The sequence below is a fragment of the Oncorhynchus masou genome, chromosome 31, assembly GCF_036934945.1.
Source record: "Oncorhynchus masou masou isolate Uvic2021 chromosome 31, UVic_Omas_1.1, whole genome shotgun sequence".
Classification (NCBI taxonomy): Eukaryota; Metazoa; Chordata; class Actinopteri; order Salmoniformes; family Salmonidae; genus Oncorhynchus; species Oncorhynchus masou.
The window spans coordinates 41,921,288-41,975,021 of record NC_088242.1 but is presented as its reverse complement, the minus strand read 5'-3'; the positions used below and the strand labels follow the sequence as shown (position 1 = coordinate 41,975,021).

Here is a 53,734-nt window from a genome sequence, read left to right as displayed (position 1 = left end):
AAGAAAAACATTGGTCTATGAAGATAGTTCAAGGTTCATTGGGTGCCAGAACTAGAACCACTATCTCATCCAATGGATAAACAGTGCCGCTGTCCATGGTGCTGAAATATCATCCCTCAACAATACTGTACATTGATCTACGCATATAGTTCAAGATTCATACTCCCCCTTGGGGTTTGGGTGCAGAGTCTCTATCCCATCCCATGCAAATGTCAGCAGCGCTATTGTCCATGGTACTGAAATCATATCCCTCAACAAATCATTGGTCCATCTATGCAGATAGTTTAAAAATGTTTGTTTCTCCCTTTGACTTTGAGTGCACTAGAGTTGACTGGAGCCCCTATCCCGTCCCATGCATAGGTAAACAGCAGTGTCTGCTTTCCATGATGCTGAAATGTGATCCCTTAACAATACATTGGACTACTCACATACACTGTAGTTCAAGATTCTTTGTTTCCCATTTTGAAGTTTGGGTGCACTCGACTCAACTAAAACCTTTATCCTTTCCCATGTATTGCAAAGAAACAGCAGTATCTGCTGTCCATGGTTCTGAAATGTGATCCCTCAACAATACATTAATTGATCTATCTATTCCAAGCGGATAGTTTAAGATTCTTTATTTTGCACCCTAGGAGTTTGGGTGCAGTAGAGACACTATCCCATCCCATGCATAAGCAATGCTGCTGTCCATGGTGCTGAAATCTGATCTCTCAACAGTACAAGCACAGATAGAACAATGAGACAAAAGTAAAAAAACATGGACAATGTTGTTGAAGAGAAAAAAATGCATTAAGCTAAATGTGAATGGGTAAGAAAAAGTCCCAAAAATGAACAGGGGACAAAAAAGTAAAGAGCAAAGTGAGAGAAGCTTACTTTGTGAAATAAATACAAAATTTGGGGAAATTAGTAAACATGGGAAAAAGGATCTGAAAATAAGAGTGAGGGAAAAAAGAGAACACACAAGTAAAATGCAGTAAAAAGGAGGAAAATATAAGAGGAATGCAGAGATGGGATGAGAGAGGGACTGAGAAAAGAAGGAGTGTGAGAGGAGGAGGAAACTGAAGTCCAGATTCCCCTTGAATGGAATGTGAATCCCTTATGCTGGATATGAGATTGAGTGAGCGAGGTGGGGAGAGAGAGAGAGCAAGAAAAGGAGATTAGTATACAGCATGTAGAGGCTTTGCAATGAAGAACGCCTCCTTTTTGGAAGCAATGGAGCTGTGCTGATCTAGCGAGGAGAAGGAAAGAAAGCACATAACTCTAGCTTTTTACTGCAGTGGAATTCATTAACTTTTATAGCACACTCTTTCTCCCTCTGCCTGGCTTTCATCCTCTCTCTCCTTCTCTCCCTGCCTCTCATTCTCTCTCTCTCTCCCTACATCTCAATCTCTCTGACTGCCTCTCATTCTCTCTCTTACACCCCCCCCCCCACACACACACACATGCACACATACAATACAGAAGAAGCTATGGAACATCATGACATAACCGTGCTTTAGTTGAATGTAACTGGAGTAGAGGGATGCATACAGAGATAGAGGGAAGCATGGTGCCTGTAGCAGACTGATTGAGGTGATGTAACATTAGTCAACTGCACTCCTGGGAAGCAATAAACAAACACACAGACACACACACACACACACATGCAGACACACAAATACACACACATCGAATGCTCCGCCACCTTACATCAGAAAAGCATTAGGGACGAGCGAAAGGAGATGTGAAGGAGCGAGTTGTATCCCCAATTTGTTATGCTATACCTCTTTCCCTTTCTCTCTCGCATTCACTCTCTCTCTCTCATTCTCATTCCTCAGATTCTGTCCCTCTCCCCAGTGACACACACACTCCCCCGCTCTCTCTCTCTCGCTCTTCTCGCTCTTTCTCCTATTGGGTACCGAAGCAAGCAGATAGCAGGGGAAGGGGGCGGGGGTTGGCTCTGTTGATGTCTTATAGTGGCCTAATTAGAGATACTATTTCAATGAATTGGGAGAAATTTGAATAATTTTGGTATCATGTACACATCATCTTACAGTAACAGCAGCAGGAGGCACAACGTGTAACTAGTCAAATGAGAATAACACCCGGGTGCTGTAATATTACATGGAAGATATTTTGCTTATAGCACATTCATAACATAACACGTATTTTTAACTAAACCATCATCCTTGTTATTAAATCAAACGTGACATTCCCCACATTTCACAAATGTATTACTGTGTGTTAGTAAATTAATATGAACTTGGCCTACACCTCTACAGTCTTCTGGTGAATATTGCTTTTCTAAACCAACTTTACAGCCAACCTGTTTAATGTACTGAAATCGTATCGTTTATGCAACTGCTGCAATGTCATTTACTACACTCTATGCACCTTATATTAGGAATCATAGCATAACTGTAGTGTAGACTATTACTATAACTTAATTGGAATTTGAATGTTCATATTTTATCCATAGATACAATTACATTCCTTTCTCTCCCCGCAGACTCCTCCCTCCTGCTCCCCGGTTTTCTCTCCTCCTCTCGTTCACTACGTTCCTCTACGCTCAGTTCGGTATGTGTCTCCTCTTTCAAAGGGTGCAAGAGTGTGAACAACTCGTCTAACAAAGCATGTTACACTGCAGACATGACTTGTCCGTCGGAAAGCGAGAAAATCGTGATAAACTGCGGGGGGATGCGGCATGAAACCTATCGAAGCACACTAAAAACGTTGCCCGGTACCCGCTTATCTTGGCTTACCGAGTCAGACGCCTTCAGCAACTTTGATTACGACCACAGAAACGACGAGTTCTTTTTCGATCGCCACCCATCCGTCTTTTCATTCATCCTCAACTATTACCGCACAGGGAAGTTGCACTGTCCGAAAGATGTGTGCGGCCCGCTGTTCGAAGAGGAGCTGGCATTCTGGGGCATCGATGAGACGGACGTGGAGGCGTGTTGCTGGATGAATTACCGCCAGCACAGGGACGCAGAGGAGGCGTTGGACAGCTTTGAGAATCCCGAACCGGAGTTAACAGAGGATGACCCAGCGCTACCAGGACATGAATGGGACATGAAAAGACTGTGCTTGCATGAGGACGGAAGGAAAAAGACTTGGTGGGAAATCTGGCAGCCCAGAATGTGGGCTCTTTTTGAAGACCCCTATTCCTCAAAATATGCCCGGGTGAGTGACTGTTTTGTTCTTCATTGATTGCTTTAAATGTCATATTTGTCAGTTCAACTGTGACAACTAACATCTGAGTTACAATAGGTTGTTGAAAGTTTATAACATTAGCTTTCCATTGTCAACCTATATGCATAGTTGTTATGAATAATTAATTCTAGATTTTTATTCAAGCGATCATAATCGAGCAGGTAGGCTATGACTTCCTTGACAGTTTGCTTGTGTTAAGTAGCAATATATAGACTCACGGATACAGAATAATTCATTGTGATAGCAAAGGAAAAATGATATGGCTGCTATTTTAATTTCAGACTGTAGTCTATCGGCTAGCCTTCGTGTTGATATTATTTCGCTATGAGGGTGCTGCCTAATCAAACAGTTGCCATCGATATTAATCACACATTTTTTAAATTCATGATTTCATATTATTAGCTACATAATTTAGCCTGCTACAAGAGGTTCCATACCTGCATCCAAGCGAAATGTTTTCTCGGTTTCACTCCCGTTTCACTCCCGTATCCTGCCTAACCTACCCAACATTCTCCAATAGCCTGTTTAATGATGCGCCTTGGTACGACCTAACCTACCCAACATTCTCCATTAGCCTGTTTAATGATGCGCCTAGGTACGACCTAACCTACCCAACATTCTCCATTATCCTGTTTAATGATGCGCCTAGGTAGGACCTAACCTACCCAACATTCTCCATTAGCCTGTTTAATGATGCGCCTAGGTACGACCAACCTACCCAACATTCTCCATTATCCTGTTTAATGATGCGCCTAGGTAGGACCTAACCTACCCAACATTCTCCATTAGCCTGTTTTATGATGCGCCTAGGTACGCGTTATTTCATGTTATTTATTCAAATCAAATCAAATTGATTTATATAGCCCTTCGTACATCAGCTGATATCTCAAAGTGCTGTACAGAAACCCAGCCTAAAACCCCAAACAGCAAGCAATGCAGGTGTAGAAGCACGGTGGCTAGGAAAAACTCCCTAAAGGCCAAAACCTAGGAAGAAACCTAGAGAGGAACCAGGCTATGTGGGGTGGAGATTATGCCTGTGCCGGGTGGAGATTATAACAGAACATGGCCAAGATGTTCAAATGTTCATAAATTACCAGCATGGTCAAATAATAATAATCACAGGCAGAACAGTTGAAACTGGAACAGCAGCATGGCCAGGTGGACTGGGGACAGCAAGGAGTCACCATGTCAAGTAGTCCTGAGGCATGGTCCTAGGGCTCAGGTCCTCCGAGAGAGAGAAAGAAAGAGAGAATCAGAGAGAGCATACTTAAATTCACACAGGACACCGGATAGGACAGGAGAAGTACTCCAGATATAACAAACTGACCCTAGCCCCCCGATACATAAACTACTGCAGCATAAATACTGGAGACTGAGACGGGAGGGGTCAGGAGACACTGTGGCCCCAACCGATGACACCCCCGGACAGGGCCAAACAGGAAGGATATAACCCCACCCACTTTGCCAAAGCACAGCCCCCACACCACTAGAGGGATAGCTTCAACCACCAACTTACCATCCTGAGACAAGGCCGAGTATAGCCCACAAAGATCTCCGCCACGGCACAACCCAAGGGGGGGCGCCAACCCAGACAGGAAGATCACATCAGTGACTCAACCCACTCAAGTGACGCACTCCTCCTAGGGACGGTATGAAAGAGCCCTAGTAAGCCAGTGACTCAGCCCCTGTAATAGGGTAAGAGGCAGAGAATCCCAGTGGAAAGAGGGGAACCGGCCAGGCAGAGACAGCAAGGGCGGTTGGTTGCTCCAGAGCCTTTCCGTTCACCTTCACACTCCTGGGCCAGACAACACTCAATCATAATATGACCCACAGAAGAGATGAGTTTTCAGTAAAGACTTAAAGGTTGAGACCGAGTTTGCGTCTCTCAAATGGGTAGGCAGACCATTCCATAAAAATGGAGCTCTATAGGAGAAAGCCCTGCCTCCAGCTGTTTGCTTAGAAATTCTAGGGACAATTAGGAGGCCTGCATCTTGTGACCATAGCGTACGTGTAGGTATGTATGGCAGGACCAAATCAGAGAGATCGGTAGGAGCAAGCCCATGTAATGCTTTGTAGGTTAGCAGTAAAACCTTGAAATCAGCCCTTGCCTTGACAGGAAGCCAGTGTAGGGAGGCTAGCACTGGAGTAATATGATCAATTTTGTTGGTTCTAGTCAGGATTCTAGCAGCCGTATTTAGCACTAACTGAAGTTTATTTAGTGCTTTATCCAGGTAGCCGGAAAGTAGAGCATTGCAGTAGTCTAACCTAGAAGTGACAAAAGCATGGATTAATTTTTCATTGTTGGACAGAAAATTTCTGATTTTTGCAATCTTACGTAGATGGAAATAAGCTGTCCTTGAAACAGTCTTGAAATGTTCTTCAAAAGAGAGATCAGGGTCCAGAGTAACGCCGAGGTCCTTCACAGTTGTATTTGAGACGACTGTACAACCATTAAGATTAATTGTCAGATTCAACAGAAGATCTCTTTGTTTCTTGGGACCTAGAACAAGCATCTCTGTTTTGTCCGAGTTTAAAAGCAGAACGTTTGCAGCCATCCACTTCCTTATATCTGAAACACATGCTTCTAGTGAGAGCAATTTTGGGGCTTCACCATGTTTCATTGAAATGTACAGCTGTGTTTCATCCGCATAGCAGTGAAAGTTAACATTATGTTTTCGAATGACATCCCCAAAAGGTAAAATATATAGTGAAAACAATAGTGGTCCTAAAACGGAACCTTGAGGAACACCGAAATTTACAGTTGATTTGTCAGAGGACAAACCATTCACAGAGACAAACTGATATCTTTCCGACAGATAAGATCTAAACCAGGCCAGAACTTGTCTGTGTAGACCAATTTGGGTTTCCAATCTCTCCAAAAGAATGTGGTGATCGATGGTATCAAAAGCAGCACTAAGGTCTAGGAGCACGAGGACAGGTGCAGAGCCTCGGTCTGATGCCATTAAAAGGTAATTTACCACCTTCACAAGTGCAGTCTCAGTGCTATGATGGGGTCTAAAACCAGACTGAAGCATTTCGTATACATTGTTTGTCTTCAGGAAGACAGTGAGTTGCCGCGCAACAGCCTTTTCAAAAAATTTTGAGAGGAATGGAAGATTCGATATAGGCCGATAGTTTTTTATATTTTCTGGGTCAAGGTTTGGCTTTTTCAAGAGAGGCTTTATTACTGCCACTTTTAGTGAGTTTGGTACACATCCGGTGGATAGATAGCCATTTATTATGTTCAACATAGGAGGGCCAAGCACAGGAAGCAGCTCTTTCAGTAGTTTAGTTGGAATAGGGTCCAGTATGCAGCTTGAAGGTTTAGAGGCCATGATTATTTTCATCATTGTGTCAAAAGATATAGTACTAAAACACTTGAGTGTCTCTCTTGATCCTAGGTCCTGGCAGAACTGTGCAGACTCAGGACAACTGAGCTTTGAAGGAATACACAAATTTAAAGAGGAGTCTGTAATTTGCTTTCTAATAATCATGATCTTTTCCTCAAAGAAGTTCATGAATTTATTCCTGCTGAAGTGAAAGCCATCCTCTCTTGGAGAATGCTGCTTTTTAGTTAGCTTTGCGACAGTATCAAAAAGGAATTTCGGATTGTTCTTATTTTCCTCAATTAAGTTGGAAAAATAGGATGATCAAGCAGCAGTAAGGGCTCTTCGATACTGCACGGTACTGTCTTTCCAAGCTAGTCGGAAGACTTTCAGTTCGGTGTGGCGCCATTTTCGTTCCAATTTTCTGGAAGCTTGCATGGAAAAACCTCTTTTTTTGGTAAATTGATATTTGCTATCGTAAATGTAAGCAACACCTCCGCCTTTGCGGGATGCACGGGGATATGGTCACTAGTGTAGCCAGGAGGTGAGTAAATTCATTAGGCTTAAGCCATGTTTCAGTCAGGCCAATCACATCATGATTATGATCAGTGATTAGTTCATTGACTATAATTGCCTTTGAAGTAAGGGATCTAACATTAAGTAGCCCTATTTTGGGGGCCAAGGTACAGGACAGCAGAAAGGCTCAGGGTCAGTGGCAGGCAGAGTAGGCAGGCGGGCTCGGAGTCAGGACAGGCAGGGGTCAAAAGCAGGAGGGTGAGAAAAGAGAGACTTGAAAAAGCAGGAGAAGAGACACAAAATGCTGGTGGGCTTGAACAAGCAAGAGGAACTGGCACAGACAGACAGACAGACAACACACATGGTGATAAGTGGGGAAGATGGGAGACACCTGGAGGGGGGTGGAGACAAGCACAAGGACAGGTGTAACAGATCAGGGCATTACATTAGGTTGAGGTTGGGTGATTGTGGAGGCCAGGCCATCTGATGCAGCACTCCATCACTCTCCTTCTTGGTAAAATAGCCCCTACACAGCCGTGTTGGGTCATTGTCCTATTAAAAAACAAATGATAGTCCTACTAAGTGCAAACCAGATGGGATGGTGTATCGCTGCAGAATGCTGTGGTAGCCATGCTGGTTAAGTGTGTCTTGAATTCTAAATAAATCACATACAGTGTCACCAGCAAAGCACCCCCACATCATCACACATCCTCCTCCATGATTCACGGTGGGAACCACACATGAGGAGATCATCTGTTCACCTACTCTGCGTCTCACAAAGACACGGCGGTTGGAACAAACATCTCCCATTTGGACTTATCAGACCAAAGGACAGATTTCCACCATTGCTCGTGTTTCTTGGCCCAAGCAAGTCTCTTCTTGTTGTAAGTGTCCTTTAGTAGTTGTTTCTTTGCAGCAATTTGACCATGAAGGAGTGATTCACTCAGTCTCCTCTGAACAGTTGATGTTGAGATGTGTCATTTTTTTGGGCTGCAATCTGAGTTGCAGTTAATTGTCGATTTCTGAGGCTGGTAATGAACTTATCCTCTGCAGCAGAGGTAACTCTGGGTCTTCCTTTCCTGTGGCGGTCGTCATGAGAGCCAGTTTCATCATAGCGTTTGATGGTTAATGCTACTGCACTTGAAGAAACTTTCAAAGTTCTTGAAATGTTCCGGATTGACTGACCTTTTTGTCTTAAAGTAATGATGGACTGTCATTTGTCTTTGCTTATTTGAGCTGTTTTGCCATAATCTGGACTTAGTCTTTTACCAAATAGGGTTATCTTCTGTATAGCACGCTCTAACTTGTCACAACACAACTGAATAGCTCAAACACATTAAGAAGGAAAGAGATTCCACAAATTAACTTTTAACAAGGCACACCTGTTAATTAAAATGCATTCCAGGTGATTACCCCATGAAGCTGGTTGAGAGAATGCCAAAGCTTGTGCAAAGCTGTCATCAAAGTCAAAGGGTGGCTATTTTGAAGAATCTCAAATATAAAATATACTTTGAATTGTTTCAAACTTGGTTGGTTACTACATGATTCCTTATGTGTTATTTCATAGTTTTGCTGTCTTCACCATTGTTCGACAATGTAGAAAATAATAAAAAATAAAGAAAAACCCTGGAATGAGTAGGTGCGTCCAAACTTTTGACTGGTACTGTAAGTATACAAATATACATCATTACATGCATTCTCAACAAAACATGCCAACATACAGAACCAAGTAGCACATACGCACACACACACATCCACCCCTGCACACACACCCCATCCTACACATACTGCATCTCTCTCTCTAGTACAGTCTAACCTGGTTGTAGAAACGTTGTAGCTGTCCAGGTCCAGTATCTGGTCTCTGCACAGGAAGAGCTCCGTGTCAGGGTTAGATAGATACATTAGTCTGAATTGGGTCACCTGATCTTTTCTTGTGGCTTTAATGTAGTGTAACAGGAAGTGCCTCTCTATTGGGTGCTCTCGCTGATGACGGAGACTACACGAATGGGATCGATTCCCGACCGTCACCCCTAAGTCCAGTGTTCCTTGAACCCGGGACATATGGGTGACATGCTTGAACTAATGGATCTACATATGTCTCATTGTGTGTATGCGCGTGTGTGTGTGTTTGTTGACCATGCACTGGTAGACTCAGAGGGTAGTGGATATGTGGACAGAGCTACACTGATGCACCTAGCATTTCTGACAAATGGATATACAGTAACCTTAACCTTGTCTTGCAGTTGACTGTTATTCTATCTATATTCTATCTACGTGCCTCACATGTACATACTACCTCAATCAGCCTGACTAACCGGTGTCTGTATGTAGCCTCTCTACTTTTATAGCCTCACTACTGTATATAGCCTGTCTTTTTACTGTTGTTTTATTTCTTTACTTACCTATTGTTCAACTAACACCTTTTTGGCACTGTTGGTTAGAACCTGTAAGTAAGTATTTCACTGTGAGGTCTACTACACCTGTTGTATTCAGCCTTTCACTGTGAGGTCTACTACACCTGTTGTATTCAGCATTTCACTGTAAGGTCAACTACACCTGTTGTATTCAGCGTTTCACTGTAAGGTCTACTACACCTGTTGTACATTTACATTTAAGTCATTTAGCAGACGCTCTTATCCAGAGCGACTTACAAATTGGTGAATTCACCTTCTGACATCCAGTGGAACAGCCACTTTACAATAGCGCATCTAAATCATTTAAGGGGGGGTGAGAAGGATTACTAATCCTATCCTAGGTATTCCTTGAAGAGGTGGGGTTTCAGGTGTCTCCGGAAGGTGGTGATTGACTCCGCTGTCCTGGCGTCGTGAGGGAGTTTGTTCCACCATTGCGGGGCCAGAGCAGCGAACAGTTTTGACTGGGCTGAGCGGGATCTGTACTTCCTCAGTGGTAGGGAGGCGAGCAGGCCAGAGGTGGATGAACGCAGTGCCCTTGTTTGGGTGTAGGGCCTGATCAGAGCCTGGAGGTACTGCGGTGCCTTTCCCCTCACAGCTCCGTAGGCAAGCACCATGGTCTTGTAGCGGATGCGAGCTTCAACTGGAAGCCAGTGGAGAGAGCGGAGGAGCGGGGTGACGTGAGAGAACTTGGGAAGGTTGAACACCAGACGGGCTGCGGCGTTCTGGATGAGTTGTAGGGGTTTAATCGCACAGGCAGGGAGCCCAGCCAACAGCGAGTTGCAGTAATCCAGACGGGAGATGACAAGTGCCTGGATTAGGACCTGCGCCGCTTCCTGTGTGAGGCAGGGTCGTACTCTGCGGATGTTGTAGAGCATGAACCTACAGGAACGGGCCACCGCCATGATGTTGGTTGAGAACGACAGGGTGTTGTCCAGGATCACGCCAAGGTTCTTAGCGCTCTGGGAGGACGACACAATGGAGTTGTCAACCGTGATGGCGAGATCATGGAACGGGCAGTCCTTCCCCGGGAGGAAGAGCAGCTCCGTCTTGCCGAGGTTCAGCTTGAGGTGGTGATCCGTCATCCACACTGATATGTCTGCCAGACATGCAGAGATGCGATTCGCCACCTGGTCATCAGAAGGGGGAAAGGAGAAGATTAATTGTGTGTCGTCTGCATAGCAATGATAGGAGAGACCATGTGAGGTTATGACAGAGCCAAGTGACTTGGTGTATAGCGAGAATAGGAGAGGGCCTAGAACAGAGCCCTGGGGGACACCAGTGGTGAGAGCGCGTGGCGAGGAGACAGATTCTCGCCACGCCACCTGGTAGGAGCGACCTGTCAGGTAGGACGCAATCCAAGCGTGGGCCGCGCCGGAGATGCCCAACTCGGAGAGGGTGGAGAGGAGGATCTGATGGTTCACAGTATCGAAGGCAGCCGATAGGTCTAGAAGGATGAGAGCAGAGGAGAGAGAGTTAGCTTTAGCAGTGCGGAGCGCCTCCGTGATACAGAGAAGAGCAGTCTCAGTTGAATGACTAGTCTTGAAACCTGACTGATTTGGATCAAGAAGGTCATTCTGAGAGAGATAGCAGGAGAGCTGGCCAAGGACGGCACGTTCAAGAGTTTTGGAGAGAAAAGAAAGAAGGGATACTGGTCTGTAGTTGTTGACATCGGAGGGATCGAGTGTAGGTTTTTTCAGAAGGGGTGCAACTCTCGCTCTCTTGAAGACGGAAGGGACGTAGCCAGCGGTCAGGGATGAGTTGATGAGCGAGGTGAGGTAAGGGAGAAGGTCTCCGGAAATGGTCTGGAGAAGAGAGGAGGGGATAGGGTCAAGCGGGCAGGTTGTTGGGCGGCCGGCCGTCACAAGAAGCGAGATTTCATCTGGAGAGAGAGGGAGAAAGAGGTCAGAGCACAGGGTAGGGCAGTGTGAGCAGAATCAGCGGTGTCGTTTGACTTAGCAAACGAGGATCGGATGTCGTCGACCTTCTTTTCAAAATGGTTGACGAAGTCATCTGCAGAGAGGGAGGAGGGGGGAGGGGGAGGAGGATTCAGGAGGGAGGAGAAGGTGGCAAAGAGCTTCCTAGGGTTAGAGGCAGATGCTTGGAATTTAGAGTGGTAGAAAGTGGCTTTAGCAGCAGAGACAGAGGAGGAAAATGTAGAGAGGAGGGAGTGAAAGGATGCCAGGTCCGCAGGGAGGCGAGTTTTCCTCCATTTCCGCTCGGCTGCCCGGAGCACTGTTCTGTGAGCTCGCAATGAGTCGTCGAGCCACGGAGCGGGAGGGGAGGACCGAGCCGGCCTGGAGGATAGGGGACATAGAGAGTCAAAGGATGCAGAAAGGGAAGAGAGGAGGGTTGAGGAGGCAGAATCAGGAGATAGGTTGGAGAAGGTATGAGCAGAGGGAAGAGATGATAGGATGGAAGAGGAGAGAGTAGCGGGGGAGAGAGAGCGAAGGTTGGGACGGCGCGATACCATCCGAGTAGGGGCAGTGTGGGAAGTGTTGGATGAGAGCGAGAGGGAAAAGGATACAAGGTAGTGGTCGGAGACTTGGAGGGGAGTTGCAATGAGGTTAGTGGAAGAACAGCATCTAGTAAAGATGAGGTCGAGCGTATTGCCTGCCTTGTGAGTAGGGGGGGAAGGTGAGAGGGTGAGGTCAAAAGAGGAGAGGAGTGGAAAGAAGGAGGCAGAGAGGAATGAGTCAAAGGTAGACGTGGGGAGGTTAAAGTCGCCCAGGACTGTGAGAGGTGAGCCGTCAAGGCATCAAGCTCATTGATGAACTCTCCGAGGGAACCTGGAGGGCGATAAATGATAAGGATGTTAAGCTTGAAAGGGCTGGTAACTGTGACAGCATGGAATTCAAAGGAGGCGATAGACAGATGGGTAAGGGGAGAAAGAGAGAATGACCACTTGGGAGAGATGAGGATCCCGGTGCCACCACCCCGCTGACCAGAAGCTCTCGGGGTGTGCGAGAACACGTGGGCGGACGAAGAGAGAGCAGTAGGAGTAGCAGTGTTATCTGTGGTGATCCATGTTTCCGTCAGTGCCAAGAAGTCGAGGGACTGGAGGGAGGCATAGGCTGAGATGAACTCTGCCTTGTTGGCCGCAGATCGGCAGTTCCAGAGGCTACCGGAGACCTGGAACTCCACGTGGGTCGTGCGCGCTGGGACCACCAGATTAGGGTGGCCGCGGCCACGCGGTGTGGAGCGTTTGTATGGTCTGTGCAGAGAGGAGAGAACAGGGATAGATAGACACATAGTTGACAGGCTACAGAAGAGGCTACGCTAATGCAAAGGAGATTGGAATGACAAGTGGACTACACGTCTCGAATGTTCAGAAAGTTAAGCTTACGTAGCAAGAATCTTATTGACTAAAATGATTGAAATGATACAGTACTGCTGGAGTAGGCTAGCTGGCAGTGGCTGCGTTGTTGACTTTGTAGGCTAGCTGGCAGTGGCTGCGATGTTGACACTACACTAATCAAGTCGTTCCGTCGAGTGTAATAGTTTCTACAGTGCTGCTATTCAGGGGCTAGCTGGCTAGCTAGCAGTGTTGATTGCGTTACGTAACGTTAAAAGAACGACAATAGCTGGCTAGCTAACCTAGAAAATCGCTCTAGACTACACAATTGTCTTAGATACAAAGACGGCTATGTAGCTAGCTAGCTACGATCAAACAAATCAAACCGTTGTACTGTAATAGTTTCTACAGTGCTGCTATTCGGGGGCTAGCTGGCTAGCTAGCAGTGTTGATTGCGTTACGTTACGTTAAAAAGAACGACAATAGCTGGCTAGCTAACCTAGAAAATCGCTCTAGACTACACAATTGTCTTAGATACAAAGACGGCTATGTAGCTAGCTAGCTACGATCAAACAAATCAAACCGTTGTACTGTAATGAAGTGAAATGAAAATGTGATACTACCTGTGGAGCGAAGCGGAAGTTAGTTGAAGTTCTATTCGGTAGAGGTTGGCTAGCTGTTGGCTAGCTAGCTAGCAGCATCTCCTACGTTAAGGACAACAAATAGCTGGCTAGCTAACCTCGGTAAATTAAGATAATCACTCTAAGTCTACACACTCTAAACTACACAATGTATTCAGCATTTCACTGTAAGGTTTACTACACCTGTTGTATTCAGCATTTCACTGTAAGGTCTACTACACCTGTTGTATTCAGCATTTCACTGTAAGGTCTACACCTGTTGTATTTGGTGCACGTGACAAATAGACTTTGATTTGATATCCAGTTATTATACTGTAATAACTATATTTCAGTAACTAAAACATATACATTGTATGGTAAACTATTCTGTACAACACCATACATCTTTGTTGCATATGTGCATGTGTACAACCTTACCTGCCTGCATCTCATTACACCCATATCCATCTTCATGGTTGTCTATATTTTACTGATGATGGTCTGTGTGTTAAAGCATGTCAGTCTGTGTTATATAAATCAGAGGGTAGCTTGTTGACTGTATTCATCATACCAGCCAAGATCTATTGGTGGGCTGAACACAGCCCCACCCAGGGCCAACGTTATGGCCGGCCTTAGGGGGCCTGGCCCGCCCTACCATATCTCCTTGCTAGTCATAAATAAAATATTTAAATATTGATAATATATTAGACCAAGATGCGTGCTGACAGAAAGATCCATCAATCTCAGAGTAAGCATCCGAGTGAGCGAAATTGCCCCCTTTGTCTCAGTATGTGTATCCCATGTAACTGATGGTGTCTGGACAAAAAGAGTAGGGCCTACTCTATATGTCCAGACATCATCAGATACATGTACTACGTGCAGTATAGTAAGACAGCTCACTCAGATGCTTTATCCCGTGAGATAGTTTCAGCCAGGATATAATGATGCCGTAGTGCGGAGGAGCGGTGCAGAATACACAGAGCTGTAAAAATATTTCTGAAAAATGTATTCTGATAAATTCAAAATAAACGATTGAATTTCTACTAAAATTCCATGAAAACGATAGAATGACAAACTAAATAAATATGTAGGCTATAGCAGCCTATAGGTATGTAAATTGTGGTTTCTTCCATGTCTTCTCTCTCACTCTCTGGCGGGGTGCAAATGGTGAATAACTGTAGGCGTTTGTACAGAGGCCTGTCGGTTGGAGGCGTGACCATTTTGAGTTTGCCAAATCCGATGTTACAAGAACAGCCACAGACAGAAAACTATACCAAGCAGTTGCTCAAACGGCTGTCCTCAAAACAGTTTGTTATGGACTTGGGGCTCATGTACGATGCACTTGAACTCGCTCTACTGCGTAGCGTACAGAAACGCACCATCTGTATTGCGTATGCAGACATACTGATCCATCGCATTCACCTTCTCATCACACCAATGAGATCGAGGATCCAAATTCACCACGTCTGCCATGATGTTGATAGAACTCCACGGACCCCCGTTGCGCAGTGTAACCGAGAACGATATGTGACCACTTGGTTGCGGTATTGTCCTTTCCGGACCACGATTCAAAGGGTGCTCAAATCGCTTAAAATAATCCCAATCAAGTTCTATCCTATTCATCGCTTATTATTATTATCACAAATATAAGATTAGCACTTCTCACAATGGTACTCGTTTAGTAAAGTTAAATCAAAGCTGAATCAATGTCTCACAAGATCACAATGATTCATTAGTATTTGAGATAACAAAACCAAAGATAACAGCATACAGTATACTGCTTGATAGTAGGTCTATAATACTGTATGTTACACCAAAACACATCCTCAGTCATTTCTTTTCTGAAGCTGAATAGTCAATTGTTTTCCCTTATGCGGCCAAAACTAAACAGCACGCCACTAGGCAGGATACAGTTGAAGCCGGAAGTTTACATACACTTAAGTTGTTGTCATTAAAACACGTTTTTCAACCACTCCACACATTTCTTGTTAACAGACTATACTTTTGGCAAGTTGGTTAGGACATCTACTTCGTGCATGACCCAAGTCATTTTTCCAACAATTGTTTACAGACAGATTTCTTCACTTATAATTCACTGTATCACAATTCCAGTGGGTTAGAAGTTTACATACACTAAGTTGACTGTAACATTTAAACATCTTGGAAAATTCCAGAAAATTATGTCATGGCTTTAGAAGCTTCTGATAATTGACATAATTTGAGTCAATTGGAGCTGTACCTGTGGATGTATTTCAAGGCCAACCTTCAAAAATAGATGCCTCTTTGCATCATGGGAAAATCAAAATAAATCAGCCAAGACCTCCCAAAGTCTGGTTCATCCTTGGGAGCAATTTCCAAATGCCTGAAGGTACCACGTTCATCTGTACAAACAATAGTACGCAAGTTTAAACACCATGGGACCACGCAGCCGTCATAAAGCTCCGGAAGGGGACGTGTTCTGTCTCCTAGAGATGAATGTACTTTGGTGCGAAAAATGCCAATCAATCACAGAACAACAGCAAAGGATCTTGTAAAGATGCTGGAGGAAACAGGCACAAAAGTATCTATATCCAAGGTAAAACGAGTCCTATATCGACATAACCTGAAAGGCCGCTCAGCAAGGAAGAAGCCACTGCTCCAAAACCGCCATAAAAAAAGCCAGACTACGGTTTGCAACTGCACATGGGGACAAAGCTCGTACTTTTTGGAGAAATGTCCTCTGGTCTGATGAAACAAAAATAGAACTGTTTGGCCATAATGACCATCGTTAATGAACTTTTCTAATTTTCAGAATTAGCTTCTACTTTTCAGTTAATTGAGTATTCTTTGAAAATAAGTGCCCTTTTTTAAATTATTGAATAGTATTTTTTTTGTTTACTTCCTGAATTTAACCCTGTTTTGAACCTCACCCATACCTTTTTCAACACTCTTGTGCCCTCCCAACCAAAACTATGATGGCTCTGATATAATCTTATCGCATTGTTCCCCCTCTCAAGCCTCACACATACAGTATGACTGTATGTGGCTGTGTTGGCTATATGTGTTGTTGGGGCAGCGTTTGCATATCAGTTCAGTGTTCAGACCCCCTGATCTCGTGGTTCATTGTTTGCTGTTCTTTTCCAGTGTGTTCAGTGTCAGAACGCAACATTGCTGTCATAAACACAAGTATGACCCAGCGCAGCACCAGAACAGGGGGTATCTAGAAAACACTGACCAGAAAATTAAAAGGTAGCCTGTCAATAGGGTTTATTGTACAAAATGCTTGGGGAAGAGTTTGGGTGACTTAGCCATTTTTCAGTGGGGACATTGCGTTCATTTTCGGGGACCTCGGGACTTGGAAGCTTGAATTCTCAAAGGAGAGAATGAGCGAATGGTATGTTTTGGATAGAAGTGAAGGCTTTCCAATAAAATATAATTGGTGAAGATATCTAAATTGGCGTAGAATCTGAAAGCACTCGTACTTCCACCCAGCATGTACAATAACATCCTTCTGTCCTCGTTTAGCATAGGCTGCTTGTGGGCTCTCTATTTTTTACTGGGTCAGATCCTATTTTGCATAGTCTTATGAGTTTTTTTCATACCATATTTCTGCCCTGAAGCAACTCCACCTCCTACTCCGTGCAGTCTGGGTTTGTTGTGACACGTGCTGAAGGTGACTGGGGATGGTTTGAGAGTTAGCAAATCATGGTGAGCCTCCCAGCCAATCATGGTGTGATCTCACTCTTCTCCTCTCCTCACTGCACTGTGATTGGAGGAGCTCCCCAAGGACTCCTGCTCGGATTTCCATGACATCACCATCAACATCATCAAGGGACTCCAGAGCCAGGGTTTCTTTCATTAATAGGGAACCACTCACTCAAGATCATAATTGTGACATTAGTGCTAGTACGAAATCGGACCCAGGTGCAAAAAAACACAGCAGGCAGAGGTAAGGGTGCATCCAGAATATTTAAATAAGGACTTCATAGCAAAACAACAACGCAAGGGCACACAATAACACTCAACAAAACATGAGACCTGAGCACCTGGCCCAGTCGACATAGGAACCTAAATAGTCATCCAGCAGGTGATCCCAATAACCCCAATCAGGGTCACCTGGATACTAGATGTAACCCAAGGATGCTCTCCAGTGGCAACCTCAGGTAGCACACTCAAGGGAGAAAACCTGACCTGTGACAGGACCCACACCCTTCAAGGAATGGATCCCGACGTTCCACCAGCTGAACGTCGACAGAAGTCCTGGGGTCCAAAATGTCCCGGGCCGGAACCCAGGAACGTTCCCCAGGCCTGTAAACTTCCCAGTCCATGAGTTACTGAGACCCTCGCCAGAACTGACGACTGGAGAGGATGCATCATATCGTGCAGGCTGGCTGTCCCGCCATCATGCGAGGTGGAGGCCGAGTGGCCGGAACCAGAGGACTGAGTCTGGAGATGTGGAAGGTGGGATGAGCCCTCATGGACCGGGGAAGACAAAGGCAATAGGCCACTGGATTGATGCATCGTAGAACCTTGAATGACCCAACGTACTAGGGAGCCAACTTCCTAGATTCCACGCGTAGAGGCAGATCCCTAGGAGACAACCAGGCCATCTGACCTGGACGCAGGAGGGGACTCGGCGGTGATGATGGTTGGGCTGTCATAGAACATGAGCTGAGGACCTCAAGAGCGCTGACCGAGCCCTCTTCCAGGTCCGGCGGCAACGAGAGATGAGGCGTTGAGCGGATGGACCCGTCACTTCAGTCATCTGATCTGGAAACAGATCTGGGGTTAGGGGGGGGGCTGGTAACCGCACAACACCTGGAATGGTTACAGGCCAGTGGAGGAACACTGGAGAGTGTTGTGTGCATACTCCAACCAGGGAATGTGCTTGCTCCAAGTGGTGGGGTTGGCAGACACACAGCACCGTAAGGCGGTCTCCAGATCCTGGTTCACCCGCTCAGTTTGACCATTGGACTGAGGGTGATAACTCGAGGACAGACTGGCTGATGACCCTGGAATAGTACAGAATGCCCTCCAACTTCTGGAGGCAAATTGGGAGCACAGGTCAGAGACTATGTCCTGAGGAAGTCTGTGAAGGCGGAAAACATGCTGAATGACTAGCTGAGCATAAAATGAATGAAATGTCCCACCTTGGAAAAGTGGTCCACAATGACCAGAATGACTGTGTGTCCCTCTGAGAATGGAAGGCCCATGATGAAATCCATAGAGAGATGGGACCAGGGTCGAGAAGGTGTTGGCAGCAGATGAAGAAGCCCCAGAAGCTGCTAACGAGGAGTCTTGTTCCGGGCGCATGTCGGACAGGCAGCCACAAAGGTTTGAGTGTTCGCCTCCGCCGAGGGCCACCAAAACCTCCTTCTCAAAAACTCTAGCGTTCGCTGTCCTCCCGGATGAGAGGTGAGACGCAACGAGTGAGCCTACTGAAGTTGGACCGGGCCCCAAGAGGACCGGGCCCCAAGAGGAACAAAAAGTCTGTTAAGTGGACAGCCTTCTGGAACTGCCTCCCTACCTTGCACGTCCCTCATTACATTCTCTATACCCCAGGACACCGGCGTGAGGATGCGCGTCCTGGGGGTGATGGGTTCAAGAAGCCAATCGTCACTGGAGCTGGGAAACTGGCGAGAAAGGGCATCCGGCTTCACGTTCTTAGACCCCGGATGGTAAGATTATGTGAATCTGAATTGAGTGAAGATGAGATCCCAACGAGCTTGTTGGGGATTGAGGTGTTTAGCCTCCTGGATGTAGGCCAGGTTCTTGTGGTCAGTCCAAACCGTAAAGGAATGTTCTGAGCCCTCCAACCAGTGCCCCCACTCCTCCAAAGCCAGTTTGACCACAAGAAGCTCTCGATTGCCGACATCATAGTTCCTCTCCACTGGAGTGAGACACCTGGAGAAGAAGGAACAGAGATTAAGCTTTTGGTCTTTCGCCGAGCGCTTTGACAGAACCGCTCCCGCGCCAACTTTAGAGGCTTCCACCTCTACTATGAATGGAAGAGAAGGATCCGCATGAATAAGAATGGGTGCAGAAGAAAACTGAGGTTTCAGGTCCTGGAACATCTTCTCAGCAGCAAGGGTCCAGCATACATGCCCAGACGAGCCCTCGTAGGGCTCTTTCCCCTATTTAATCCCTTTTAAAATATAATGAGACGTTTTTAGTCCCATTCTCTCTTTGCAGGTTTGGCCCTCTTTTTCTGTCAGAATATGATCTGGGTCCGGTTTCCCGATAGCAATGGAACTTAGGCTTACGAGTGTTTTAACAATGTATCTTTCCTACAATGGCCAAAGATGTAACATGCATTTCCCAAAACACCACACAGAGAATGGTCACTTGGGGCATGTGTTGATACTGATAGGATCAAAAGAAAGGGAATGCTGCTCTCGGATCAGCTTTTTCCAATCAAATCTTCACTTAATTAACATTTGAATTTTTTTCACATTATTGATGACAATCAGCTCCTAGAGAGATATTACCACCTACTGCTGCAAATAGTGGGCAGCAATATGGTTAGAGTTTTGAACTAGTAACCGAAAGGTTGCAAGATCGAATCCCCGAGCTGACAAGGTGAAAATCTGTCAATCTGCCCCTGAACAAAGCAAGTTAACACACTATTCCTAGGCCATCACTGAAAATAAGAATTTGTTCTTAACTGACTTGCTTAGTTAAATGAAGGTTAAAAACAAATATTGAGGCTTCTTTATAATGCTAAATCCACTAGATTTGGCAGATCATTGCACGATGTTAGGCTACACATCATGAATTATGTTGAGACAAATTACAGACAGTAGCTTACAAGTAGCAACTCATGAAATGCATTTCAATATGATGGGAAACACCTATTAGCCTACTGTTAATATTTTAATGCAGCCATCTCGGTTTTAATTTGAAGCATATTTTTAAACGTCACTTGTTTGTATCAATTGCAAAGACATTGCCAACTTTGCATTTGTAGTGAACTTCGTTCTGAAGTTATTGGCGGTCACAGAGAGACGGATAAACCATGTGATTCTATGTTTAGTGGAAATATTCTGTAAAACGTGACGCTGGACAGCACTCTGTTCTACGAGTGGTCTGTGGCAGGCATTAGATTACGAGAGTTTCAAGTGCAAAGGTGGTTGGTGGTTTTGGGAAACAGTTGGAGATTTAAAGATGCGCCTACAAATTTTGTAGCGATGAACTTAGCCTTAAGATGCTTTAAGATGCATAGCCATGACTCCACAGGAAATGTTTTGCTGCCCTGGAATAGGGTTGTTCATTTAGGAGACACTCTCAGCACCAAATAAGTTTGTTATGGTACACGGCGTGTCATGAGAGGAGTCATGGGAAGGGCTAATGATTAGCCAACTTCCCTTTTCGGTGCGTCTGGGAAATCCATCGTGTTCGGTCTCAGTTTACCTTGACGAAGTATTGTGCCCAGGTCTTCACGTCTTGTGTTTGAATCAACCTGGCAATCCCAACCCCTGTATTTAGTGTAGAGACAATGTCATTCTCTGTCTGTTGTTGCTATTTTAGTGGATGGATGCATGACATCATGCCAAAGAAGAAAAGTGGACACAACAATCATGTGATTTGCAACTGATTGGGCACTTACTGTAAACAAGCTTTTAAAAAACTCAGTGTTTTTAACTTATAAATGTACTATCCTTATAAGTATTATGTTTAACAAAATACTGGATACTACATTTTGATTACAATAACTTGTACCCCCCACTCCCTCCCTCGCTCCCTCACAATCTCCTTCCTCTTCCTTGTTCTTTCTCCCTTTCCTCACAACCTCCTCCCTCCCTTTAAACTGAAATCTGTTTGTACACCGCCGTGGTTGGAGAGCTAGGGTGGTGCCAGAAACGGTTAAAGTGGTGCCAAGCTGAATTCCTTAAATGGGGAGGGGGGGGGGAGAGAGAGGAAAGAGGGAGTGAGAGTTTGAGTTTAAAATAATTTTTATTGGGTCTGGGAACTCACAACACAATAAACACTCAAACAAAACCAAGGTTACACAGTAACTGAAAACAACAGCCTATGAATACCCCATCTACTCATGATAAGCCCAGTGTTGTTAGCCATTTTGTAATTGGGAAACTCAACCCTCGCTGCCACAATCCCCACCAGCATTCCCACCACATCCACAGACCCCTGTCCCCAAATACTATTCTTTCGTGTCTTCCAAATTGCTAATTTAGCTGACCCTGACACAAATTTAAGCAAGATAACTACACCCCTTTGACTAAACGTGTACTTTAGCCAAAATATTAACAATTGGGAAGAGAAAACCTCTCCCAGAGCTGAGAACCAACTAGTGATTAGGTCAATCATCCCGACCAACCTGAGACAATGTAAGAACAGATGTGCCAGTTTGACTCTCGCACAGAATGAACACCCCTCCCCAACAGTAGGATCCAGATGTACCAGATGCATTTTGGTGGCTATGGCTCCATGTATTATCCTCCATTGAAGGTCAGCTGTCCTCTTTTCAATAGGCAGTTTATGTAAAGACTTCCAACAGCCTTTTGGGGAGGCACCTGGACCAAACACACCCGCCCACCTCGTCGATTTTATCGCTTCGAGGGACGAAGCACGGGAAACTTTTACACAGATTTTGTACATGGCTGTGATTGATGGGGCGGTGAGTCGGTAGCAGGTGCAGGTGAAATGTTTTGATAAAACAACAAAACCAAGAACACGACACTAACATAAGGCAGTACGCCAAGACACAAGAACTACCAACTGGTGAGTGAACCTGGGAGAGTGACATATAAAAGGGGAGGAAATGATGACGGTAAAGGAGTCCAGGTGTGAATCATAATGTTTCACAGGTGCACGTAATGATGAGTGCCTGGTGTGCGTAAAGATGAATCCTAGGACCGTTGGTTCGTACTCTGGTGACATCGTATGCTGGAGGGGAGGAGCAGGAGCACACGTGACAATGGCCTTCTTTCCCACCTCCTTGAACTCCCCCAGCTCCGGGGTATCGAAGGAAAGCATCACCCCCCCTCCTCCTCAAATGTCCCCGCCGCAGCACTAACATTCACAGCGCAGTGAACACATAATCCAGACCCTCTGTCCACCGATCAGAATTTAAGTATCAGTCACATACTGCCGATGAAGTACTGGCAAGGAATCGCAGACTTCAGCTACGACCTTCTTGAGTAGTTGTTTCTCCCAGCTCCTCCAACAATCTGCTCCTGCTCCGCATCAGATGACCCAGCTTAGTACACCCCACACCTAACAGGCATGAACATAGGATGGCTGAACCCATAGCATGGGACTGAATGGCAGTATTATAAAAAATATGTTCTTCAAAAAGCCAAATCTCTGGTGGCATGCAGGCCTTACAGGACATGACGAAAACTCTCCAAGCCTGCATAACAGACTCATAAAATGAAGTCAGGCCATGGAAATCTCCCCCTCTAGCTTTAAGAGGAAAATATGCTTGTCTAAGCCCAAACAACTCGTTCTCCTCATTCATGTGTAGGCTGTGTCGACCAAGCTAGAACCGTCACTGTACAACAGTCTCTGGGCTGCTTGAAGCTGGAAAGCCATGATCCTGGAGAAATGTCTACCAGGCCTTGCTCACCCTTGTGCAGTGGCAGGTACAGGGCTGTAGCTTTAATCCAATGTTGTCCAGACCAGAAGAAATTGACAAGGGTCATCTGAAGCTCTTGTATCAGACTGTGGTTGTAAAATCATTAGTCTGTGCCACAGGGTAGAGGCGGCTAGGTTATTGGCTACCAGAACCCTTCACCTATAAGACAGTGGGGGTAGTACCCATTTCCACCTTGACAATCTGGCACACACTTTCTCCACTACACCCTCACAGTTATTTTTTTGAAAGACATCGGAACCTAGAAAAAAAATAAGTTTCATCCCATCTCTGCCTCACTGAATCCGCCCTGCTAACCGTGGAGTGGACAGCGTCTGAATCTGCCCTGCTAACCGTGGAGTGGACCCCGTCTGAAGCTGACCTGCTAACCGTGGAGTGGACCCCGTCTGAAGCTGACCTGCTAACCGTGGAGTGGACCCCGTCTGAAGCTGACCTGCTAACAGTGGAGTGGACCCCGTCTGAATCTGCCCTGCTAACCGTGGAGTGGACCCCGTCTGAATCTGCCCTGCTAACCGTGGAGTGGACCCCGTCTGAATCTGCCCTGCTAACCGTGGAGTGGACCCCGTCTGAATCTGCCCTGCTAACCGTGGAGTGAACCCCGTCTGAATCTGCCCTGCTAACCGTGGAGTGGACCCCGTCTGAATCTGCCCTGCTAACCGTGGAGTGGACCCCGTCTGAAGCTGACCTGCTAACCGTGGAGTGGACCCCGTCTGAATCCGCCCTGCTAACAGTGGAGTGGACCCCGTCTGAAGCTGACCTGCCCATAGTGATTCACTCTTTTCCCAATTGACTCTCGCTGAGGAGGCTCCCTCATACACCTTTAAAACGTTTGAGAGAACCTTAACATCTTCACCCTCTGTAATAAAAACTGCCACCCTTCATTATCCATGGCACAGAGGAACCAGTAGGCCTCGCTCTTAAAACTTCATTGGGCTGAGATCCCGCTAACGGGATCGATATGACAACAGCCAGTGAAAGTGCAGGGCGCCAAGTTCAAACAACAGAAATCTCAGAATAAAAATTCCTCAAACATACAAATATCTTATACCATCTTTAACCGGGCATAAGGACACAAAATTACCAAAAGTCCCGCAGTACAGACAGCTCCTTGTGCTGATCCGGTGTGGCTGTTCCGCTGGCGACAGCCCAGCCCTGCCTAGTAGCATGGGCTTGGGAAACAGTGCTTCTGCACTCCTCGGTGACTCTCGAGGAAGGTCGGGAAATCTCTGGTGCTCTCGGCCACGGAACCTTCAAGGACTTCCGGGATGACTCGGAGGCGAAATGGAATCCCTGGATATATGAGTGAAATTGAATTTCCTCTCCATCCATCGTTCCCGCAATCAACCATCGATGTGGATGGTCAAAGCGATGAGGGAGTCAAAATCTGTGGGTAACTACCAAGCCGCAATCTCGTCCTTAAACTTCTCTGAGACGCCGTGCAGGGACATGTCAAACAGTGCTTCTGGGTTCCACGCACTCTCTGCTGCCAATGCATGGAAATCCAACGCATAGTTGGCTACAGTGCGGGCGTCCTGTTGGTATCTGGATTAGCTTCCGGGCAGCTTCTCTCCCGGAGGACGGGGCATCAAAGACCTTCCTCACCTCTCCCACGAACCCCTCCAGGCTCACGCATATGGCCGGCTGCTGTTCCCATATGGCGGTAGCCCAGGTGAGAGCCCTTCCAGACATCGGCGTGATGAGGTAGGCTATTTTGGAGCGATCTGAGGGGAAGGAGGCTGAAGTTCGAAAATGAGGGCACACTGAGCTAAAAACATGCCACAGTTTCTCGGCTCTCCATTAAAGCGTTCCGGAGGAGGTAACCAGGGCTCCCGGGAAGGTGGAATGGCTGGTGGGGTGGCGCTACTAACCGCCAAGTTGCTGAGGGGCATGGCAGGCTGCCCCCCAGACGACCCACGGAATTGCTCCAGCTGTAACGGCTGTCGTGGGTTGAAGAAGGTGAGGACCAAGTTGCAGCGTCATATGTGTTCAGCTTTTATTATGAATTGAACACTGAATTGATGAATTGATAAACAACAAAAGAGAATGAACGAAACCGAAACAGTTCTATCTGGTACAGAATACAAAAACAGAAAACAACTACCCACAAACAGGTGGGAACAATCAGAGACAACGATTGACAGCTGCCTCTGATTGGGACCCATACCAGGCCAAACACATAGAAAAACAACACACAGAACAAAACATATAATGAAAAACAGAGAATGCCCACCACAACTCACGCACTGACCAAACCAAAATAGAGACATAAAAAAGGAACTAAGCTCAGGACATGACACCAACAGCATGTCCAACGCCCGGTCATGGCGCTCAGCCAACGTTTGGACCCCCTCCATCAGCTCACGAAGCAATTCCTCATGCCTACCAATGTAGGCTCCTTGGGAGGACTTGGCGTTGTGCAGCTGGTCCTGTTTTGCTGGGTCAGTCATGGCCAGTTTGTACTATCAGGTATGAAGGTAAGACCCAGATGCAGTACATCTGTACACCTGGACTGGTATAAGGTTTGTGAGTGAGTATGCATGGTTTGACTATGCTTGACGTTTGGTTCCGCTGTACTGTAGCTCTCTGTGGCACTACAAGAGTCAAGCTGGAGCCCTGCTCATTCCAATGGAAAATTACATTAGTGGGGAGGGTGCAACACTAGAACAATTCCTGTGTGACCATCTGCTAGCTCACGATGGTTCCAACACGTAAGTCGCTGTAGAGGAAAGAGCGAGCAAGCAAACAACAAATGTCATATTGTGTCATATTGAATAGTTATTAAAATGTCCCAGGAAGGATTTAAATGGTACAGTCTCAGATGGACCACCTTTTTAACACAATGGGCTAATCAGGGTCATACAGAATGATTCTTGATTCTTAAACAAATCTACTTTGAAACAAAAGTAAACACCTCACACACATTATGAGCTTTAAAAAAAGACACCTGTACCATGTCAGATATAGAGTTGAGGTGTAGTCAATGTTGAGTTTGCATCCCAATACTAAGCTTTATTCATCACAGAAGACTGAAATATAACAAATCTGTTTGATATAAAAACACAGGATTTTCATCATAAAAAAAAAACTTTGTTGAATAACATTCCACATGAAGCCGAAGATGGGGGCTTTAGATCATCGGATGCAGGAAAAGTGCTATAGGGTTCATGGTCCTCACACAATTGTTCTCACAACATAGGCACAAGGATTACGAGGACATTTTTATTCACTTGGAGATTTGCCTATTTTTAACTCTTCGTTGGCTTTTGGCCGGTGAAGGTTGGGGTGGCAAGTGAGGGGCTGATTCTGGTTAGATCTCTGAAATGTAACAGGTGGCTCATAAACTGCGGGAATCTGCAGTTCATCTGTGTGCCCAGTGTCTTTTCTGACAGACACTCGGTCGTCCCAGGTAATAGAACAGTGACAGCTTTGCCAAACTGGCTTTCAGACAATGTAAGCAGGGGGACGGGGGAGGGGCAGGGGGACGGGGGGAGAGACGAGGTGGGTTGGGAGAAGAGAGGTGGAGGATGAAGGGACGAAGAGGGCAAGGGGGCTGTCATCAGGACAAACTACACATAGTACGCTCCAAACTCATTTGCTTGCTCTGTTGGACTCCAAAAAATGAAACTCACGTGCGTATGCAAGTCGCCACTCACACACACACGCATCTCAATCACACCCCACGTTGAGTGACCCCTGCCTGAGTTTCCAGTCTCAGTCTCGCTCCACTGCTGGGTCTTCTTCCTCTCCCCCTCTTCGGTCTCATCTACCTGGGTTGCTGACCTTGCCAGTGCTCCTTCCTCCACACTTCCTCCAGTATATACAGTATATCTGGTGCTGCGTTGCCCTGCGTTTTCCCTCATTTCCCCCCAGGTAGCTGTCACCAGATCCCCCTTACCACCAAGGTAAGAGGCAGGGGTGGTGGGGGTGTGACTGGCAGCAGAGGAGTGGCTGGCGGCAGAGGGGTCCCTGTCTACCACTTGAATGAAACCCAATGGGAACTGTTTTTCTGCTTACTACAGCGTTTTACCAACACAACAAATGTGTGCCTTCCAGTTAATGCATGTATTGGGCATGCATTCTAAGTGGTAGGTGGCTAGTACGGACATTGGAACGTAGCCAAATCTGGTGTCTCCATTGCTATGATTTCCCGTGTCTTCGTATTGTGGAGCTGTGGCACTTCATCATTCTTGCTGTCTTACTATTCAAATGTATAAATGCGCTTGAAAGTTTGCTTTCGTTGTGGTATTGAGAAAAGTGCACACTAATAATACAGTATCTAAACTCAGCAACTGTGTTTATTTTCAGCAAATTTAACATGTGTAAATATTTCTTTGAACATAAGATTCAACAACTGAGACCTCACAAGTTCCGTAAATGGAATAATGTGTCCCTGAACAAAGGAGGGGGTCAAAATAAAAAGTAACAGTCAGTATCTGGTGTGGCCACCAACTGCATTAAGTACTGCAGTGCATCTCCTCCTCATGGGCTGCACCAGATTTGCCAGTTCTTGCTGTGAGATGTTACCCCACTCTTCCACCAAGGCACCTGCAAGTTCCCAGACATTTCTGGGGGGGAATGGCCCTGGACCTCACCCTCCGATCCAACAGGTCCCAGACGTGCTCAATGGGATTGAGATCCGGGCTATTCGCTGGCCATGGCAGAACACTGACATTCCTGTCTTGCAGGAAATCATTTACATCATCAATCATGGCATTGTCATGCTGGAGGGTCATGTCAGGATGAGCCTGCAGAAAGGGTACCACATGAGGGAGGAGGATGTCTTCCCTGTAACGCACTGCGTTGAGATTGCCTGCAATGACAACAAGCTCAGTCTGATGATGCTGTGACACACCGCCCCAGACCATGACGGACCATCCACCTCCAAATTGATCCCGCTCCAGACCACAGTTCTTGGTGTAACGCTCATTCCTTCGATGATAAATACAAATCCGACCATCACCCCTGGTGAGACAACACCGGACTGTTATGTGTTCAGATCCTAAACACTTGGCTTTACAGTGTTGGCAGAGGCTCGCTTCCTAAAACCCAGCAGTGTTAGGCAGTGGAGGAGCAGTATAATCCCTGTCCTTGGTGCTGAAAGAAGAGAGGGTCTAGCTCATGCAGTGGTTGTCATGGTGACACAGGCAGGTCCTGGTAATACTGTCAAAATAAAGGAAACACTCTTTTCACGCCACTTCGACGAGAATTTACGCAGCAGGTTAGGAGAATTAACTTAGAAGGTTAGGAGACTGAGGTTGAGGTTATGAAAAGGGTTAGTGAAAATGCTCTCCTAACCTTCTTCCTTACAGACATTTGCTCCTTCACTTCTTTCCATCCCCACACAATCACATCTCTCAAACACTTTTTCTCTCTACCCCTCAAATTTATGTTGATGATCTTTCCCAATCCAATTCCAGGCCTTGCAGAGAGACTACTGAGGCTTGAAGGTCATTGGACTACATTCCTGCAATGTATATTACCTGCGTTATTCCCACAGGGAACCGTAGAGCATAGTATGCTAATTCACTGCACTTTCTCATAGATTCTATTTGATTTACCTTTATTTAACTAGGCAAGTCAGTCAAGAACAAACTATTATTTTCAATGATGGCCTACGAACAGTGGGTTAACTGTCTTGTTCAGGGGCAGAACGACAGATTTGTACCTTGTCAGCTCGGGGATTCGATCTTGCCACCTTTCGGTTACTAGTCCAACGCTCTAACCACTAGGTTACTAGTCCAATGCTCTAACCACTAGGCTACCTTCTGCCCCAGATTGCTGTGTGAGTGCCGTATGGACTTTCTGTTCTGTCCAGAATCCCCCACCCCCCTCCACTCTATTGCAGTAAAGCGAGGGATGGGGGCAGTATAAAAAGGGATGGGCGGGGTTCTGGACAGAACAGAAAGTCTATACGGCACTCACACAGCAATCTATGGACGGACATTGAGAAAGCGCAGTGAATTGGCATACTATGATCTACGGTTTCCTGTGTGGGTTGGGGGGACAGACAGACAGAATACCTCTGGAGATACAAGTATGAAGTGACAGGTGGCTTATGGTAGAGAAATTAACATTCAGCTCTGGGGAACATTCCTGCAGTCAGCATGCCAATTTCCTGCTCCTTCAAAACTTGAGACATCTGTGGCATTGTGTTGTGTGACAGAACTGCACACTATTGACTTGCCTGTTATTGTCCCCAGCACAAGGTGTAATGATCATGCTGTTTAATCAGCTTCTTGATATGCCAGAGAAATGCTCACTACCAGGGATGTAAACAAATCTGTGCACAGAATTTGAGAGAAATATGATTTTTGTGCATATGAAAAATATTTTATTTCAGCTCATGAAACATGGGCCCAACACTTTACATGTTGTGTTTATATTTTTGTTCAGTGTACTTTACCATACGATCACTGAAGACAACTGTGAAGCCAATCACATGGCAGCGAACTGAAGCATACAAATATATCACCTTTTTCACAATGAAGTTTATTAAACGCTGGCCTTATATCTTGCAGATATGAAATGTGGAGACTCAAGCTATAGGCTTCTGTAGCCATAAGCAAATGACAGTATAGCGCCAAACCTACCGAGTTGATTTATGATTTCTAGAATGTTTTAATTATATGCCTAGAATAGTATAAAGGAATACTATATATACAGTTGAAGTTGGAAGTTTACATACACTTAGGTTGGAGTCATTAAAACTCGTTTTTCAACCAGTCCACAATTTTTTGGTAAACAAACTATAGTTTTGGCAAGTTTTAGGACATATACTTTGTGCATGACAAAAGTAATTTTTCCAATTCCTACTTTTTTTCCACAAACGTATCTATATCCACAGTAAAATGAGTCCTTTATCGACATAAGCTGAAAAGGTCGCTCAGCAAAGGAAGAAGCCACGGCTCCAAAACCGCCATAAAAAAGCCAGAATACGGTTTGCAACTGCACATGGGGACAAATATTGTACTTTTTGGAGAAATATCCTCTGGTCTGATGAAACAAAAATATAACTGTTTGGCCATAATGACCATTGTTATGTTTGGAGGAAGAAGCGGGAGGCCTGCAAGCCAAAGAACACCATCCTATCATGATCGTCATTGGAAGCATACTTGGACCGAAGCGCAGCGTGATCTGTATTCTACAACTTATTTATTGAAGTAAGAGAACCGAACAAAAAAAATAATAATAATAATAAACGTGACGTACTGGCGTGCTCACAGGCAGCTACACAAAAACAAGATCCCACAAAACACAGTGGGGGAAATGGTTGCCTAAATATGATCCCCAATCAGAGACAACGATAAACAGCTGCCTCTGATTGGGAACCATACCAGGCCAACATAGAAATCAACAACCTAGATAGGAACCCCCCCCCCTAGTCACACCCCGACCCAACCAAAATAGAGAATAAAAAGGCTCTCTATGGACAGGGTGTGACACATAGCAACCGTGAAGAACGGGGGTGGCAGCATCATGTTGTGGGGGTGCTTTGCTGCAGGGGGGATGGAATCATGAGGTAGGAAAATTATGTGTATATATTGAAGCAACATCTCAAGACATCAGTCAGGAAGTTAAAGCAAATGGGTCTTCCAAATGAACAATAACCCCAAGCCTACTTCCAAAGTTGTGGCAAAATGGCTTAAGGACAACAGAGTCAAGGTATTGGGGTGGCCATCACAAAGCCCCGACCTCAATCCTGTAGAAAATGTGTGGGCAGAACTGAAAAAGCTGGTGCGATCAAGGAGGCCTACAAACCTGACTCAGTTACACCAGCTCTGTCAGGAGGAATCGGACAAAGTTCACCCAACTTATTGTGGGAAGCTTGTGGAAGGCTACCCGATAGGTTTGACCCAAGTTAAACAATTTAAAGGCAATGCTAGCAAATACTAATTGTGTGTATGTTAACTTCTGACCCACTGGGAATGTGATGAAAGAAATAAAAGCTGAAATAAATCATTCTCTCTACTATTATTCTGACATTTCACATTCTTAAAATAAAGTGGTGATCCTAATTGACCTAAGACAAGGAATATTTACTAGGATTAAATGTCAGGAATTGTGAAAAACTTAGTTTAAATGTATTTAGCTAAGGTGTATGTAATCTTCCGACTTCAGCTGTACTGCATGTAATCCCATACGGACTGGTGTGATGCTTTTATCTTCTGGTGTACAGATCTACATTTTTAGCATTGAGGAAATAATGCATACTATTACTTCTGTATGAGTGTTATAGTTTATACAGCTACTACTGTGGCACGGTACGTTTTACACCACTTTTCTAAACACGACTGATAAAAGCGTAGCTTTTAGAATGTTTAAATCTTACCTTAGTGTAATAGACATATACAGTACTGTAGGGTATTACTATAAACATATACAGGTTGTTGCATTCTATGCTAACCATTGTTTGACCGTTTTTTATGATTCAAAATGTGTTAAAGGCATCCGTTACTACTATAGGATTTACGTATTGTAATAGACCCCGTAACGAATTGCAAAAATCGCTGAAGTTGGAGACTTTTATCTCCCTCACCAACTTCAAACATCTGCTATTTGAGCAGCTAACCGATCGCTGCAGCTGTACATAGTCTATCGGTATATAGCCCACCCAATTTACCTACCTCATCCCCATACTGTTTATATTTATTTACTTTTCTGCTCTTTTGCACACCAATATCTCTACCTGTACATGACCATCTGATCATTTATCACTCCAGTGTTAATCTGTAAAATTGTAATTATTCGCCTACCTCCTCATGCCTTTTGCACACAATGTATATAGACTCTCTTTTTTTCTCTTTTTTTCTACTGTGTTATTGACTTGTTAATTGTTTACTCCATGTGTAACTCTGTGTTGTCTGTTCACACTGCTATTCTTTGTCTTGGCCAGGTCGCAGTTGTAAATGAGAAATTGTTCTCAACTAGCCTACCTGGTTAAATAAAGGTTAAATGAAAAAACAACAACCTTTCAAACAATTTTAGGAATTTGGTCAACCATTTTTGGTTAAATATAGGTATTTTTTAATCTACCTCCATCTTTTCCTGTCTTCCCTGGTGTTGCATGTTGTTGTTTTTTACCACTAGCCTAATAACAAGTCTAACCTAGCCCTGGACCAATGCCTAGCCTAACCTATTCTAGCTCTGGGCCAATGCCTAGCCTAGCCTTCCACTAACACGTCCTACCCGACTTAAGTAATACAGGCACGAGAGGATGTTCAGATTGTCCGGTCTTGTCCTCTGGTAACACATCCATTTATCTTTTGGTCATGTTTATGTGTTTTGTTTTCCTCTATTCCATTTATATCCTCCTAACCCCCTCACATGTTCTCCTGTCATTCCCTGCATGTGGTTGTTACATCAACTGGTTCCCCCACTCCCTCCCTCTTGTCTGCCCCCCTGTACAGCCTACATACAAGATCAGATGTTCGACCCATTTTACTGTGTTAGGCTTTTTTTGTTGCTATGTGTACCCAAGTCTACTGTGTGCATGTGTGTGTTAGAGAGAGTAGTAAAGAGAGAGACTGAAGGAGAGAAACAAACAGAGAAGGTAAATGCCTCTCAGGTAAGACTAGCATACCTTGATGGTAAAACCATCTACTGTATAATGTTTTCCATACACATGAAAATGATGATGAAAGTGCTATGACCAGCAGTACTTTGAGTAGTATTACTAAATATCATCCCCATCACCATCATCATCTCCCAATCAGAAAACGTTTATTGTCCTATGAGAAGAAAATCTTGCCTCCACCATAATCACTACCACCAACACCATCAAATTAACACTACAGCTGAAACTCTCAGAATACGGTTTGCAACTGCACATGGGACAAAGATTGTACTTTTTGGAGAAATGTCCTCTAGTCTGATGAAACAAAAATAGAACTGTTTTGTCATATTGACCATCGTTATGCTTGGAGGAAAACGGGGGAGGCTTGCAAGCCGAAGAACACCATCTCAACCGTGAACCACGGGGGTGGCAGCATCATGTTGTGGGGTGCTTTGATGCAGGAGGGACTGGTGCACTTCACAAAATAGATGGCATCATGAGGTAGGAAAATTATGTGGATATATTGAAGCAACAATACAAGAGATCAGTCAGGAAGTTAAAGCTTGGTCGCAAATGGGTCTTCCAAATGAACAATGACCCCCAAGCATACTTCCAAAGTTGTGGCAAAATGGCTTAAGGACAACAAAGTCAAGGTATTGGAGTGGCCATCACAAAGCCCTAACCTCAATCATATAGAAAATTTGTTGGCAGAACTGAAAAAGCGTGTGTGAGCAAGGAGGCATACAAACTTGACTCAGTTACACAAGCTCTGTCAGGAGGAATGGGCCAAAATTTATCCAACTTATTGTGGGAAGCTTGTGGAAGGCTACCCGAAACGTTTGACCCAAGTTAAGCAATTTAAAGACAATGCTACCAAATACTAATTGAGTGCATCTAAACTTCTGACCCACTGGGAATGTGATGAAAGAAATAAAAGCGGAAATAAATCATTCTCTCTACTATTATTCTGACATTTCACATTCTTGTATTTTGCTAAGGTGTATGTAAACTTCCGACTTCAATTGTTTATTATATACACTGAAGAAAATAAATGTTCTTAAATGCTTCTTCCTCAGCTCTTAAGGTTCCTTGGAGAACTCTTGCCAGATTAAGAACCTTTGAGTTAGCTGTGGGGTCCTTGACGTGGCATCTACAGATCTTCGGAATTCTTAAAGGTTCTTGAAATGTATGGAAGCCTGCAGATGTGGCCCTTTCATAGCACACAGCACATGTAAAGAGATAAATTAACACCCAGAGTTGAACCAAAACCACACGTATCTTTATCATATTTCCCAGCATGCTTTATTGCAGTTGATTTTTTAGAATTGTTTGCTTCAACATCTATTTTTTTGCATGCTGTCACGCCCTGACCTTAGAGAGCTTTTTATGTCTCTATTTTGGTTTGGTCAGGGAGTAATTTGGGTGGGCATTCTATGTTCCCTTTTCTATGTTTTTGTATTTCTTTGTTTTGGCCGGGTATGGTTCTCAATCAGGGACAGCTGTCTATCGGTGTCTCTGATTGGGAACCATACTTAGGTAGTCTTTTCCCACATGGTTTTTGTGGGTAGTTCTTTTCTGTTTAGTGTTACAATAAAAAGGCATGAACACTTCATGCCAATCAGGGACAGCTGTCTATCGGTGTCTCTGATTGGGAACCATACTTAGGTATTCTTTTCCCACATGGTTTTTGTGGGTAGTTCTTTTCTGTTTAGTGTTACAATAAAAAGGCATGAACACTTACCACGCTGCGCTTTGGTCCGATTCCTCTTCTTCAGACGACAACTCCCATTACACATGCACATTGATTGATTCATTAACCTTATGCTACTCAATTTTTTCTAAACTCTTCTAATCTGTTACTTGAATTTTTTGGACTCCTTTCTGAAATGTTTGTTCCAGTTTAGATGTTTAAAGTAGTCTCATAACTTAGTCTTCCCAACGCTGGCAGTCATTCTGAATGCCACTTGCGGGTGAATAAAAATGCCAAATGTTGGATATCCCCACACTGGCTGGATTCCAATAGGAACTACCCATCACTTTGCAAGCCATCATAATGTGACCTGCAGGTGTAGTATGGAGTTTCAGGCCACTGTATTACTGTAATAATAGGCCCTCAATAAAAGGCCTCATGAAATATTTTTGTCTTAACAATTACATTTTAATGACAACATATTTACTTAGGATCTCACTTGATGAAGGCCACAACGATGAAACTGAATGAATGCATCAACTATTTCTCCGTCACTAGCAAACACAGTCATGGGTGGTATTGGTAACTCTAAAATTCACTCAAAAGGCACTCTGGGAAATGTGCAAATAAGGCTTATAACCATACAGCAGTGCTATTCAATTCTGGCCCTGGAGGGACAAAACAGTTCTGGTTTATATGGTTCTTCAAAGAGCAATCACATGTATGGTTCTTCAGAAGCCCTAAAATGGTTCCCCTATGGCAGTGGTTCCCAAATGTTTTATAGTCCCGTACCCCTTCAAACATTACCTCCAGCTGCATACCCCCTCTAGGACCAGGGTCAGCGCACTCTCAAATGTTGTTTTTTTGTCATCATTGTAAGCCTACCACACACACACTATATACGATGCATTTATTAAACATAAGAGTTTGAGTTTTTGTCACAACCCGGTTCGTTGGAAGTGACAAAGTGACAAAGAGCAAAGACCAAGGCACAAATAATAAAAAATAATAATCAATAATTTAGCTCTTTATTTAACCATCTTACATATAAAACCTTACTTGTTCATCGTAAATTGTGAATAACTCACCCTTGGTTATTGAGAAGGGTGTGCTTGAAAGGATGCACATAACTCTGCAACGTTGGGTTGTATTGGAGAGAGTCTCAGTCTTAAATAATTTTCCACACAGAGTCTGTGCCTGTGTTTAGTTTTCATGCTAGTGAGGGCTGAGAATCCACTCTCACATTGGTACATGGTTGCAATGGGCATCAGTGTCATAACAGCGCGATTTGCCGAAGCAGGATACTCTGAGTCCAGCCCAATCCAGAATTCTGGCAGTGGCTTCTGGTTAAATAAAATTTTCACAGAACCGCTTGTTGCAATTTCTGATGAGGCTCTCTTGTTCAGATATTGGTAAGCGGACTGGAGGCATGGCATGAAAGGGATAAAGAATCCAGTTGTATGTGTCCTCCGTTTCAGAAAAGTACCAAATGACCCTGGCATTGCTAACAACACAGTCTTACCAACTGAGCCACACAGGACCACTGCAACCATATATGGTTAAATGACTATTGTTATAAACTGGATGTTGTTGTTTAGTTTTAGTACATATAGGGTGACCTATAATACAGTTTGAAATGAAGTCTGCCTGTTTGGTTATCTCAAATGAACCCTTCGAGAGGGTGCTTCTACACCTGCATTGCTTGCTGTTTGGGGTTTTAGGCTGGGTGTTCTGTACAGCACTTTGAGATATCAGCTGATGTGCGAAGGGCTTTATAAATAACTTTGATTTGATTCATTCAGTTTGAGGTCTTGTTGGATGTTGTACCGTCTGATTTTATCAATGGTTAATAAATAAGCACCAGTTTTTAGCACCCATGTCGTGCATTGTAAGGCGTTATGCATTGCTCAGAACGTATAATACATCTACTTATAAAGTATTATGAAGAGGATCTCACAGGAAGTATTGATACTTACTCAGTTACCAATCATACTACGCTTTATACAGTAGCACCATACAGTAGCACCAGTACAGTGGTAGTGGTATTATAAGGAGTATACGGAGTACCTATCTGGCTAATTGGAGGGTGGATTGTAGGGTGTTTTAGACATTTTTGCATTCGCAATAGGGGGTTAATTACATGACTGAATTGGGAGTATTGGCTCCCCATTACTGTTACCTTGAAATGAAGTGTTAAAATAGAAGGCTATCTCAAGCACTTTGGGCTTTAGGGATTTCCACTGTATGATTAATATAGTAGTGGTAAGGGTCCAAATGGTGGCCAATACATAATGTACAATAGGGCTGTCAGTCCTTTCACTTTGTGTGAATTGTTATTTCAACATTACATATTTTCACATAATCTGGCTAGTTATTGGAACATAAATTGGGACCACAATGAATCATGCTGGGCCACAAACCGACTCAATGACACATGTTTCAGGCCCTTTATGTTGAACATTCAGTATGAAGGGGCCCCATCCTGATTTTGAAACCCATTCAGTGCACTCTGGGATACATGGATATTTATAATTCATCCGTTTAATCCTTTTACGACGATATTTTCTGCTTCCCCGTCACTTTCTCCTGTGTCCTCTCCACCTTTCTTTTACTCCCCTTTACTCTGTGTCCTCTCCACCTTTCTTTTACTCCCCTTTTCTCTGTCCTCTCCACCTTTCTTTTACTTTCCACTGCTTTTCCTTGGGCTGTCATGCCGATGAACGTTGCAGCATTTTTTATGATTGTCAGATTGAGTATCCCTCAGTGCTCGGCCCAGTTTGACCCTGCAGTCACCCTCGAGATCAGCATTATCCTACTTAGGAGTCTAGTCCAGTTTAATAATCTGGCCTCATCTCATCTGATCTAGCAGTGTCCTGTAGGGGCTGAACAACTGTTGAACAATACACCATCTGGTTTTCTAGCTCTGTTGTTTGTATATGACTGTAAACCTTCTCTCCTTCCTCTTTCTTTTCTCCTTTACTGTCCCTCTATCTTCAACTTTCTCTTTGCCTTCTGTCTGTTGGCCTTTCCCCTGCTCTCTCTGTCCCTCCACTCTCTGTTTCTTTCTGTTCCTCTCCTCCAGTACTGCGCATTCGTCTCCCTTCTGTTCATCCTCATCTCCATCTCTACATTCTGCATGGAGACGCATGAGGCCTTCAACACCATCTACAACAAGACGGAGAAGGTGACGGAGGGAAACGTCACGCGCGAGGTGGTCGTCTACGAGGTGGTGACCGACAGCTGGCTTACGTACGTGGAGGGCATGTGCGTCGTCTGGTTCACCATTGAGGTGATGGCACGCGTGGTCTTCTGCCCGGATAAGGTCGAGTTCTTCAGGAGCACCCTCAACATCATCGACTTCATTGCCATTATGCCCTTCTACCTGGAGGTGGGGCTGAGCGGCCTGTCCTCCAAAGCCGCCAAGGACGTATTGGGGTTCCTGCGTGTGGTCCGCTTCGTCCGCATCCTGCGTATCTTCAAGCTGACCCGCCACTTCGTGGGACTTCGCGTCCTGGGCCACACGCTCCGCGCCAGCACCAATGAGTTCCTCCTGCTCATCATCTTCCTTGCTCTCGGAGTGCTCATCTTCGCAACCATGATCTACTATGCCGAGCGCATCGGCGCAGACCCCGACGACCCTACGGCTGCCAAACACACAAACTTCAAGAACATCCCCATTGGCTTCTGGTGGGCTGTGGTCACCATGACCACTCTGGGCTACGGGGACATGTACCCCGAGACGTGGTCGGGGATGCTGGTGGGCGCGCTGTGCGCCCTGGCGGGGGTGCTGACCATCGCCATGCCTGTGCCCGTCATCGTCAACAACTTTGGCATGTACTACTCACTGGCCATGGCCAAGCAGAAGCTGCCCAAGAAAAAGGAAAGCACATCCCCCGGCCCACCATGCCAGGCTCGCCCAACTACTGCAAGCCCGATGCCCTCGCCCTGGCCACTGCCTCGCCCCATAGGATCCTGGGTAATGTACTCGGCGAGGTGATCTGGTCCGGAGGCCTTGACTGCCCCCTCGCTCAAGAGGAGATCACAGAGATCAACCGAGGTGAGACATTTCTATTTTTAATCCTCAGCTCCCTATTTTAAGACAGACTGCAAGTTAACAAAATTGCTTCGACCTTGACTCATAAGATTGGTATGAGTTTGTAAACACAACATGGAGCTTCGCTGAGCATCTGGGCACACCACCACTGGCCTCCAACAAGGGCGTAGAACTCAAATTACCCCGGCAAAATATTATATTTCTGGCAAAGATGTTGTCAAATTGTACAGTTTAGTGTCAATAGATATCCATTCAATCAAACTTGGGACAGGGATTTTCACAGTTTGTGGGTGACTCTGATAGGGATCGGGGGGGGGGTCTGATTCTGAATCTGCCTTCGAGAGAGGGGGCTGATTCTGAATCTGCCCTTGAGAGATAGCTAACCCAACTCAACTGATGAGTCCACTTTTGCCGACAGGCCTCCATCTGTCCGCATAAAACAAACACAGTACTTTAAAATCTCATTTGGATCTCTTCACAACAGCCTAATATACATACATTTGGTTCAATGGTTTGGTTTAAATGTTAGTCAAAGAATTCTAGAAAAACTGAATTGAAATATTTAGTACGTAATATTTGCAGTACTTCCTATTTCATTTGGCATGATTGTGTATGACCTATGAACCCAATATCCACACACAACAATATGGCACATGTTGTGTATTTTGTTGAGAAATCAACAGTGAGTCTGCAGTTATAGTATTTTATTGCATCAGCACCCATAGTACCCCACCACTTTCTCTCTATCTTTCACACTCTCTTTTATAAGAGTCTTGTTGTAGGTTGTCAGTAAGTTTATGAGCAGGAAGTCATGTGAGAGAAGATTTGACACCCTGTATCATCAACTCGCACCCCGAACCACCTCTTCTATCACTACGTCCAGTGTTTAGTTTACCATGCCGTCTTGCTAAGGATAGACATGAACTTTGACACATTGGCAATTATCAATTACATATCATAGTAGAATGTATATGTGGGTGTTTTTGAAAACACAGTAGCTTAAGATGGTACTCGGCCCTAAGCTCTAAACTTCATAGAGCCACAGGAGGTTGGCGGCACCTTAATTGTGGAGGATGGGCTCGTGGTAATGGCTGGAGCGGAATAGGTGGAATGGTATCAAATACATCAAACACATGGTTTCCGTGTTTGATGCCATTCCATTTGCTCCGTTCCAGCCATTATTATGAGCCGTCCCCCCTCAGCAATATCATGTGCATTTAGCCTCCATTTGAAACGACTGCTCTTCACTAATGCCATTTACTTTATCACACACAGTGAAAAGATAATTTACGTTTAAGTCCTAATAAAATAGTCTATTGCATTGTGTTTTTGTTTAGTAGGACACCATAGTTTGGGATTAGATTTGGCCCAGTTGGAGGCTATTTTACTGACTCTGTCTCTGATTATGCATCTCATCTGCAGTATTCAATTGTGATCAGTAGCTTGTAGTAACACCTCCTCTCCCTATTCCTTTGACTATTTTCTTACACTTTTTTCCAGTGATGGGAGACTGGGGATTCATGATTTTTGTATTGGTGGGCCAAGGTGCCATAACAAAACCTCAGATATAGCAGCCAATCAAAGCCCCTAAGCTCACAACAGCAAGCTCTCTGATTGGATCAATTCAATCATCAAGTAAGCAACTGCTCCCCTCGGCTATGTTCCAATACCCATACTAACATACTATGTAGAATGAAGCAATGTAATGGGCATGCATCCTAAGTAGTATGCTAGTGTGGATATGGAAACACAGCCCAGTTTGGCCTCAGTCTCCCATCACAACCTTCATCATCTACTATCCAGATACCTCACTTCACTCCTACTCTCCTATTCCTTCCTTCTCCTTTACTCTCTCCTTCTCCCTTGCTCTTCCCTCCCCTCTTTCCCCATCTCCCCTTCTTTTCCAAAAGAGTCCAAGCAGAATGGCGACGCGGCCACTGCGGTCCTGGCGAACGAGGACTGCCCCACCATTGACCAGGTGCTGAGTCCGGAGCGAGAGGGCGCCCGAACAACACGGGAACGCTACCAGCAGGACCGTGCTTGCTTCCTGCTCAACACCAGGGAATTCCGTGCCACAGATGGGAATGTGCGGAAAGGTATGTCGGTCCCACCGCGGACGGAACTGTAAACACACACCACGTAGTCAACAGAGCTACACATAAGACGCCATAAGGCACAGGCACTGATACAGAAGATGCCAACAGAGAAGGTGCACAAGACACAAATACATACACACTAATTATGTATACATGATCAAATACATACACACTAATTATGTATACATGATCAAATACATACACACTAATTATGTATACATGATCAAATACATAAACACTAATTATGTATACATGATCAAATACATACACACTAATTATGTATACATGATCAAATACATACATAATAAGTGTGTATGTATTTGATCATGTATACATAATTAGTGTGTATACATGATCAAATACATACACACTAATTATGTATACATGATCAAATACAGCACATATGGGAACTGATTTGTGGGTCATTAGAGAGAACACACAGGCAGACACAACAACGCCCTACCTACACCAGCACCTTTACTTCTCCGCTCTATGTTCTGACAGGACACAACAACGCCCTACCTACACCAGCACCTTTACTTCTCCGCTCTATGTTCTGACAGGACACAACAATGTCCTACCTACACCAGCACCTTTACTTCTCCGCTCTATGTTCTGACAGGACACAACAACGCCCTACCTACACCAGCACCTTTACTCCTCCGCTCTATGTTCTGACAGGACACAACAACGCCCTACCTACACCAGCACCTTTACTCCTCCGCTCTATGTTCTGACAGGACACAACAACGCCCTACCTACACCAGCACCTTTACTCCTCCGCTCTATGTTTCCACTTATTCACCTCCATACTGTCCTTGTTTTCATCCACTTGGTACCGCCTTTTCTTTCCTCCTGTCTGTATTTTCCGTCCCCCTTTCACGGCTTCAAATTATCATCCTCCATTTTGTCTCCTCGCCATCTCTCACTCTCTATCTCTGTCTCTTGGACCCAGACAGTTGACCGTGCATTCATTTACCTCTCATCACTTCTGTTTCATGCTCTCCCTCTCGTCTCCCCTCCGCCTTCTTGTTTGGCTTTGACTCCCACTTCATGCTCCTCCCCCACCCTCTCTCTTTGGCCCCCATTGTTTTCCCCCTTCCTTTTCTTTCCTCTCCAAAACACACCTTATTTACCCCTGTTTACCCCATGTATACTCTTGTGCTCATTCTGAAATCCAATACCGCATTCCATTACTTTATCGCTGCAACAATTTTTTTTTTAACCACCTACAACCACCACCACCAAACCTGCATCAAACACTTCTCCTTTACACTCCCCCCAAACTCTCCACATCCCTGTTGACACTAAACTACAGGCACCAGCCCAGTCAGCTGGCCCAGACTCCCCTTTGGCTGAAGAATGGTATAAGCTGGAAGGGTCTCTGCTACTGCAGGACCTCAATGCAAACTCCACCTCCAAAACTATAGGCCAAGAGGTAACACCTTAAGATCACAGGTAACCAAAATGGAACCCTGTTTTTTCATCATTTTTTTACTTAATCCGTCAGGATAACATTTAATGTTCTCTCAGCTCCATGACATTGATTGCTGGCAGTTGCCACTCCAACATACCACCCACAGACACACGTGGACACTGAACACACTCACAGATACACTAGATGACTGCAAATCACAATTATTACCCACTGTGCTCACTGTGTTGTGTTTGTACAGTACGTTTGGTAGAGTTGAAATATGAAATATCACCCATGAATTGCATTCTGTGTGAATGTAAGTGAGTTTGAATAGTGGAATCAACAGATAGGTAGGGAAGCAACATCACCAAGCTATTGAGCTAAGGTTGGGTAAAACTGTAATTCGAATATCAAAGCCAATTGCATTCTATTGCTCAGAGTATCGTCCAATCAGAATAATCTATTATTCAGAATAACCTGATCTTTTTTGTTGTTAACTAAACCTCTACCTGATGCGCCACAATTACATCATATGAAGTATGAACTCAATGACATTCTTATAATAACTGGTCATATACTGTACACACACCAATCATTTGTCCATACATGTACAAAGAGTAACAAAAGTCATGTTATGAAACAACGATCTACGTTGTGTTTTCCATATTTAATGCAGGGTATCAGGAACAGCGGGTCACATGTTGTCTAATGTGCTCTGTGTTGTTGTCTCTCTCTTCAGGTTGTATCATTTCACGCATTTGTATGTTGGCTTATTCCTCCTTACACTTTACACTGTGTCTCTGTCCTACTCCGAATCAAATCAAACGTTTTATTGCCATCTGAGTGTTTGTGTTGCTGTTGTCTGTGGCTTTTACTATGTTATTTCTTTGTGTCACTGGTGCCCTCTCTACCCAGCTGACATTCACCCTGACAGACAACAAAAGGCACACCGCTCTTTGGAGAAATCTCCCTTTGCAATGGCCGAAATGTTCAGTCTCAAATATTTCTATCATGGTACGACATGTACATATTCCTGCTATGCGTGCATAATGGATGCTTTTGAATACGATGATGAATAGTGGCCATCTTTCAACGGTCAAAGGTCAGTGGGGTCAGCAGAGCCTCCGAGGTCACAGGACTAGAACAACATTTTCTGTCATATTATCATATGTCTGTAGTGTAGTGACCTGAGTAGTTCAAAAGCAATACAGTAAGCTGCAACTAGTGACTGAAACACTGATTGACTCTGACATTACACTGCCAGACAGACAATATTTGTATTTATTTTATTTAACCTGTATTTAACTAGGCAAGTCAGATAAGAACAAATTCTTATTTACAATGATGGCCGACCACGGCCAAACACAAACGACGCTGGGCCAATTGTGCGCCGCCCTATGGGAGTCCCAATCACGGCCGGATGTGATACAGCCTGGATTCAAATCAGGGACTGTAGTGACACCTCTTGCACTGAGATGCAGTGCTTTAAACCGCTGTGCGACTCGGGACTATGACAGTCCGATTGACTGACAACTTGCTAACTAAGGCAGTGCTTCCCAACCCTGGTCCTCGATTACCCCCAACAGTACACATTTTTGTTGTAGCCCTGGAAAAAGACATCTCACAAACACACCTCATTCAGCTCATTGAGGGCTTGATGATTAGCTGACAAGTTGAATCAGGTGTGCTTTACACATGTGTACTATTGGGGGTGCTCAAGGACCAAGGTTGGGATACAGTGATTTAAGGTAAGCAAGCCTTGAGTTGTTGAACTCCTCTATTGGAAGCCTCTGACTGCTTTGGTGATGGATTTTTTGTTATTTGTATAAAACCTACATTTAATCCCTCTTTAAAACCAAAAAGGAGGCCATTTTAAGCAGGAAGCCGTAGAGGGTGTTAAGGATGCCACTCAGTGTTTACTGAATTATTTGTTGATAGTCACGGTTTTGAAATCTCACAGTATCAATTTTGCGTAGCTTTCTTTGATACCTGCTACGTTACTGCAGACTCATCATCTGCACAGTCTGATTGGCCAGCGGTGGCATATTGCACTTGAATTCCTCTCCAGGCCCACCAGGAAGGCACCTTCAGACACATGAAATGGCAACAGTTTGCCGACCCGGTGCGCAGGGCAGCTGAATTGGCTGCACTTACCACCAACAGCTTGAGACTCATTTTAAAAAATGGGAACACAAGGCTTTATCCTTGTTTTTTTACAGAAATGTTTGGCGATCGGCTAGAAATGCCTGGATATGGACAAGTCGACCGCGATTGGCTAGAAATGCCTGGATATGGACAAGTCGACCGCGATCGGCGAGAAATGCACGAATATGGACAAGTCAACCGCGATCGGCGAGAAATGCATGGATATGGACAAGTCGACCGCGATCGGCGAGAAGTGCATGGATATGGACAAGTCGACCATTTTAAGCGATCGGCGAAAATGCATGGATATGGACAAGTCGACCGCGATCGGGTGAGAAATGTTTGGCAGAGAAATGCATGGATATGGACAAGTCGACCGCGATCGGCGAGAAGTGCATGGATATGGACAAGTCGACCGCGATCGGCGAGAAATGCATGAATATGGACAAGTCGACCGCGATCGGCGAGAAATGCATGGATATGGACAAGTCGACCGCGATCGTCGAGAAGTGCATGGATATGGACAAGTCGACCGCGATCGGCGAGAAGTGCATGGATATGGACAAGTCGACCGCGATCGGCGAGAAGTGCATGGATATGGACAAGTCGACCGCGATCGGCTAGAAATGCATGGATATGGACAAGTCGACCGCGATCGGCTAGAAGTGCATGGATATGGACAAGTCGACCGCGATCGGCGAGAAGTGCATGGATATGGACAAGTCGACCGCGATCGGCTAGAAGTGCATGGATATGGACAAGTCGACCGCGATCGGATAGAAGTGCATGGATATGGACAAGTCGACCGCGATCGGATAGAAGTGCATGGATATGGACAAGTCGACCGCGATCGGCGAGAAGTGCATGGATATGGACAAGTCGACCGCGATCGGATAGAAGTGCATGGATATGGACAAGTCGACCGCGATCGGATAGAAGTGCATGGATATGGACAAGTCGACCGCGATCGGCGAGAAGTGCATGGATATGGACAAGTCGACCGCGATCGGATAGAAGTGCATGGATATAGACAAGTCGACCGCGATCGGCTAGAAATGCATGGATATGGACAAGTCGACCGCGATCGGCGAGAAGTGCATGGATATGGACAAGTCGACCGCGATCGGCTAGAAATGCATGGATATGGACAAGTCGACCGCAATCGGCCGGTTGGTGACCAGTGTTGGGTATTGTTATTTTAGTAACCCTAGCAACAATACTGTAGCCTAACCGTACCCTTTGTTCTGAGAGTGTGGGTCCATTTAAATCACCTGACATTAGATGTCTTTCCATGTCAGTTTACCCAACTTCTAACTAGGGTCAAACTGACAAGTAAATGTGTTTCTTGTGTTATCCATACTAGTTTACTTTTTTCACTCGACAAGTGTTAGAAAAGTCTTAGATTCCGTGTAAAGAAAGCTACAGTGGAAAAATATATTTCTAGGTTCAGATGATCTTTTAGCAGACCACATTAAGCAGATATTTTTGAAAGACTTCAAATTATCCTTTGAAGTCTTTCAAAAATATCTGCTTAATGTGGTCTGCTAAAAGATCATCTGAACCTAGAAATATAAAAAAAGACAAGGCATAATATAGTGTTTCCATGTACAATAAGTTTTATCAGTTTATTTTAGGATCATCACAAGTTTGTCTCTCCTTGTCTTTCCCATGTTTTTACATTTATTTTTATTTAACTAGGCAAGTCCGTTAAGAAACAAATTCTTATTTACAATGACGGCCTACCAAAAGGCAAAAGACCTACTGCGGGGACGTGGGCTTAGATTTAAAAAAAACACAAGTATAGAACAAAACACACATCACTACAAGGGAGACAACACTACATAGAGAGACCTAAGATAACAACATTGCAAGGCAGCAACACATGGTAGCAGCACAAAACATTGTACAAACATTATTGGGCACAGACAACAGCACAAAGGGCAAGAAGGTAGAGACAACAATACATCACACAAAGCAGCCACAACTGTCAGTAAGAGTTTCCATGATTGAGTCTTTGAATGAAGAGATTGAGATAAAACTGTCCAGTTTGAGATTTTGTTGCAGCTCGTTCCAATCGCTAGCTGAAGCGAACTGAAAAGACGAGCTTGATGTGATTTGGGGACCTTTAACAGAATGTGACTGGCAGAACGGGTGTTGTATGTGGAGGATGAGGGCTGCAGTAGATATCTCAGTTAGAGGGGAGTGAGGCCTAAGAGGATTTATAAATAAGCATCAACCAGTGGGTCTTGCGACGGATATACAGGGATGACCAGTTCACAGAGGAGTATAGAGTGCAGTGATGTGTCCTATAAGGAGCATTGGTGGCAAATCTGATGGCCGAATGGTAAAGAGGCACCCTTGGCATCCTTACCTGCCGATCTATAAATTATGTCTCCGTAATCTAGCATGGGTAGGATGGTCATCTGAATCAGGGTTAGGTTGACAGCTGGGGTGAAAGAGGTGTGATTACGATAGAGGAAGCCAAGTCTAGATTTAACTTTAGCCTGCAGCTTTGATATGTGCTGAGAGAAGTACAGTGCACTGTCTAGCCATACTCCCAAGTACTTGTATGAGGTGACTACCTCAAGCTCTAAACCCTCAGAGGTAGTAATCACACCTGTGGGGGAGAGGGGCTTTCTTCCTACCAAACTATATTACCTTTGTTTTGGAGGTGTTCAGAACAAGGTTATGGGAAGAGAAAGCTTGTTGGAAACTAAGAAAGCTTTGTTGTAGAGCATTTAACACAAAATCTGGGGAGGGGCCTAATGAGTATAAGACTGTATCATCTCCATGTAAATGAATAAGAGAGATTCCTACTGCCTGAGCTATGCTGATGTAAATTGAGAAGAGCGTGGGGCCTAGGATCGAGTCTTAGTGTACCCCCTTGGTGACAGGCAGTGGCTGAGACAGCTGATGTTCTGACTTTATACACTGCACTCTTTGAGAGGGGTAGTTAGCAAACCAGGTCAAAGACCCCTCAGACACCAATACTGCTTAGCCGGCCCACAAGAATGGAATGGTCTACCGTATCAAAAGCTTTGGCCAAGACAATAAAAATAGCAGCCCAACATTGCTTAGAATCTAGGGCAAGGGTGACATCATTGAGGACCTTTAAGGTTGCAGTGACACATCCATAACTTGAGAGGAAACCAGATTGCATACCAGAGAGAATACTGTAGACATCAAAGAAGTATGCATTGCATGCTAGATGTTTTCCACCTAGCAGTAGGAGAAAATCCCAAGTATACACTGTATTCGGGAAGCATTTAGACCCCTTGACTTTTTCCACATTTCGTTATGTTACAGCCTTATTCTAAAATGTATTAAATCATTTTTCTTTTCTCATCAAACTACACGCAATACCACAAAATGGCAAGGCAAAAACAGATCTCATTTGCATAGGTATGGAGACCATTTACTCAGAACTTTGAAGCACCTTGGGCAGGGATTACTGCTCGAGTCTTCTTGGGAATGACGCTCTGACATGCATTGTCAACTGCGGGACCTTAAAAAGACAGGTGTGCTTTTCTGGTTCATGTCCAATAAAATGAATTTACCACTAGTGTACTCCAATCAAATTGTAGAAACAGCTCAACGATTATCAATGGAAACCGGATGCACCTGAGCTCAATTTTGAGTCTCATAGCAAAGGGTCTGAATACTGTAAATGAGGTATTTAAGTTTATTTTAGGAATTTGTAAAAAAAAAAAAAAAAAAAAAAATATAAAAACAAATGTAAAGTCTGTCATCGTGTATTGTGTCTAGATTGGTAAGGGAAAATAATTAATTTTAGAATAAGTCTAAAAGGGAATGGGTCTGAACACTTGACTGCACTGTACATGCTATTGGTGTACCTCTCTAACTGATGCAGGAACCTACAATATATTTGTCATCGTTAGTCATAAGTAGTGCACACTGGTTAAAAACAAATTACCAGTAAAGCACCATCACACCATCTCAAATCAAATGTATTTGTCACATACACATGGTTAGCAGATTTTAATGCGAGTGTAGCGAAATGCTTGTGCTTCTCGTTCCGACAATGCAGTAATAACCAACGAGTAATCTAACAATTCCAAAAACTACTATCTTATACACACAAGTGTAAAGTGATAAAGAATATGTACATAAAGATATATGAATGAGTGACGTTACAGAATGGCATAGGCAAGATGGAGTAGATGGTATAGAGTACAGAGTTGAGCCCTGGTTGTGCAATCGATATGCTGATAGAATTTAGGGAGTCTTGTTTTCAGATTAGACTTGTTAAAATCCCCAGCTACAATGAATGTGTCTGCTTGCGAGGGAATATACTGTATACGGCTGTGATTCTAATCGAAGAGAATTCCCTTGGTCGATAATGCGATCGACATTTGATTGTGAGGAATTCTAAGTAAGGTGAACAGAAGGAATTGAGTTCCTGTATGTTGTTATGATCACACCACGTCTCGTTAATCATAAGGCGCGATGCGTGAAGAAACCAGCTGGCTGCACCCGACTCCGTTAGCGTCTCTCGAGTGAGCCATGTTTCTGTGAAGCAAAGAACATTACAGTCTCTGTCTCTCTGGAATGCTACCCTTGCTCGGATTTCATCAACCTTGTTGTCAAGAGACTGGACATTGGCGAGTAGTATGCTAGGGAGTGGTGCGCGATGTCTCAATACTGCCCAACAGATCCACAGATGCTGCAATCTCTTGCACTCCACACTGCCCTTTCCCACCTGGGCAAAAGGAAAACTTATGTGAGAATGCTATTCATTGACTACAGCTCAGCGTTCAACACCGTAGTACCCTCAAAGCTCATCACTAAGGTTCCTGGGACTAAACGCCTCCCTCTGCAACTGGATCCTGGAGTTGGTGGTGAGGGTAGGTAGCAACACATCTGCCACGCTGATTCTCAACACTGGAGCTCCCCAGAGGTGTGTGCTCAGTCCCCTCCTGTACTCCCTGTTCATCCACGACTGCATGGCCAGGTACGACACCAACACCAAGTTTGCAGACGACACAACAGTGGTAGGCCTGATCACCGACAACAACGAGACAGCCTATAGGGAGGAGGTCAGAGACCTGGCCAAGTGGTGCCAGAATAACAACCTCTCCCTCAACGTGATCAAGACTAAGGAGATGATTGTGGACTACAGGAAAAGGAGGACCGAGCATGCCCCCATTCTCATCGATGGGGCTGTAGTGAAGCAGATTGAGAGCTTCAAGTTCCTTGGTCTCCACATCAACAACAAACTAGAATGGTCCAAACACACCAAGATAGTCATGAAGAGGGCACGACAAAGCCCATGGGTCCTGAGATCCTCAAAAGGTTTTACAGCTGCACCATCGAGAGACTGGTTGCATCACTGCCTGATACGGCAATTGCTCGGGCCTCTGACCGCAAGGCACTACAGAGGATAGTGCGCACAGCCCAATACATCACTGGGGCTAAGCTGCCTGCTATCCAGGACCTCTACACCAGGCGGTGTCAGAGGAAGGCCCTGAAAATTGTCAAAGACCCCAGCCACCCCAGTCATAGACTGTTCTCTCTACTACCGCATGGCAAGCGGTACCGGAGTGCCAAGTTTAGGACAAAAATGTTTTTTACAGTTTTTACCCCCAAGCCATAAGACTCCTGAACAGGTAATCAAATGGCTACCAGGACTATTTGCATTGTGTGCCCCCCATCCCTTTTTTTACACTGCTGCTGCTCTCTGTTTATCACATGCATAGTCACTTTCCACACTAGCTTCTCTCTCTGCAAAAATGATTTCTAAGGCCCTCTGAGCAGAGAATATTTTTGCCATAATGATTTGTGGTAAGGAGCCACACATGCAAAGCTGTTTATCTGTTGTGTCCCTCCCCCAATTTGCACCTGGCTGGGGTCGAGTGTCGGAGCAAAACTGAATTGTTTATGATGTATTGTAATAACATTGTGTAGTTTCACACTTAACAATGGGTAAAGAGTGTGAGAAAACATTTACATTTACATTTAAGTCATTTAGCAGACGCTCTTATCCAGAAAAAAGGGAGACAGGCAGGTTCTTGGTGCTATGATGAAACAGCAGGCCCAGAGTGAAACGGCAAACCTTTTTCTAGTGAATTTGTACTTGTTTTCACACACACACACACACACACACACACACACACACACACACACACACACACACACACACACACACACACACACACACACACACACACACACACACACACACACACACACACACACACACACACACACACACACACACATTTATTACCCTCGGGTCCAGTGGACCCAAACACCACATATGTAATATAGATGTGTAGGGGGGTGCACTCAATGAAAATGTGTTCTTGTACATGTTCTTCACTGAAAATGAACCAATGCCAATAAGTCTCAGGTTGAAATAATTGTTAATTCTTATTTTAGTAAAGATTGTAAATCCAGCCTGTCACATCCGGCCTTGATTGGGAAGTCCCATAGGGCGGTGCACTTTGCCCAGCGTCATCCAGGGTAGGCCGTCATTGTAAAAAATGATTTATTCTTAAATGACTTGCCTAGTAAAATAAAAAAATGTCATTAAAAAATGGGTTCCACGAACACCTCAAGGGTTAAGCTTGCCTAATTGAAGGGGCTGAATACTTCTGCAACAAATATTATTATTTTTATTCCTCTTAAAGTGGAAATTTCCAAATGTTTCCACTTCATATTCATCTCCAGCGCCACCAGTCAACATATGTGAAAATGAAGCGTTTCTATGTTTTGTAGTGAGGAAGATGAGGGTTTCCAGTGATGAGTACATCATGTGATTTTAACCAATTATGAGTAGGCATTGCAAAATATAGAAACACATTTTCACGTGTTGGTCTGGGGATGGTGCTGGATATTAATATGAAATAGATCATTTTTTTAAAGTTCCTTTAAAATAAATGGCTTTATTCTTCCATTTTTGACAGAGTATTTTGTGTAAATTGACCATTTTTATTTATTTTATTAAATAATTTTATTCCCATTTGTGGAGAAATCTAAGGAATACTTTTGCAAGGCACTGTAATACTATGTTGATGATACAACAGTTGAATGCCTTATTTAACCTTTTATATTCAGAAATACACACTGTAGCATTGATAGAACGCTAATTTCTAATACTACTACTGCCCAAATGCATTACTCTTCTTAATTGTAATCCTATTTGATCTTAGTGTACAACATTAACAGCTGTTTATTCTTGTCTTTGCAGTGTTAAGTTTCTAGCATCGGCCTTTTCTCTGAAGACATACTGAGTCACTTAATCAGAAATTATCGGAGGGAGCCACTTTACCAAGACATGTGACACAGATGGACAGTTAAAAGGAGGATCTTTGGTGTGACGAGCAATACCGGAGGGGAATCAAGATGAACATTAGGTTGGATCTTTATGCTGTTACCAAAGCAGCCTCTTGGCAACTCCAACCACCCTTTTGAAGACTGTCCGACAGATCACAATAACTGACTGAGCATTGCAGAGAAAAGGACTCCTACTGCAACATTCCAGAAGACGTTATATTGCGACGCTCAACCATCTCATACAGTAACAAATAACCGACTGCCGTGCTGATCTACTGAGTAACTTAGAGAATCCATGAATTATCACTCACCTATACACGAGGGAGCAGGTCTAACTGACTTTGTAGCATCTCTGCTAACACTGTAGCATTTGTTGGTAGGGAAACTATTGTCATGACCTTATCCATCAACAGTTTGAACAGTGTGATGTGAAAATACGCACCGAATCTCAACTTTACATGCCTTTTTCCTCTTGTGTTACTTACCTTTACAAGAAACTATTGTACATGAAAGACAAAGACAGGTTTCACCTCAAAAGTTTATTGTAAAATGTGTAACAACAACTAAACCGGTTAAATGAACAGAGAACTGAATTTAGACATGTCTGTTCTCCCACCTCATGAGTTCATGACTTGTGGAGTTAAAGGCTTGAATGATAACCAATCTCTATGTATTCCATTCAATTTGGAACAATGATCCCAGGACACCAACATATGTACTTATTACACTATGATACAGTGCATACTGTATATTGATGACAATACCAAATGGATGTAGCATCAACCGAGAACCTATTAGTACTATATATATACACAAAAGTATGTGGACTCCCCTTCAAATTAGTGGATTCGGCTATTTCAGCTACACCTGTTGCCAACAGGGGTATAAAATGAAGCACACAGCCATGCTATAGCCATCTCTATAGACATCTCTATAGACATCTCTATAGACATCTCTATAGACATTTGCAGTAGAAGGGCCTTACTGAAGAACTGTGACATTCAACGTGGCACCATCATAGGATGTGATCTTACCAACATGTCAGTTTGTCAAATGCCCTGCGAGAGCTACCCTGGTCCACTATAAGTGCTGTTGTTGTCAAGTGGAAACGTCTAGGAGCAACAACAGCTCGGTGGTAGGCCACAGAACGGGACCGCCGAGTGCTGAAGCACGTAAAAATCATCCTCAAACACTCAGTACCAAGTTCCAAACTGCATCTGGGAAAGGGGATATATAGTCAGTTGTACCACTGAATGCATTCAACTGAAATGTCTTCCGCATTTAACCCAACCACTCTGAATCAGAGAGGTTTGGGGGGGCTGCCATAATCGACATCCACGTCTTCAGCACCCAGGGAACACTGGGTTAACTGCCTTGCTCAGGGGTGGAACAACAGATTTTTACCTTTTCAGCTCAGGGATTCAATCCAGCAACCTTTGGGTTACTGGCCCAATGCTCTAACCACAAGTCTACCTGCCGCCCATCTGGAAGCAATGTCTGCACAAGAACTGTTCATCGGGAGCTTCATGAATTGGGTTTCCTTGGCCGAGTGGCCGCACACAAGCCTAAGATCAACATGCGCAGCTGGAGTGGTGTAAAGCCATTGGACTCTGGAGCAGTGGAAACACAAGAATCATGCTTTGCATCTGGCAGTCCAACAGACTGGGTTTGGCAGATGCCAGGAAAACGCTACTTGTCCCAATGCATAGTGCCATGTGTAAAGTTTGGTGAAGGAGGAATAATGGTCTGGGGCTGTTTTTTATGGTTTGGGCTAGACCCCTTAGTTCCAGTGACGGGGAAACAACGCTACAGCATACAATGACATTCGGGATGATTCTGTGCTTCCAAGACAATGGCCTGTAAGCGAGGTCCATACAGAAAGTGTTTGTCGAGATCGTTGTGGAAGAATTTGACTAGCCTGCAAAGAGCCCTGACCTCAACCCCATCGAACACTTTTGGGATGAATTGGAAAGCCGACTGTGAGCCAGGCCTAATCGCCCAACATCAGTGCCCGACCTCACTAATGCTCTTGTGGCTGAACGGAAGCAAGTCCTCAGCAATGTTCCAATATCTAGTGGAAAGCTTTCCCAGAAGAGTGGAGGCTGTTATAGCAGCAATCTTCCATCATCTAGTGGAAAGCCTTCCCAGAAGATTGGAGGCAGTTATAGCAGCAATGTTCCAACATCTAGTGGAAAGCCTTCCCAGAAGAGTGGAGGCTGTTATAGCAGCAATGGTCCATCATCTAGTGGAAAGCCGTCCCAGAAGAGTGGAGGCTGTTATAGCAGCGACGACGGGGGTCATGTAGTGTATTTCCCCCTGGAAAAAAATGGATAAACAAGACTGTCTCTCACATACTTACTTTAAAATCCATGTGTCATAAACTGGTGGTCCTGCGCATTCACTTGCTGTATGACCAGCCTATAAAGTAACAGCAGCCCATACTGTTATGGGATGAACATTCCATATATCTAGAGCAAAGCTTTGAACTGCCTTTGGTACCTTGGCTATCGCCTTGCTTTCGTACAAAA

General features: G+C 44.6%; 1 pseudogene; it reads left to right on the top strand.

The window, feature by feature from the left end:
- The first annotated feature begins 2,553 nt into the window (after nucleotides 1–2,553).
- On the top strand, nucleotides 2,554–53,497 carry LOC135523955 (potassium voltage-gated channel subfamily C member 1-like; annotated as a pseudogene).
- The last annotated feature ends 237 nt before the right edge of the window (nucleotides 53,498–53,734 follow it).